General features: G+C 35.9%; 4 protein-coding genes across 5 annotated transcripts; all 4 read left to right on the forward strand.

The window, feature by feature from the left end:
* The first annotated feature begins 23,566 nt into the window (after nt 1-23,566).
* Nucleotides 23,567-26,364, forward strand: LOC136243873 (uncharacterized). Its single transcript, XM_066035431.1, has 7 exons — nt 23,567-23,712; nt 23,863-24,018; nt 24,071-24,199; nt 24,831-24,953; nt 25,066-25,191; nt 25,519-25,998; nt 26,060-26,364. The coding sequence occupies exons 1-7, from the start codon at nt 23,646-23,648 to the stop codon at nt 26,284-26,286; spliced, it is 1,308 nt and encodes a 435-aa protein (XP_065891503.1). The 5' UTR covers nt 23,567-23,645; the 3' UTR covers nt 26,287-26,364.
* A 7,533-nt stretch (nt 26,365-33,897) lies between these two features.
* LOC136246941 (inter-alpha-trypsin inhibitor heavy chain H3-like) lies at nt 33,898-39,031 on the forward strand. 2 transcript variants are annotated; one of them, XM_066038546.1, is made up of 6 exons: nt 33,898-34,054; nt 34,251-34,406; nt 34,475-34,603; nt 34,728-34,853; nt 35,024-35,506; nt 38,823-39,031. In XM_066038546.1, the coding sequence occupies exons 1-6, from the start codon at nt 34,000-34,002 to the stop codon at nt 39,014-39,016; spliced, it is 1,143 nt and encodes a 380-aa protein (XP_065894618.1). In that variant the 5' UTR covers nt 33,898-33,999; the 3' UTR covers nt 39,017-39,031. The 2 variants fall into 2 exon arrangements, with proteins under 2 accessions (XP_065894618.1, XP_065894617.1); XM_066038545.1 differs by lacking the exon at nt 38,823-39,031 and adding an exon at nt 35,568-36,010.
* A 16,690-nt stretch (nt 39,032-55,721) lies between these two features.
* On the forward strand, nt 55,722-58,596 carry LOC136243881 (uncharacterized). Its single transcript, XM_066035441.1, has 7 exons — nt 55,722-55,848; nt 55,999-56,154; nt 56,207-56,335; nt 56,991-57,113; nt 57,226-57,351; nt 57,677-58,156; nt 58,220-58,596. Exons 1-7 carry the CDS (start codon nt 55,788-55,790, stop codon nt 58,444-58,446), a joined length of 1,302 nt encoding a protein of 433 aa, XP_065891513.1. The 5' UTR covers nt 55,722-55,787; the 3' UTR covers nt 58,447-58,596.
* Nucleotides 58,597-66,495: 7,899 nt separating this feature from the next.
* Nucleotides 66,496-68,582, forward strand: LOC136246942 (inter-alpha-trypsin inhibitor heavy chain H3-like). The gene is made up of 6 exons (XM_066038547.1): nt 66,496-66,655; nt 66,857-67,012; nt 67,081-67,209; nt 67,334-67,459; nt 67,615-68,097; nt 68,159-68,582. The coding sequence occupies exons 1-6, from the start codon at nt 66,598-66,600 to the stop codon at nt 68,383-68,385; spliced, it is 1,179 nt and encodes a 392-aa protein (XP_065894619.1). The 5' UTR covers nt 66,496-66,597; the 3' UTR covers nt 68,386-68,582.
* The last annotated feature ends 3,507 nt before the right edge of the window (nt 68,583-72,089 follow it).

Genomic DNA, 72,089 nt, shown 5'->3' on the forward strand with positions numbered 1-72,089 from the left:
GTTGAACTCTGTACAGGGTGAATTGTTATCTAGCTGAGCCCGACTTGTAACAAATGTACCTAAGCTTTGTTATGTAGCTGAACTCACCACAAACTTGCTATTTACATGTAGCTGAACTCTGTATAAGGTGACTTGTAGCATAGTTGAGCTCCCAACAGGGTGACTTGTAATGTATAAATATATTTGAACTCTCTATTAGGTGACTTGTAATGTAGCTGAAGCTACTGAACTATTTTAAAGGGTGACTTGTAACGTACTTGAATTCTCTACAGGGTGACCTAAACTGTCTACAGAGTGACACTTGTTAGTAGCTGCACTCTACACAGGGTGACCTTTCTGTAGCTGAACTTTCTACATGTTAATAATGGAGTGATCTATTATTGAATAACTGACTGCTCTAATATGATGACTGCACTATTACAGTATCTTGATCACACATAGTTGGTTTTCTCATTATGGTTTAAGTGCGGTTATTCTAAACCAACAAATGGCCTTTCTACAATGGTTAGGCTACCTATATTCCAGATTTTTGGCTCATTTTACTAATCGGTTTTCCTGGGAGACCGGTGAGCAATGTTTTTTAAGAAAAACTCTATTTGTGATTGTTATACACTGTTGCTTGGCACTGTATTTTCATGGTCTTGTAGCTCGATTTCTTCCAAACCACGCAATGTTTGAAGTTTGATACTTATCCATGTACCAATCTTTAGCTTCTTCCTATAAGCAGTTCATCCTGTAGGTGTGACAACATAATTATTGGCATTGCATTTTGTGAATAATTTTATTAATAACTTCACAACTACTTCTTATGATTATCTAAACTCAGTACCATAAGTTAAACTCCCTGCCAATTTCAAGGCAACTGGATAATGCTTTTGTATTTGGTGGCAGCTTTGTAAGCATACATAAAGAAGAATAGAAGAAGCAAATAATTAAAACCGATTTTTGAAGATCATGCACATCTCTGGATTACTGGAGTGATTTTGCTCAAATTTGGTATGTGTACTACTGAAATTGGAGGGAATTGCATAACATCATTTTGTAAAGGCAGCATGGAGATACTACATACGTATTGGTGAAAATTGAATCACTGTTCATCAAGTGTTTTGTCACTAACACACTGGTGTGGCATGCCGGCTTCCTGGGCTACATGATACACTACCATGTGCTTTGATTGAGAAGCTGTATATAATATATGACTAAAATGTCAATTAAAGACTTACCTAATTCATGCAGTACTTTCATCTATTCCATAATGCTCTATTAGACCTACACTAACTACCTGTTTGATAGGTATGTACTGTACTATATTAAATGTCAACTAGTATACAGTAGCTGCAGTTGTAATGACCACCCTTGCTTTAATTTCTATGATCTGTAATTTTCCTTATGCATGTATTTCATGTGTATTTCATGTGTATTTCATGTATTTCTCTATGTGCAGTTTTTGTTTAACCTATACATGCATGCTGATTGCTAAGTGAACAGAGCCAAAAATTAAAATGTAAACTTTACGGAAATACGAAGAGTCACGTATGTGCAATAACTGTCAATAGAACTGTTCAGAATATCTTGTGATAATCAAATTTTGTCATTGTAAACAGCATAGCTGTTATCACAAGCACCTCCGTCTAACAAAAGCATCAAGCATTATGCCAGCATAATAGGACAATGTTTAAGATTTTTAATTAATGTGCAATGTGTGCCAAAAATAGAGCAACTTAATATGTGTGACATTTCTCCAGAAAATTTTGAGATTTTAGAGGCTCTGAGGTCAGATTTTAGGCTACGTTTAGTTAGGAATTACAATATAAATCCAATGCTTTAACTGCAAATACTATAGCTAACTATAGGGCAAAGATAGTGACTATAAGCTGTAGCTTTGATTGCTCTATTAGAGTAGTTACTTGACTGCTCTATTAGAGTATCTCGATCGTTTTTAATGCAGTGGGAGATGAAAAGTGAGGTGTTGCTGATGGTTTAATAGCTATAAATGGTGTTAGTTAAGTGCAACTGCATGCATGTTACTGGTATATAGTTGTTTGCTATGACAAATTGTCAATACAACAATGTTTATGTAATAAGAATGCCACTAAGCTAAATTTAAAAGGGGTTTCGACAACCCATCTGGATCTGCAACTGCTAGTATGCAGCTGTATTTCTTAATTGTTCTTCTTGTCTTAGTTCAAAAGTCCAGGCATAGTTTACGGTGAGCAGCTGCATCTCTCTGTTGTTTTCTTGTCTTAGTTTACGGTTTAGGCATGCATCACATTGTCATTATTTGTCTTCTGAGTATTCACATTTTAGTTGATTTGTGAACGTACTGTTGGTATCTCGACTGTAATCCATTTGATGCTGAAGAAAGTATTGTTCTCTTTCCTGTTGTCTCTTGTTCGGATCTTGGCTGTGTCATTGCATGCATCATTTTGTTTGTCTGATGAGTCATATGAAACAATGCAGAAGATCACTTAAACTTTCCTACAGCTTTCTTCAGCTCAGGTACAGCTTTTCTCTATACTAGCACTTTCAATGTGCTGTAGAAAACATACGAAAAGGATGAAGCAACCTGTAACAAAACCACCATGAAGTTACCAGATGGTGAGTACTTAATTTCTCTGAAGTTCTATTTTGCAATTGGTATGTGCTTTGGTTGCCAAGTTGGAAGACTCATGAAGAAAGAATGCAGATAGACAGACAAACAGCTTTTCAGCTATTATATATATTATATAGCTTTTAATACTTACAAGTATAAGACAAAATTAGGAATTTAAATTAGAGTAGGGACAGTGTATAGTACTGCAATAAAAAGTACTGAAACAGGCTGGATCAGAGTAATACGTAATGTCCAAATACTGTAAAACAATAAGAAGTGAATATCCCTGTAGCACTGTAGGGATATTCACTTCTTATTGTTTTACAGTATTAAAACATTACGTACCACTACGATTCAGTATTTTTTATTGCAGTACTATACACTGTCCTTACTCTAATTTAAAATTCTTATTTTTCTTGTACTTTTTGTGAACTTTTTTGCAAGCTCACAACCACTAAATAGCCTGCTTTTTCACAAAACCAGTCACAATATTATATAGAGTTAATCACAGCACTATATACCTAGATTATGACTCATACAATAACAATTGATTAGTGGGCGTGGCTCTTACATAATCCTGCAGACAATAATGGATGTGGATTTGTGCATACCTACAGACTGACAAATGGGTGTTGCTACCATAAGCCTACAGACAGTAATTTACATAAGTGGGTCACGAAAGAAGCAGGGCTACACTATTACGTGTTAATACACGTCCACATTGTTACACTAATTAATTTAGCATGTGATCCAATCCGGGTCAGGCCCAGATAATCTGTAAAGTGGGACCTGGATGACCCAACTCCGTTTTAACGTTGTTACTAAACCATATTAATTTGACTTACACGTGGCTATAGTTTGCCACAAGTTGCTCTCATTGATTGATATCAACTACCAACTTCAAAAACCACCAAGCCACATGTGTTCAAATAGTTTGGTGCAACACTAAACTAACCACATGTATTCAAATAGCTTGATGTTATACACCTGTAGATAGAAGCCCTACTGTAGTCTTTTAACACTATCAGTGGTAAAACCTTGACTGATGGCCATGGTAAAGAAGGATAAAAGGTAAGACAATAGCGCAAGCATTATATGCTTATCAATATACCAAAGGTATTTTCTTCATTGAATTAGAAGCATTTCTGTGAAAGATTTAGGGCTGTAGCTGTAGCCAGTTTTCCGCTACGCTTGACTGAAGGCATCAGGCAGGCAGGTAGGCATTAGAAAATTCCGTTGAATATATCAGTATATATATTTAATTATGTAGCAACTTGACAGAAATGTTTTGGGTTGATCTGAAGACACTTTTGGGCTTGATTTTATCCAACCAATTCTGTCATGTTGTTGTGAGGAAATATCAAGGCAGGTTTATGGGTTATATTATATCACTGGCTATGCCCACACCTTTGTTGTCCCTACTATACAGTACTATCATAATGTATGATTACTTGTGTGGCTGGTGTTAAACTTTTTAATTCAAAGATTATAATTATTTCATGTAATGTAGTATCTACAATGGATCTTCAAGAACAACTGAAATATGACCACAAGCGGATAGAAAAAGGTTAGTCTAATAGTTTATTATTTATAATGATAATAATTTTTAGACTACAATAAGTTTGATACTGAAATTTGATTGGCTGAAAACGTGGTCTCTAAATCCCATAGAGCCATGCTCATGTCCAATAGAGACCATGCTCTGAGGCAATATGAAACATTGTAATTATGCGCCTGTAACATTGGCAGTTTAGATGGTTAGTAACAGCCGTACTGAATTAGAGGGAGGTGTAATGGGCTTGTTTGTACTAATCAGCACTACATTTCTTATTTGCAAGCAGCTGTCAAGGCACAACAACAGCAATAATGAGTTGTAGTAGTCCAGTACTTCGAAACATGGCACGCACCTGTAACATTGGCAACGCATGGGTGTTTAAATGGGTAGCAACAGCCATGCTGAAGTCCCACCATGTAGGGAGGTGTAGAGGGTTTGTTTCTAGTTCTTAGCGATACATTTCTCTTTTACAAGCAGCTGTCAACTCAAGGTACACTAACGAGTTGTAGTCTAAATAAGTTAGACGAGCAAGAACCACTGGGTTCTATAGGATTTAGAAAACCCTCAAGCCCTTAGTAGCGCCCTCGCTGCGCTCTGGCGCTACAGCCCGGGGCCTTCGAGTTTTCTAAATCCTGTAGAACCCTGGTTCTTGACGTCCAACTATTATTTAAACTTGCTCTACTAGATTAAAATCTATGAAAAAATTGCTATGTATACTCAGAAGTCTCAATTTTATCTGCTCTGATTATGTTAGTATAACAATTTTCAAAATGTACTGCATAATACATACCCAAATAGAAACCTCTCACATCTGTAGCTGTATAATAATTATTTCATAGTTTCATCATGTCAAATTCTTTGCTTATGTTAGTTGCATTTTGGAGGCAAAGTATACGCATATATGGCTATTCTGTTATAGATTATCTATGCTGAGTGCAATACCAGCATAATTCTAGCATATTAGGTGGATATTCCAAACTATGGAGCTTATATAGGAGAAAACGATCCAAATCGCACATTGGAAGTTCGAGATAAATGGTTTTACAGAATTCAAGTCAGCATAACTTGCCAAGGATAGCAAGCAAGCGTACAAAATTTACACAAAAGATGCATCAATCTATTACCTTTCAGGCCACTTCCAGTACTTGTAGCTGCTTGTAGAGTTTCCAGCCAAATAAGATAGAAAATCTGAGCAGTTGGATAAGCGAAGTAGTATCACAGGTGCTCAAAAAGGGATGGAGGGTGGTGGGTGGTTGGGTGGGCAAGAGACAGACATCAAAATGGAGGCAGACCACAATTGGAGTCCAGGCACAAGATTACAGGGCTGTTCTTAGTGGCTGATATGTAGCAAAATCAACAGAAAAATTTCTGGCCAACAATATCAGGCCATCCACCAGTAAACCCACTGATTCTTGCCAAGCCAAATGCTTCACAAGACCAGAAACCACCTTTCGAGCTCTCCACACCACCTAGAAAAGATGTCTGTTAATACCAGCCTCAAGTAGTTTGAGTAGTACTTAGGGTCAAAACTAGTAGTATGATAGTGTAGCTATCCACTGGTCATGTCAGTTTGATTTTGCCTAATGTGCGATTTGGATCATATAAATCCTAATAGAGCAGTCAGTGAAGGAAACTGCACTCAAATGCATTGTACATAGCTCTTTAGATTGATACTCTCTAATAGAAAAGTCACTTTGTAGTGAAATACTCTGATAGAGCATTCACTGATTAAAATAATGCAAGCATAATAGGAACACTAAGGAGCACAATTGGCAATTTTTTTTTGGGAAATTCCTGAAATAATTTTGGGAAATTTTTTGAGCATACAGTTGTTCCTCCATTATCCAGACTCATTAGGCCATAGTTGTGTTTGGATAATGGAAAAGCTTGGATAAATGAAGTCCACACAGTTATGTACAGAGCCCAGTTAAAATACTCTAATAGAACATACACTTTGGACAATATACTTTAATGGAACAGTCACTTCCACAGCTCTGATAACAGAACATTTGGATAATTAGTGACCAGACATGGAGGAACCACTCTCTAGCAATATTTATTAATCAATAAATATACAGATGCATACAGTAATTGTTATGTATACTTTAGTACACCTGTGCATGTTTAAAGTGGAATCATTATGAAGCCAATTTAATGCATAACTTATGTTATATACATACACAGCTTATTTTATATTACAGGAATAAGATGCCCACCACCACCACCACTGCCTACAAACTATGTCCCTCGTCAGAAAATACTAAGTGAAATGGTTACTAAATTATGTCAGTCCACTATTGACCCTAATAGTTATGGGACAAATTTAACAGTTACTGGAGTAGGTGGATTTGGCAAGACTTCTGTTGTCACTGCTTTATGTCATCTTCCTGTGATAAAGGAACAATTCAAAGATGGTGTTGTTTTCATAGAGCTTGGACCACAAGCTACTGATCCAAGCATGAAACTAAGCCAATTATATCACTTACTAACTGGTCAATACTTGAGACAAGGTGACGTGAATCATACTGAACAAGAAATAAATCAACTTACAAGTCTTTATTGTCGTAATCTTCTTGTCATTATTGATGATGTGTGGCATGTTGAAGATGCAGAGCCAATAGTGAAGGCATTTAGCAACTGTAAAATAGTCCTCACTACCAGGATGAATGACATTGATCAATACATACCTACCAAACAGGTAGTTAGTGTAGGTCCAATGAAGCAAAGTGAAGCTATCTCTCTACTGACCTGTGGAGTGATTGAAATCAGCCAACTGACACACGAGGATAGGAACTTACTTGATGAACTAGCTCAAGATGTCCACCTGTGGCCACTGCTTCTGTCACTCATCAGAGGGCAACTGTCTCATTATATAAAACATCATTTGCCTCAAAATAAAGCCATCCAAAATGTGCAAGCAAGATTACATGATAATGGTTTAACAGCTTTTGACAAGAATAATATTGGCAAAAGTCGCAAATATGCTGTTAGAGTTTGCATAAATGTGACATTGGAATTATTGTCAAAAGTATTATCAGACAAATTAAAATCATTAATTTTGTGGACTGGAATAGGAACATCACTACAAACATCAGTACTACACAGCCTGTGGAGCACTACTGAACACAGAGCAATAGAAATTGCTGATGAGTTATGGTCCTATGGTGTAGTTCATTTTACTGACATTACAATACCTCCAGTTAATACCATCCAAAATTGTGTGGAAGTTCATTCTACCATCAGTCAATTCATTCTTGAGAACATGGATAGTACCGAACTGTATAGGCTAGCACCACAACCAGGTGAAGCTGAAGCAGTGCACGAAGCAATGTGCCATTGTTTTGATACAATAGGTGGAGCACAGGCAATTATGACTCCTAAACAACAACTACAACACATAATGACAGATTTGGAATGTTATAAACTGCCAATTTGTGTGTGGAATATAAATGTGACCACATTACAGGATCCCCATCACATTATATGTTTCTTGGAATGTTTTCGTACTTTGGTTACGAGAACATGTCTTACAAATTTTTTACCAACACTAGAAGCACAAATTAACTCATTGATTGATAACTGTCAGAAAGTGTTAAAGGGTGTTCACAAATTGAGCAGAACACTGACTCAAAGTGTGCAACGATCTCTTAGTGAAGGGAAATACCAGTGCATATTGCAAACCATTCAACAGTATGTTAATACATATCCTACTTATTCCATAGCATCACAAGCAGTTACCTTGATAGAGGGAGTTATTCCATATTGTGAAGGAGACTTACTAGGTCATGTTATGTCAGCATATAAACCAATACAGAGAGTATTGCCTGACTATCATTGCTTCACCAAAACAGTATTGCCAATGGCTACATTATTCACAAATGAGCTACATCGTATTAATAGTTCGCTACTGGCAGGATCACGTGATATAGAAACAACTTACAATGATTACATGTCCGGCAAGTTTTTTGAAGACTATTCTTCAACGCTAAAGGATGACATTTGGAAACTGGCAAAAATTGCAAGTGACATTAATTTTGATCAGTTCAAGTAAATAACCTTCCAGCAATAGCACTAGCTACATACCATAGCACTGACAAAATTATCAAACACTCTGTGTATGTACGTATACGGGTATACATAACTTATTACATTTTTTTGTAATGATCATGCATAAATGGGTTGTATCATTATTTTTTCCTGTTAATAATAGCGTTTAGAAAAATTGAAGGTATAGTATTGCTGAATATTTTAAGAAATGTGTTTAACATGAACCAAAGATCCCTAGATTTTGTTAGATATTTACCATCCTCAACAGTTTAATCTTACCCAAATGGATTACTGTTGTACTGTGAAAACTGGTACGTGGGTACAGTAAATACATGTACCTCTAGAGGAATCATGTTTAACAAAGAACCAAATTCCCTAACAAAGTAATTGTCAATACATTAAACAAGCAGCTTGCTAATGATAGAAACACTTGGGGTATCACTGTAAAATAGGTGGGATATAAGATGGTATTTCCAGTGGCTTATTGAATACAAATAAGCCTTAATATAAACCCTGCATTATACTCATGTTATACTTTAGTATAATGCATACTATACTATATATTACATATATGGTTTCAGTTTATTTACCACATTACCTGAAATAGCTTATATCGAATATAATGCCCACACTATACCATCACATATATGGTTTCAGTATGTTTAACACATTAACTAAAGCCTTACATGAGACTGTTAGTATAATACAGGTTATATCAAGCTTTTTTTGTATCGAGTTCAATAAGCCACTGGAAATACCATCTTATAGTCTTCCTTTTTCACAGTGTATGTGATTTAATTAAGCAGCTTAATTAGTAAATTCCCAGGCAATATATATTTTTTATGTTTTGCTGTCTACATAATGTACTAATGTAATGTCACAATAATGGCATTTTGTAGTAGTCTGTAATGTACAGCATTGATAACTAAATGGACACTTGAATTTTTAATTAAAAATATATAAATATGGGTTATATAGAAATAGCTGAAATAAAAACAAAACAAACAAGAGTCAAACAAGTTAGCAATTTAAAATTACAATGGAGCATACACAGTTTCAGAGATACACACTTTTCAGACTTATATATGTACCACCCCTGGTCCAAAAGTTTTCTGATAACTAAGGATTGACTGTATAGGCACTCATCATAATACGGATTAAATGAACTAGAGGTAACCACTCCATACACAGCAAAAATGGTGTTCCAATACTAGCTACCTATGCGAACTTTGTCTTTAGTCAGTATTGAAACAACTAATTCAAAAAAGTCCCTATAACAAGAGAAAATGGGCCACAAATCTATAAATGACTCCGATGCTATTCGGTATTGGGGTCTGTGGTCTGATTTTGTCTGAGCATAAGTAAAATTAGTTCTAACACCAATACATACGTAGATAGAATAAATACAGGCATATTTGTATAATTAATATGTTGTGATAGAGCAGACATAGAATCAGTGCTATGCTATTTTCATGTGCACTTTATAGTAAATACATGATGATTATTCTGTGTTTTAGTTACAAGGTTTTTACTCTCTGTAATAACAGGCTTTAGTCTTCTCACAGGTCTTGTCCCTAGTGGGCTATATAGTACAGAGAAGCCCTTTCATTATTTCATACTACTGCATGTGCTGTTGAGAGATTTTTTGCAGGGAAAACCTAATTACTTATGTTAGTTACTATTACTCTAGTCTTGTAAGGCTTTTTGGTCATTCCACACTTGCAACGGATACTGCAGCAGGGGCGGATCTAGGATTTATAAGGGGGGGGGGGGGGGGGGCTAACTCAAGGTACTAATCTGTTCGGTAGAGGTGTGCAAAGCACACTTCCCAGCATGCAAAGCATGCTGGAACTAGGGGGTCTGGGGGCATGCCCCCCCCCCCCCCCAGGAAATTTTTGGAAAATAGATGCTAAAATACTGCAATTTGGAAACATTTCCACATAAAATTCATAATATTTTCTGCCTGTAGATATTTCATATACTGCCTTTAGATTATAGGTATGGCTTTCTAAAGCATTTTGCTAATCAAAATGTTTGGGTAGGTACAGACAACCAAGTACACGATGCACCCCTTTCACAATTGCACAACACCGAATACGTGGATGTTAGAATAATATAATGTTGAACGTGGAAAATTTTGAAATTTGAACAATACAAGATTGAATCTGAGAGCATTTTCAATGAAAATTGTGTACCTGAATTAAGTATTGCCATATATATTAACTACACAAGTGGATGAATGAAGCCCTTTAAACAGACCAATGCACTTCATTGTATATATGTATAGGTGCAGGCAGATTTGGAAAAATTCCATAACAGAACCAACTACATGTTTCCAGTGAATGTTCTATTAGAGTAGTTAGCTGACTGCTCTATTAGAGTATCTCGATCTTGTACACCTCCAATGCTGATCCGGGTCCTTGTTACATAAACTTTAGCATAAATCCACTGATAATACCTTGGAAAGATGTTTATAAGGTGGTTTTATGAGTATTTGTATTATTAGTGATCATATTATTATGCTAAGACAAAATTTCATTATAATACTCAGCATATTGATCAAGTAAAGCCTAAATATGAAGGAGGGGGCTTCAGCCCCAAAGCCCCCCCCCCCCCCCCCCTGGATCCGCCCCTGTGCAGTCTCACATGGACATGACTATGACAAGTGTTGCTGCATGTGCATTGTGCATCTAATCTAATGGAGCCACACAGTACATGTCTGTCTGTTCTTTACTCCTTTGCTAAAATGCCTTAATCTTTTCTCAATCTGAAATGTTGTTTTCCCAAGTATCAGCTCCACATAGTAGAGTAGCTACATACATACATAGTTATAGACCATGATCATTAATATAAAATTAACTAATCCATAAATCCTAATCATAATGGTAATCCTAGATCTATAAATCTAGCTAGCTACTGAGGATGTATCTGTATAGATCATACTTTAAAATGTGTACCATATTAGATATGGCAAAGGAAGTTATTATTCACACGAACATGCATTGGGTTGGGTAGCAGCAATTTCAGCATACTCTTTAAGCTTTTCTAATTACCCAACAACATGTGTATCAATGGTGTGTACCATAACTATTGAGCTAGAGATCTGTGTGGTAATTTCAAGTGTTAGGTTTTAATTGTTTGACATAAATAACCTTAAAAAGCATAAAGAAAATTTTTTAAGTATCAGTACTTTCAACTACTCTAATAGAACAGTCACTACTCTAACAGAGCAGTCATATCCGTAGTTCGGTTAACCAAGAATTAGGATAAGTGGGGTCTGGACAATTGAGGTTCCCCTGTAATAAATTTAATAATCTTTTGTTTAGAAAATTTTCAGCTTGTGTCCAAATGATGAAGCTATCAAGTTAAATTCTAATAAACAGAATGCTACTATATAATATATTATAATAAGAACACTGCGTTGATTTAGCTGTAGCAAAAATTTTAATTCATGTAAATCCAAGAGTTTATAAACTCTGATTTGATAACACAATCGAGGTATAGATAGTCTAATAAAGTAGTCAATTACTCCAGTAGCTGCACAGTCAAAAAGTTGACACACTCAAATAAAACAGTTAACTCTTGAGTATAATTTAGAGCAATTTTTTGGTATTGCTCAAAAACATAATAATTGCTAAGTTATTTTAAAAGCATGATTAGCTCAGCCTATAAGTACATACATTTCATTGCTGCAATTTCTCAGTTATTCTGTGCTAGTTTACTCTTATGTGACTATACGTAATGTTACTTCTTCTGGTCTGTCAGTTTGATTCAAATTTAAAACCAAATGGAGAAAGGGAAAGTTTTCACCAATCATGTTTTAAGCAGTTAAGGATAATACACAGTAAAAACAAACTAGTGAATAATTTATCACTAATAAATGTAGTGAAGGTCACTACTAATGTTTGTTTGTTTATAATTGTTAAGGATTTATGCTTTACAGCACAATAGTCTGGTAGATGAAATGTGTAACCTGAAAAAAATGGTATAAAAGAAAGTTTGGTATCATTATAAGGCTCATTTCTCATAGAACAACATATCTAAAGTCCCAAAAATCCCTCTTGGGGAATTTGTTTAATGCCGGTTTAAAATTTCCATGTGCTTTCAATTACATGTAGTACAGGGGCGTATATGCAAAAGAACAAACAACTGCCAATAATTGTGACCGGATCTGCAAGAACCCCACATAGTTAGTACTAGTGCATTTTCTGAACTTATATTTTCTTTAGATAGCCAATTTGAAAGGAATGGTAAAGTGAAATTTCAGCTCTAGAAGCCAAGCACTTTGAACTTGCTGTGCTGGCTACAAAGTAGTAACAGAACTGAAATCGATTTGTACAGTGACAATACAGAATATAATACTACAGGCGCTTAATTAAATGGTAATAACTTGATTGCAGTCTCCTACGGAGATGCAACTTGCGCCATCAGATTCTCCATGAACGGGCGAATTCATTGTTGGGTAAGTTTTGTCTTCCACACCTTTTCCACAACCATGACCAGGCAAAGGCAAAAATGTGAAAACAGAACTATAGCTACTTAATAATGTAAAAGAGAGGAGAGTGTCCTACTTCAGTATAGCCAGAATAAACGTGAATCTCGAAGTAATACAGTAAAACTTTGATTATTTTAGGATATCATGTCAACACATGAAGTGTTAAGGAGTGTTGACAATGTCATCAGTGGACTGCTTATTATTGAAGCCATAACTACAACAGTCATTGAAACTTAATGGCTGAGTAGAGACCTGACCAACTAACACATTGAAAGTGACTAAAGGTATTGCATCATAACTTAGCAATTCGCATTTGTACAGGCTATATTTTATATTATGAACTCTTGCTACTACCTATAGTGAACCACTTGTCCAACGTGAGGCTGACTAATGCTCATACCTTCCATCTGCTTGGAGGTACAATCATAAAACAAAGATTTACGAACTACTCTTGCTTTGGTGATCATAATGATATCAAGGTTTTTGCCATTAGTACCTTTCTTCATTGTGAAACAAAACTACAAAATATTTCACCTATTGGCATTGTGTTTATAGAAAAAGAGAAACAACAGCTAGTTTACATGAAACTATAAAAACTGTAAACTATAACAACAATAACAACTACAACCATAAAGAGAGTACAATTATGGAGAAAAGGAAAAGTCATCATCCAAACATTGCCATAAAAATAATCCTGGCATTGTTTGTCCTACATAAACACCTGAAAGTTGTTGATGTAAGTTTCTCCTGGCCACCTTGGGTGAAACTACAAGCAGCAATGGATCTAAGAATTGACAGTGCAAAAGGTGTCCAGACCCCAAAAGATTTTACAACTAGTGGAATGAAATCACTTCCTTCTCTTAAAAGCTATCATTCTAAACACTGAGTACAATAGTATAGACTTTGTTACAAATGATTTGTAGTGATTATGTTGACAAAATTAATTGTGACAGAATCTGCAAGAATCCCACATGTTAGTGCAAGCCTAATTTTACAGTACAGAATGCAATAAACGCAGGATATATTTCATCCTGATTATCAACATGGCCGACCTAATGTCTCTGCCCGCAGTACTACTCATCCTGCTCCTCTGCTTCCTGTGCTGGGGTGCATGGCTGCTGTAGCTGGATAGATGGCTAAAGATATACTACTGAAGCATCTGGCTGCTGTGGAAGAGTAGCCAGAGAAAATTCTAACCACTTAACTAGAAAACTGATGTGGACATGGTGTGGCTGGCTAACAGTTTTACTCAATTAGGATGTCATGTTGTGCTGATGGCAATTGCACCATACAGATATTAGTAGTCATCTCTCAGTTGCAAACTATCTTGCACCTTTTCATTTGGAAACAACTACCCTGCATGGCTGTCTATAAGATGCTAAATGGCATAACTGTAATTAGTTGCGATTGATTTTATATTCTGCAAAGTTACAGGAAAAGTGTTAGCTAAGTCTTCTTAGTATAGTGACAATTGGAAACCTGTTTTTCAAAATGATAGTTAATTCTGCAATTGTGCACAGTTCTCCTTCACTATACCAGCAACAAAGAAATGCCACACATTAGATAGGTAATCCTGCAAGCTAACATGTTATGTACTTAAGTTATACAATCTATGCTTCCACTTCCCATTCAATGATAAGAAGCTACTGTTGCAGGAACCTAGCTCAATGCATTCTGTTCTACCTTTCTTGTCTTAAAGAGCTATATATTTAAAGCAGTTATTTTTGATTATATGCCTTCTCCATTACAGTACACTAGTTCCTAATCTCATGCACATCCTCCTGATTATTTGAACTGTGTGTTGGTTGAATCATAGGACCTTACTTAGATCTCTGAGATCAATGCAACAGTTCATAATATTAACTCTTGCTGAGATGCAGTACAGGTGTTTGAGTATACGTATCTCAACCTGCCCTGGTACCATCAGCTTTAGAAACTACATATGTGACCCAGTCTGCAAAAAGGGGTCTTATAGCCTTTTCAATTGCATATATATGGTAACCCATAACTTGACTGGTGAATATGGTACAAGCCTACAATTCGGTCACTCAACAACCCTAACCCGGCAGTAGCTGTGGGTGTAATTACATGGTGATAGCTTTAGTAGATTAGGAGTTATGATTAGCCAAACATGGATAATTGGAAAGGCTATAAGACCCCTTTTCGCAGACCGGGTCACATATCATAACTAAATACCTGCAGCTTTTATACAACAGCCGTGTTGTTATAGTTCCTTTGAATCTATCAGGATTAAGAAAACACTTTCCAAATTGCAGCACTTCCTTTAAAGGGTTGATGCTATGTATCTTCATTGTTTTGCTCAACTTATCGCTCACAGTTTGCCTCTCCAAAAACTGATTTTAATCACAGGGCCCATGCATGGTACCATCTTTTGACATATATAAAATATTTTTGGCCATTTGATATTGAAGATGTACTGAGTCTCACCTACATACTCTGATATTGAGAAATATTACATCCTTGCTCAACAGTTTTATTTGAAAATGACAAAATAAAGCATGATCATTATCTTTTTGATCACTGTGTAGCTATAACAAGATTGGTGCTTATGGCTACACACCTAACTGGATTTTTTATGAATACAGGCTATTAGTAAAGTTTAATGCAATTAGATCACTCCAATCACTCCGATCACTCCAATCACTCAGATCACTCAGATCATTCCAATCACTCAGATCACTCAGATCACTCCAATCACTCCGATCACTCTGATCACTCAGATCACTGCAATCACTCAGATCACTCCGATCACTCAGATCACTCCAATCACTCAGATCACTCCTATCACTCAGATCACTCAGATCACTCCAATCACTCAGATCACTCCGATCACCCAATCACTGCAATCACTCCAATCACTCAGATCACTCCAATCACTCAGATCAGTCCAATGAGTTAACCGCCTAACTGTGTAATGCTACTGAAAATGTGCATAATTTAGAGTACAGTAGTACATAGTAATATCCTAACTCCGTGTTATGGAAACTTGATGTGACCCGGATTAATTAAAGCCGAGACGTGTTTCGGCTAGTCTCTAGCGAGCGAACGAGTCTACATTTTGAGCGTTCGATTCGTGTTGAGCAAATATTGCAACTTCAGCCTAGCTGTAGGTTGAAGACCAAAAAAAAAAAAAAAGGTCTTCACCTACTGACAATAGCTACTCCTCACCATAGATACCTTCAATTTCGTGCTACATACTACACTTTCTAACAAATGAGCGTGGCTGAGCGTATGTTGGTAATGCGATAAGTGGGCGTGGCTCACGAAAGAATTACGCGATAGCGTTTATAAGTTTCCACGTCGTCAAACGAACAATTTCGTTTCTCACGTGATCCAATCCGGGTCAGACCCGGATAAATTTGTATACCGGGTCAGACCCGGGGAAAATGTGACCCGGATGACCCGACCCGGTTTCAACGCTGATAGAGTGTACTTTACATGGAGGGTCTTTAAGAGAGTTCTACTGCATGCACATGTACAAACTTACAGTATTTTTACCAGCCATCACTTAGACTTGCCAATTGCAAACTGATGCATATGCAGTGTTGGGAAAGTTACTTTGTAAAAGTATCTAGTTACATATTACACATTACTTGCAACTGAACTGTTTAGTTACAGTTACATATTACTCATAAAAATAAAGTAACTATAATAATATTACATATTATATTACTTTGTGTCCACAGCCTTAAGCTGTCACGTGTGAAACTACCACTTTATCACGTGACATGATTGCGTTGTTGGACAGTGTGCAAATCTTGGTTATCAGTAAGAAGCTGGCGAATAAGCTTCATTCAGTAGGCTCCGTTACTTCGTTGTGACTAGGCGTTACTCAAAGGATAAATAAACGAGATTAGTAACTTCGTTACTTGTAGTAATAATATTACGTAATATTATACTCGGAACAGTAACTATATTACTTAGGTAACGCGTTACATTTGTAAGCGAAGTAACTTGAGTTATATTACCTTTTTTTATAGCGTATTCCGTTATATTACTTACACTGTTAAAAATAAAGAGTAACCACCACTCTGAGAGTTCCCAGTGTAAGGAGGATTTAACACCCCATGGAGAGTAGCCAACACTCTGAAGAGAATAACCATTACTCTGAAGAGTAAGCGACACCACCTTCAGAGCATGTGTTACTCCCCAGTTACTCCTTTAGAGTAATGGTTACTCCTTTAGAGTAATGGTTACTCTCCAGGGGTGTTAAATCCTCCCTACACTGGGAACTCCTTGAGAGTTGTGGTTACTCTTCATTTTAACAGTGTAGTTACCACAAAAGTAATAATATTACGTAACGCGTTACTCCCAACACTGTCAGCATATGCAAAACCATAGTACTGTAGCACATTTCTACTCCAATATAAACTCAACAAAAAAGCTGCAGCTGGCGATTACTATTCTATTAGACACCAGCTGTCAACTGTTTGCTACAGAAATTGCATGCAAACATTTAAACAACAGTAAAAATTTTCCCCAAGATGGATTTTTTGAGATTTTGGATATGTTATTCTCCATTAAGTTTCACACAGAATGACACCAAAACTGCTTTATACCATTTTTTTGCATCTGACTACCAGACTACAAGTGCTGAAGGTCTGTAGAACACCTGGTCCTACAGCCTGTTTAAAGATGTATGTTTGGAAAAATGCAGAAAGGACAAAAAATCCATGACCAGATCTGGGCAGCCTTGAACCTGCAGCTATCTGATTTACACTTGAATGCCAATGGGACATAACGGGAGTCTACCAGGTGGTCAGAATATTTTCTCCTTGTTGATTTCATGTATTTACATCCATAGGAACTCCAGAGAGTGACTTATTATCTCAAAGTACTACCCATGCGGAACCAAATGGACATTAGTGTCTGCCACAATACTCACTATTTTTGTATAGTGACGTTCACAATTTTAATCACAAAACTGATTATGATATGCCTCTAGAAGACATTACAGTATCTACGCATTCATAGCTACAACATGGTGTGACTGTTTATTATAGCTATACTGTACATAATATATAGCTAGCCAACAGCAAGTGGGTATTTTTGAAATAGCCGTATTGTGTAAGACATCAACACATCATGGATTCTGTTTAGAGTGATCAAGTTTCTATGCATGCTTAATGTCCACTGTGTTGTACATGATGTAAAAGTCTTATGTATACACATACATGGCTATAGGGTGCATGGTGTAGTATACATGTTCATACTGAAGCATTATGCACAATGATGAATCCACATACATGCAAATACAATATGTTTAGCTACTGTATGTATATCTGCTATGTACTATGCTATGCATACGACAAATATTAATGCTATTCTTTTGATTGATTCATTATTAACCAATGCACAGTAGGCACCTAGATATATATTTGTTCATGTGGAATCTATAATAATCATGTAGTTACTTACATTAACGTTGTATATTTAATTAAGTAGTACCGTAATAATTAAGTTTGATAGTCAAGCAATTATGCAATGTAAAAAACAATTTGTTACAATGTCAATATTTAAAAACTTTTCCCATAATATTTATAAGGCCACAGACAAGTAACTTTATATACATGTAGTTAGTTTAATGTGTATATACATGAAACTTACTCTTACATTCTAGTTTCAACATTTACCATATTATGGTAACAGGTACTTATTACCTTACAAGTAAAGAATGTACCATCACTGGCTGCCTTAATTAAACACCCAACGTATTGCTCCACTTACAATGTGGCATAATAAAGGCTTGAATAAAAGCAGATTGACGCCATTATTATTATTAGTTATTATAGCATGCCACATGGACAATCATTCACTAGTATTTATTTAACAGAGTAACTGAATTTTTATAATGTACACAGTCCTTTTGGAAATACTTTGGGAATGCCACAAAGATTACATTTCCTTACTAAAAAGCTGGACACACTAATAATAAGTAGTTTAAAAAGTGTTAATTCATTACAAGGTGGCTACACTGTATAATAAACATTCAATCACATTAAGAATGCATGTCTGTCTTGTAACAACTTCCATAGTATTTGTAGCAGCCTCATTATCTGGAAACTATCTAGTTATTTGACTCAGTTTCACAACTACATGAATTCTACTCAGACTCAGATGGCATCAACAATGTTTACTACTTACATGATTTTTGTTTTATTAAATATACACATCTATTGTATTATAGGCTGAGATGATTGCATTATGTGTACATATGAAGTAATATACATCCATTTTGCTTTTATCCAATCTCTCTCAGTGTGTGTGTTTGTGTGTCTGTGTGTGTCTGTGTGTGTGTCTGTGTGCCTGTGCCTGTGTGTATACCTCCATAATGGTGACATGTACAGTTAATTAAAACGTGACCGGATTTGCGAAAAGGTACCTTTTTCACACACAAAATTTGACCCATTTTTTGAACTTTAAAGCTTCATAACTTTTTGATCATGGCATATAATTGCTTGAAATTTTAAGTTTCAATGAATGTAGCTACAGCAACTGGCTACATTTTGATACTAAGAGCAAGTTAATCAGTATAAGGAGTCAAGTGTTACATCATTTTGTTTGCTGGTATGTCAAATGTGTGGAAAAGGTACCTTTTCGCAAATCCTGTCACAAATAATAAATTCTGAATTTTATTTTGCTGACATACAAAAAAAAGTTTGTCTGCTAGCAAGCTATCAATGTCATGTAGGTGTACACACTTTAGTGCACACATGTACAAATAAGCATGCCGTTCTAACTAATCAAATAGTCTAGGTTAACACAGTGTAAGGGAAATGTGTATAATTATTACACATGCAGTGTAGGTTATGTAATATCAGATAACAAGAATTTACACTAACTAATTGTGCAGCACCAAGTCAGCAATAAACAGTTATAAATACATCACTTGCTACTGGAGCAGGACTATGTATAGTGGAGCTTATTAGTAGTAGAGCTTCATGAATTTCTACTAGTGTGCTTTGTTGTCATTGTCTCAATTACACGTACTGTAGTGACTGCACTGAATTTGTATGTAATCTGCATACCAGATGTACACACTGCCATCATATAGCTGGTTACTTTCTCAGTGAAATAGAGTCTAAAGCCCAGTTAATCACAGCTTAAGTCCCAGTTACTGGAGTGCAATCCATCAACCTAAAGTACAGATAGCCTTGGTGGTGCACTGCATGGTATTCATGAAACACTTATGTACTCTTTATGTAGTTAATGAACCAATGTACACACACACACACACACACACACACACACACACACACACACACACACACACACACTAAATATCCATATACATACATTGTACAACAGTATGTAGGAATCATTTTGATAAAACTCTTATAACACATGAAAAAGGAATTCACACTGCAGCAAAAACATGAATGTTCATGAGCTTCATAAAGTTTGTTATGCTCACGTCACTCTGTGCAATCCAGTGTGAAGCACTGGTATTAAATTACATGTGTTACTGGCAATTTTACTATCTATGTGTATAGCTACTGTACAGTACATGGCTGCAGTGGTCAAATGGCTTCATTATATGCTTGACATTAACTGCAGATTTTTGGCCACTACGATCAATAACTCAGATCATAAATTATAACAGTCAGGTATGGGTGCTGACATATTATCAGCTAAAACAGACCAGTTACATGTTATTCAAAGTACATATATATACACCTTGGATACTGTATATGCCAGTGTGCATTATTCAAAGATGCATATGACTGACTCTACATAAATACCAGTCTTATAATAACCTTTTCGATGGTGTTAAAACTTGAAAACCCATTTCTGGACTTGTGGACCTAGCTAATTGCTTTCAGAAATTGACCAACTTTAGTAAGGGTAGGATATTACTTTGAGAAGAATGCTGGGTTATCTTATGGGCAATGAAAAATTCAATGAACTTTAAAATTAAAGAGTCATTCTCTCGATATACCAGTAATTGACATCAATATACCAGTGTACTCATAGTCAGTTTTAAAGACATCCTATACGTATGTTATAACCAAAACATTGCTATAGTGGCATCTCAGGATGCATTGTTTTCTAATTTTGGTAAATTGTGTTACGGAATTTATGTAACGATGCCCACTCAAATGGCAATTGCATGTAGTCACGTAAAGAGAAACATATTTCCATACATGATACATACTGAGTGTCTACATGTTAATACACACTGCTATATGCTCTTTAGAATTTTATCACCACAGTGTTACAATGGCAGGTGATTAGAGTCACGGTTATAAAATTGTCAAAATTATAGCAGGGGTGAATGTATAAAATTATACATGTGGCTGCTTATGTTTTGTGTGCTAAATTTCCAAGATCATACTTACCCGACCATCCCATGGTGGAAAACAAGATGACAAAATTTGGTGTCCCAGTAACTTCATCTGAGAAAGTGGACAAAGGTCATCACTACCACAATAACTTTAACTTAATCCATGCCTTATCCAGGTTGTGAATTTTTCAAAGAATACCGAGAGAACGAGCATCTAGTACAAGGCCTTTGATACAATTGGTCACAGCTGATGGTTGATGTAGATTTTAACATACACCTTGCTCTGTGCTACTGTGATCTCAGCATCACATGGGAGAACTACCAGAGTTGGGATTTGGTAAAGCTAACACAGAACTACATGAAATTTCTAGTACAAAGTGTTGCAATAGGAGAGGGTGGTATGTTGATTCACTGTGCGTCTGGCTGGGATCGTACATAATGTATTATGTACTTTAAAACTTAAGTCTGAAAATTTATTGAAATTTAGGCACCTATAAGATGATGATGATTACTTCAAATAAAGTGCTAACATTAGAGTATATATGTAGCTAATATTACAGTTATTTTAATGTCAGGTGCTCTCCTGTTTTATATTCTGCTGTACCTGAAGTAAAAAAGAATGGCACAGGGACCAATATCCTGATAAAGCAAGCGTGCTACCAATTCCTATGGCTTCACATGCAAAATGCCATTGCTATTCTGTCAGTTTTTTTTTAAAATTTAGATGTGCTTGTGGTACTTGAAAAATCACCACGCTCTAGTAGAGTGTAGCATAACATTCTGCTTAGTGTTTTAACTAAAAGTACAGTATAGAACTAATCTATATACACAATTATACAAATTTTGGATCTGGTCTCTTATTTTCCATCTGTGGCTTTTAACTTTGCAAATTTTACCTAGCTGAATTTTCTAGGTATATACTTGTTGAAATGAGCTTTATGGTTCACTAAATCACCTACACGTACATGTAAGAAAATTACTATTTGATTTTGGTTCAGATTTCTGAAGCTGTAACAGAAAGACAATGAACTTTTATAGTGTAAAAAAATTGCTCCCATACAATGCTTTTTAACGATAGCAATATCACAAGCCACTGCAGTAATTTTTAGTGAGCCATAAGTGGTACCATAGAAGAATTAATTTGAGGGTAAAAAGACAGCATGCTTTGTACTGTCATCGCTTACACATGCATTGGAGATTTTCGCTGAAATTTGCACCAAACAGAAGTTCAGTCTCTTAACTACATTGATCAGTTTAAGAGTAGTGTCCTTGTAAGCTTTACAGCTTGGTTAAAAAGTGTATAATATTTAGTGCTACTCAAACAAATGCTGAAAAGAAACCACTCTCTGGTTCATGTGGTTTTAATGATTAAGTACCAAATCTAATCTTACTTGTTACACAGATTATGCTGCTTATAGGCATTCTATTATTAAATTCATCATCTCGTCTTATTAAAAAGATGTTAACATAATACTAGTGACAAGTATCCCTACACATGGTTGTTGGGGATATCATTTGAACTTGTGTACAGCTGTACGTGCTTAAACTGGTCCAAGAGATGCACCATACTTGGTCACTTCCTACAGGTAAAACTAGCTATTAGATATCCATGAGCCAACAAAATGCAATCAAATTAGTAGCAATGATCCTGCTGTTGCAGACTATAGCATAAATCAAAATACAAGTGCACAGTTCATCCCACACATGCATCCTTGTGATGTAACAAACCCAGTCGATTGTATAGCAAGATAGGTATCAAATAAGCCAATTCAAGTTTTTTGATGTACAAGCTACGTATATAAGTATGTGTTTATTGACTTATTGTTGCATTACATACATTGATTTAATTTTACTTAGTTCCTCAAAATAACTTGTATCCAGTACTCCATTAATTGTGTCTTGTTTGCAAAACAGTGTTCTTTTGTTTACTTGTCTAGCTACAAACTGTATAAATACTCTTACATAGTATTGTTAATATTAAACCACTATAGCTATTTTTTTTAATACGCATACATAAAATTATTTAGGTCTGAATGTTGTGAGCTGGAGTAACACATGTTCTACAAAATATCCCCAGCTCATGGTCACACCACATACTGAAAATGTAGGTGCATCACTATCAAAATAAAACTACCTATATTAGATGGTGTAACATTGGAGTATACATGTGCATACTTTCCTGTAACTTCGTGCATTGCTGACACTTTCAGAGTTACATTCACCAAAGGTAGACTATTTATAATCACACACACACACACACACACAGAGCATAATTATACTATATATTTTCAGAAATACTCTGCACTCACCACTACTATAGTGTGTTTTGAGCTTAACTATGGGTATTCATAATCTAGGTATTTGAAATGTTAATATGTGTTTAAAACAATAATACCTAACATAGCTAATTAAGTTTGTAGTTATGCTGTGTAAGTGAGGAACACATTTTCCAAATCTTAAGGCAGCTCTTGTAGATGTGTGGGTGTTGTAATTGCTCCAAATGTTCTCAGATTCATCCTTATATAGTCTTACAGCTTCAGGTTCTGTGTGTATAAAAGCAAATGGTGTAGCAGCTCTTTTACAATACTAGAGTGCTCTGTGTGTGTTGCATAGCTGTGTATAGCATTAGACAGCCAACAATCTACTGAAGATGACCATGTTTAAACTGATAATCATCATTGCAGTTTTGCTCCAGCAGAAGCTAACTTTTGCTGATGGTAAGCACATTTACATTGTATTGTGAGTGTCATTACTGTTAGTGTAGTATTCATAGTGACTGAAAATATTTAAGTGTGGAATTGTAAATACAGATCTCATGTTACTGTTACTACTGTAAAATAAAGTAAACATCCACTTTTCTTTTGCAGATGCTTGTCATGTGGGATCACCAGCCTGTGAAAATGTGGCACCAGATTTCAACAAGACATTTGGAGAATGCTGTAACAATTATGATCCACTGCAGAGACAAGATTCATTTGGTAGTGGCCCAGGAGTTGAAACCTGCATCCGTTGTGCCACACTAGGTAAGTCCAAAATCAACAAATCATCACTTGCTACTATGCTTTGTATTAATAGGATGCCATGTTGATAAGAATTGTGCCAGTGAGACTGGTGACCAAGTATTCATTGTGGAAGAGTGTTGTTCTACAAGGAATAGGCGTTCCTTTAGGGACCCTAGCACTGGAACCTGTCATTTGTGTGCTTGTAAGGGGTACATACAGCAATATTATTGTGCACATGAATACATATACTACGTACATACACACATACATATGTACATTAGTGCTGAAATGAATAGCATTTTTTACTATTCGAATAGTTGCAAACAAAATGACCGAATACTCGATTATTCTTTAAGCTTATACTTCTGTTGACAAGTACTGAAACCTTTTGTTAGGGAACAAGGTAGCTAAAGCGTAAGAACTACTTCTACAGTATCTTTTCTAAAATAGAGTTTTTACAGTATAGATACATCACTTCAATTACAATCTTAAGTTTCAAGGCTGGGTTTTCCAACTGAATACAATGTACAAAGTGCTAACGATTATTCGAATAGTGTGTGTTAACAAATCGAATAGTGTCATACCTACCGAATAGTCAAATAACCGAATAATAGTTTCAGCACTAATCCACACAAACACACACGCACACACGCACGCATACACACACATACACGCACATACACATACATACGTACATATTAGCACACACTAGTGTGTATATTTCGTTTATGGAATAAATTTAAATTTATGTGTGTCTACAAGTGAATTGCATGCACAACTTTTATTCTTAAGTATTGTCTCCCACTTTTTATAACCATTTGTATTTTTTGCAGTTTGTTTTGATGGAGATGACTGTGATGGTCCTGGAATATATGCTGATGATATCAGAGAGTGCGGAGCAATGCGTGGAAAGTTTTTCAAAGACCCTATGACACATGAATGCAAACCCTGTGATCGTAAGTTTATTGTTAATATGTGCAACAGTCACATGGTCATAATTGTACACATTTCTATTGACATAATAGCTACTAAATATGTACAAGTATTCAACATCAATATTTCATGCAGTTTGCTTCCTTGGGGACACTTGTGATGGTGAAGGCACATTTGCTGCTAATTTCAGTGAATGCTGTTCCCTACCTGGAGCAGGATCCTACAAAGACCCTGATACCAAAACTTGCAAACGTTGCGAAGGTACATTTTATTATACATAATGGTGTATGTGAGTGTACTTAGTTACTGTATTTGTGTACATTAGGTGTGGTATAATGGTGTAGCTACTGTACATGTATACATGTGTATAAAATCAGTATTGTAATTACATATACTGTTTTAAGTTAGCAAAAACTATGATTACATGCAATTACTGCAAATAGTAGATAGCTTCTCCATTAGCACACATAACCTCACCTTGTGCTATGTTACCATCACAACTATATGCATTTTAGCACAGTATTTTTGAATAGTATTTAACACTTCAACAATGAGCATCCATTACATGTTAAAATTTTGTTTTAACAGTTGAAGTGTGGGGAGATCCTCACTTCATTGTTCCACTACTATCAAAGGAATTATTGTGCTACTCCATCCAAGGATATCCTGGCTTGGCTTTCAACCTGATTTACAATAAGAACTTTATCATTAATGCTCAGTTTGTGGATAGTGTTGGAGATACAAGTGAAGCTACCTGGATTGGCAAACTGGCTGTAATCCCTCACAACTCCAATGAATCTGAAGCTATCATATTTGATTCTGCTGAACAGACAGTTACTGTGGTTGGTCGTGGAAGTTTTAAGGCTTCGATAATCAAGAAAATAATAATCAGCGATAATGATAAAGTCAAATTTATTCAGGGAATAGAAAAACAAACAGGAAATCCCACTGTACATGTATCATACACTGACCCACGAGCTGACTTTGATGTCAGCTTCCATAGCAACCATCTCAATGTAGACTGGAATCTAAAATATGATGAGTTTGCTGACTTACATGGACTAATGGGTAAGAGTACTTGTTTTACATTACTGATATAATTATATATATATATACTTCTCCTCTGTAGGTCAATTCATGATGAAGGGGGTTAACATTGACATACAGAGAGAGATGTTGATATACTCTGATGGACGAGATCCAGTACCAGTTACCAGAGACTCCACAATGACTGGTGATGCTGATAGACAATGTTGGAAAGTTATGAATTATGGCCACCAAGGAGAAGGACTTATCAAGGGAAGGATTCTTGATTATGTGGTGCCACATATTCTATCAGCTGATTTTAACCTGTAACTTCAACTCTAAAGTTGGACTTTTTCATGCTTTGCACACCATTATCTAAAATGTACTAAATCGCAGCACAGATACACTATATAGCTACATAGATTCTTATAAATTAATTGCATATTAACATATTGATTTATTTTCATAATAAAGATTAACCAGATTTATCAAAATCCACTGAAAACTTTTACAGAGTACCAGTCTGACAAATTAAAAGCTAGAGGTACAATACAAGCTGTTGATTTAACTATAAGAAGAGATAAAAAAATTAACTCTTGATATAATATCAAGCACTGTACCTAAATATTTGCTTTCATTCAGTACTACATTGATATTTTTTGTTTAGCTTGAAACCTCCATCAATGAGACTACCTACTTCTACACTTGATAGTTATTTTAGTGATTCAGAAATAGCATTATAGTGAATAAAAATAAAGATGACACAATTGGTTTGGAGCCAATTAGTTGTTTAATTAATGCTGAAAATTGCATGGCAATACCAAAATGCTTTTGAAAGTTATGAGTCATGTAGGAAAGTTTTGTTTTCCCACATGTTCTTTTTTTTGCAGGCCCCAGTCACATAATAGTTTATATATTTACATGACTGGATTTGCAAAATGGGGTCTTCCACGCACAGTCGCACACAAGCATACAATCTTCTGATCACTAATTCATAACTTCAGAATGGGAAAAGCTATTGACCTGAAATTTGATCAGTATAGTGAGCACCAATATAACTTAGAAAATGGTATACATAAAACCCTTTGATCTTTGTGTCTTTAAAATCCACGAGGATCTTCGTGGCTTTAAAAACCCTTGTCTTCACCTTGGGTTTTTAAAATCACGAAGATCCTCGTGGTAGGTCTCTAACTATTACTTAATGGTTGCAGAAATTTTCAGGCTTTCTGTATGTGTTTTTGAACATTAAGTTAGACTTTTTTTCAAGTTCATAGAATCGGGTGTGTATGAAAAGTCCCATTTTCGCAAATCTGGCCTAATTTTTTTAACTTAAGTTTTTATTCTTTTACAGTTGAAGGCTTTTTTACGGTTTGCAAACATCCTTTTGTTTTGTTAAGATTCACAAACTACATCAACAATGTTAGCCTAACATTCCATGCACAATTGTGGTGCACTGTAGCAAACTTTAAAAATTAATAATGCCAAAATAAGTTCAGTGATGTTGTGAGCTACAGTATGTTGCTTAAAGTTGCTTAAAGGCTACAATATTATTATTCCATGTGTTTTGCATTTAGTTACCATAAGCTAGTTATTCATAAGAAAACATATCGCAATCAAATCATAAACTGCACTAAAGTGTTTTGTAGTTGCAATTGTCTAAAGTGTTTTTTTTATGAAAATTCTCTCGACAAAGTAGTCTGGTTATCATTTTGAATGTGTGCCAGAAAGAATATGCTTCCTTTTAACTTGAGAGATATATATGTAAGAGTTATACCACAGGCATGGGTGCTTTGCCTGGTATATATTATACACCACTTTTATTAGTGTGGGCATTCAAAGGCACTGTTTGGCGTTTAACTAGCATATTTCCTGGCAATATCATAGGAATGCATAGATTCCCATGGCTTTGATGTCCAACTAGTTCAAAGATACAATACACTTTGAGTCATTATATTGAGCAATATGGAGCATTACATTGTGGGATTCAATATTAGTTTCTTATCCAGGCGCTGAGTGTACTTGCAAAATAATAACTTATTATCCATGATAAATGATCACTGAATAGAGTAATTGTTAGGGTAATGCTTGAATGCATATCACAGCATAATTCATACACAAATTAATACTGACTGTACTTATTCCATCTATGTTTAGGTATTGGAACTAATAGTTCAAAAATTCTACCTTGGTTCAAATAAAAACAGACCACAGCCCTCAATAGTGAATAACCTTAGAGTCATTTATAGATTTGAGGTTCATTCTGTCTTATTATAGGGAATCTTTAAAATAGTTGTTCCAATACTGAATAAAGACGGGGTTAGAATAGGTAGTATTGGAACACTATTTTTGCTGTGTATATACTTCTATAGTTCTATGCATCACGTATTAGCCATTTGAGCAGACCATGGAACAAGATCACTTTTAAATAGATTAGTCCTAAGTACAGTGTACTTTACTTATAATAATAGTAACATACTTACTGTCCCAAAAGTGAAGTTACTGCAGTAGTCTTAATGCACGTAGTGCAAAGCAGTAAAGATAAAAACTCAAAACTTACAATTGTACGTAATTATAAGTTCTAACATTGCATATTGAAGCATAATAACACATGAGTAACATTTTGAGGGCTATTAGCCCATGTTTTTAAAACCACATTCAGTCATCAGATAAATGCACTGTATGAAACCAACTGGGTGAGTGTTCTGTAGTTCTTTCACCAATTACGTAGGTGAGTGCATTATCACTTATACCATTGCTGCTTAGGGTTTGCTGATACACCATCACCCACCACACTTGTGCATGCAGCCCTTGGGTCTGACTGTATATTTAAATCAGCAAAATCCCTTTCAGCCATGGTATAACTACATACATACATGCATGTATACATATATTATACACACACATATATATATATAAATACACTCGTGAAGCATGCCAGCAGTTTCTTACATGTGTAGGTTATTAACCAATGTGGCACATATTAGTTATACCATGGGCACTTGTGCTTTGCGTGATATACACACACTCGCACTCGGGCTAATTCCCTTGTGCTCGTGCGTATATATCAGGCAAAACACTCATGCCCATGGTTTAATAATTACATAATATAATATATATATTATATGTAAGAGTTAATACACTGCTGTGAGTGTGCTATACATCAAAATAATATAGCATGGAAAAGAGTGAGAGAGAGACAAAATAGCATAAGGCAAAGCTAGGTGCTATGTATATTTGGTCTCGAGACCATTATTTGAATGCTATATTTGATGTATAACATGACCCGGCCGGGCAGTAATATTAATTGTTACAGAGAACCACCAACTTAAGGTACAAGCAAGAATCATTAAACAATTACTGGAAACTCATGGAGTACTTCTGAAATTGATTATCCTTAGTAGAATAGGTATTTTTCCCGTGTTGCACCTTTGGATGAATCTAGCTAAGTCCAGTTTTGTAATGGCTAAAAGTTTTTGATTGCGGTACTTCATAAGCATATTATTGTGATATTCCTAGGACTCGTCCATTTATGTCAGCAAAACACGCGCCAATTCAAGTGTTCTATACCTATACAACTGCCTTATATAGAACAGTTGTGCTCTGTATGGCTAGTATAGAATCATTATTGGTCCTCCTTTTATATATACTGTAAACCAATAGGTATGAGGTGCATTGCATTTATTATACATCCTGACTCTGAAGTCCGAGGAAATTTACTGTTGTTCACAGAGGGATTTATCAACAGTAATATGGAAATTGTTTATTCTGTGGACACATTCACTTTGAGGTGGAAATGACTCAAGGGGGAAACAAGGATTTATGAGGGGGGGAGGGCAATGGTGTGAAGACCCACGTGCTTACAATGTGTGTATATGCACATGACATCTAATAGTATGGAGGTACACTCCCCAATATTTATATATTTTTTGTATTTTAGACTCTCTCAGATTGCTTCTGACACATTCTTAGTATTACCAGAAGTAATCTCAGGTTATTACAGTTCCCAGGGCCGCCCAGAGAAATTAAGGGGCCCAGGGCAAAGAGTTAAAGTGGGGCCCTTGACCCAAGTTGTAAGGTGAAGACCAAAAAAAAAAAAAGGTCACAACCTGTTGACAATGACAATAACTACTCATTACCCATCACCAACCATATCTCCTTATCTATAAGCTTGCTACACTGCTCCTCTGAAGAATACTGTGACTGCTCTATTAGAGTATATCGATCTTTTAAACAGGTATTCAGGGGGCCCTTCATGGGGCCTCCTGGGGCCCCTTTCAGGCTGGGACCCGGGGCAAAATGCCCCAGTTGCCCCCCCCCCCCCCCCCCCCTGTGGGCGGCCCTGACAGTTCCTGATGTATTCTCAGGTATACAATTCTCAGCTACTCTACATGCCAAAATACACATGTCATGTCAATATTACAGTTGTTCGAGATATAGACCATTCATTATTGGAACAATTTACCCCAGCAAATCATTGAATCAGACTCAATTAATATAGTTTGTAACAGATTGCTGTACATCATCTTCTGAATCAATTGTCATGGCTGGACCAATAAAAATAATTGAAAATGAATTTATAGTGAGAGATCCAAATCAAGCAGCAACTCTTCCGTTCATAGACTTACTAATGATTAATTGCTGTGAACAATTATAGGGTGGTGTTGAGGGTCAGATAGCTACACGTGCCATCTGATTGATTTAGTACTGGCCAGACAGACAGACAGAGATAGACAGCTTTAGCTGATATTGTCCCAGGAAGAGTTGAAGCATCACAGCTTCAGTATACAATGTATACATACACCAAACTTAATGTAATGTAGACTTGATACATTATTTGGTGTTGTATAGTAATAATAAATAAGTAAATAAATAAATATAGGTACGTGCTGTAGGTAGATTTGTGTGATCGTGGTCATAGTGGTCTGACTAGCTCGATTTTTGCTGTGAGAGCCCAGCATGTGACATGTGACTTTAGTGATGACTATTAATTTTGATTATTATTAACTTGATCCCAAGACAATATGCTGCATCTAATGATTAAAACCATTTGTAGTAATTAGTGTAGCTTTGATGGAAGGTCACTGGTATGCCCTCAGAATTACAACTCCCTAAACCAATTAAATTTAATTGTTAATTTTATACATTTCAACTGTAGGTTTTCATCCCTATCCATGTACTTGGTGATCCAAAACTTAGAACCCAGTCTAGGAAAGCTCTAGTATGAAGTTCTAGTATGAAGTATGCTGTGACTAGTATGAAGCTCTTAGTTACCTGACTATTGACAGTAGAGTCTCCTGGATTTCTGAACAATGTCACAGAGTTCCGTCTACCATCTTCTCTCTCACCATCTACCATTTAACACAAATCATAATAATTATCACTAGTTACTAACAACACTAATAATAGTAAACTTTAAATTAAATTTTTCTCCACCCCATAAGTAGCATTAATGATGATATGGATAGCAGTCTCCTGGATGTTTCTGCTGATATGATCAGTGAGACCCCAAAAAAGAAGCTAACATCTCCACATTCAATTTACTAAGGTTGTTGTAAAATGCTTTGCTATTGTAACACCTTCTTCAGGTAGAGTCGATGCCACCGAACCATTAAGTTCTACAGTGGGAGGGATTGGAGAGACATCTGGACTGCTAACTAGAACAGAATGTCGTAGCTCTACAATCAATAGATCAACTGACCATTAAACAGCCAGAACATGTCACAATATAAATCAACTATGCATACTGGTGTCAATATTAAACCATAAAATCTATATACATTTAATAGTTAGCTAGCTAGCTATACCAAATACTTTGTTAACAGAACTTTATTACATGTCATGTGAGCAATAGTATGCATACTCATATTAGTGATGTCATAAGCAAACATACTATTCCAATTAATATTTCAAGTGCATAGCAACCTACGTACATAGTTTGAATTTTTTTTAAGTTTCTTTTTATGGAATGAAGAATGTTATTGTAGCTAACAATGTGTCTCACCACACAGTGCTTCTGTTCACCAACAACACTCCATTTTTCTTGCACACATCAACAAAACAATGCCAATGAGTTTTCTTTTAATTCAATTCATTGTTGGACACTTCATAAAAATTTTATGTAAAATAGCTAGATCATTTTTGCTTCAGTTTGTATGCAATAGCAAAAGCAAGGTGTCTTTTAGTTGTTACTCTATGTTATTAATCAATAGAGAATGCATAGCTTCTGTTGAACTGTGATGGAATCTGTTTCAGATTGAATACATGTGTTGTAATATACAATAGAATCTGCTGCTACCCAGCACACATTATACTACATACACATGTATGCACGTACATTGCTTAGATGGCCTCCCCGGTGCTTGACTTGCTGTTATGAATAACACAAAGTTTGTAAATTGAATGTGTGTGTGTAGAAGACACCATTTTACAAATCTGGTTACATTGTGACTGGATTTGTGAAAAAGGGGGTCTTCCACAGAATCCACAAAATTCTATGAACTTCGAGGACCATAACTCAAGAAACATATTTATGTGAAAAAATTTCCATCCACTAAGCTATGTTGGTGCTCACTTATGACCAAATGTGACCGGATTTGCAAAAAGGTACCTTTTCCACACATTTGACATACCAGCAAACAAAATGATGTAACACTTGCTTCCTTATACTGATTAACTTTCTCTTAGTATCAAAATGTAGCCAGATACTGTAGCTACTTTCAATGAAAATGTCAAGCAATTATACACCATGATAAAAAAGTTATGAAGCTTTAAAGTTCATAAAATGCGTCAAATTTTGTGTGTGAAAAAGGTACCTTTTTGCAACCTTGAAGTTATGAGTCGTCGAAGTTAGTAAATTAGATATGTGTGAATGACCCCTTTTTGCAAATCCAGTCACATATAATTTTGGAATGTGATGATTCAATGTACAGGGATTGTTTTCTGGTTCCAAGTGGGAAAATGAAATGCCACTTCAGTAAAAGTGCTATTTTTTAATGCTTCATGAATATCAGATAACAGCTCAATATGTGAACAGGTGTTGCAGAAACCATTTAAAAGGTAATTACAAGGTATCTGTGTAATTAAAGGCAATCAAATGCAAACTATACAGCTGGGTAATGTATTTGCTGAGAGATACCTAATGTTGATAAGACAGAACCCATTTTCATCCAAGTTTGTGAATTGTTTTCACTGTAATATAAAATATTTTATAACAAAGTTGGTATTACTGGTCTATAGTTATACAACATATCAAGCACATTTAAAACTTGTTTGATAAGAGATTACATTGAGGGTATGTGGATAATTAAAATTTGCTGGGCTGAATGGTTTTCATCAGTTATGGTTGTAGTACAGTTCAAATCATACTTGTGATGCATACATACAGATATAGGATGTAGTTACCTGTTAATTCCTTAGCCATTCAACCATTTCCCAAGAACATTATAACTGTTACAGTATAATAATGATGGTTTGTTAATGTAATGAAATAATTATGCATAATTACACTGAATACATTGGGTAAGTAATGATTATATAAAATGTTTTATGCAAGCGTAAAGCATCCCCTCTAAGTTTAAGTATTATCAACCTATTTTTTTTTATTCAGTTACAGTGTTTCGTATGAATGAGTCATTTCAGTAGCACAACAGTGTCATGTAGGTGTTGCTAAGCTACATTACTTCTCATTCCTTATAAGAAGTCCCTACCTACACAGTTGAATTCTTATAGATATTTAAACTTCATGTTCAAATTACAGTAATTGTTAATTTGAAATGAAATATAGTGCATGTACAAAGTAGCTGAAATATATGCACAATGCAGCCACATGGTTTAGAATCATGGCTGGAGTGTTGGAGTATTTGTACGTGACTGGTTGCTGTCAAGCCACAGCCATTAAGTGCACATATGGCTTTAATGATTTTGTATAAAAGAAGCTGTTTCACCATTCACAATAGACAGCTGTGCAATATACTGTATTTATTGGTTGCAGTTTGCAATATTCATCTACAAAATAGGTAGTTGTTAGTGATTGCATTGGAGACGATGATGCTTAAGTTGCTAGCAGTCATTGCAGTTTTGAGACTGACCTTTGCAAATGGTGAGAAATTTGTATTGCAAGTACTACATCACATGTGTGACACACTTAACAGCTTGGCTAAATGCATTATGTTGTCATTGTGTATGCAATGTAGTCAGAACAGTTTGAAATCTCAAATGTATATATCTGATAGCAAAATATATGGCTGTTAGAATCACTACTTTACTAGTGTTATCAAATTGTTTTTTCTTTGCAGATGGCTGCTTTATAGGGTCACCAGCATGTGAAAATGTGACGCCAGATTTCAATGCAACATTTGGAGAATGTTGTAACAGTTTTGATCCACTGCAGAGACAAGATTCATTTGGCAGTGGTCCAGGAATGCAAACATGCATTCGTTGTGCCACACTAGGTGAGACCATTTAATTTTACTATTATTATAATATCATTGTATTACTGATGGTAATATCTACATAATAGGATGTCACGTGGATAAGAACTGTGCCAGTGAAACTGGTGATGAAGTTGCTACTATTGAAGAATGTTGTGCAATAAGAAACAGACGTTCCTTTAGAAACCCTGATACAGGAACTTGTCATTTATGTGCAAGTATGCAACTTTAATTTCACTTTGTGCATCTTTAGAGTATTTGTAGTGTTGATAGTTTAGCATGACTTCACTGTGTGGTTTGAATATGAGATTCATTTATTAAAGTGTTTGAACTCTTTTACAGATTGCTTCTTTAGTGGTAGTTGTAATGGTGTTGGAACATTTGCTGACGACATGACAGACTGCTGTGCAATGCCAGGAGCTAGACGTTATAGAGATCCAATGACTATGATGTGTGAGCGTTGCCCAGGTATGTATGCGATTTGTGTAATTTAGAAACATGTTAAGCTACAGCAAGAGATCCTCCTACCCAATTAAAATTGACTATTGTTAATTGTTTGATGTTTAGTACTACAAACATACGCAATTATGTTGTTCATTCATTTTTATAATAATTGTTATTTACTACTAATACATTAGATATGGAGATGTATGGTGATCCTCACTTCATTGTTCCACTACTATCAAAGGAATTATTGTGCTACTCCATCCAAGGATATCCTGGCTTGGCTTTCAACCTGATTTACAATAAGAACTTCATCATTAATGCTCAGTTTGTGGATAGTGTTGGAGATACAAGTGAAGCTACCTGGATTGGCAAGTTGGCTGTAATCCCTCACAATTCTAATAGCTCTGAAGCTATCATATTTGATTCTGCTGAACAGACAGTTACTGTGGTCGGTCGTGGAAGTTTCAAGGCTTCAATTATCAAGAAAATGATCATCAGCAATAATGATAAAGTCAAATTCATTCAGGGAATAGAAAAACAAACAGGAAATCCCACTGTACATGTATCATACACTGACCCACGAGCTGACTTTGATGTCAGCTTCCATAGCAACCATCTCAATGTAGACTGGAATCTAAAATATGATGAGTTTGCTGACTTACATGGACTAATGGGTAAGAGTACTTGGGTTTTCTTTACATTACTGATATAGTCATACATGCTTCTCCTCTGTAGGTCAATTCATGAGGAAAGGGGTTGACATTGACATACAGAGAGAGATGTTGATATACTCTGATGGACGAGATCCAGTACCAGTCACCAGAGACTCCACAATGACTGGTGACGCTAATAGACAATGTTGGAAAGTGATGAATTATGGCCACCAAGGAGAAGGACTGATAAAAGGAAAGATTCTCGATTATGTGGTGCCACATATTTTATCAACTGACTTTAACCTGTAACTTTCTACAAGTCACTTTACATTAATTTTGTGTTCTATCCTTGTGCGTGCAAAGATGTGCACTTATTATTATTGTACATGTATTTAATATCAGACCTATAAGCTTATAAACAGTGTGCAACTTTATGTGTGTTACCAATATTATTGTATTTAACATTCTGTAACTTATCATATTAACACTTTATTCACTTTGAAAGAAACAATTGTATATCAATCATCAAGCCAATACATACCACCAATGAGTCACATGCGCTTGATGACTATACTATTGGAGGTAAAAAAACACATGCTGTAGCTAATTCACTTTATGCTGACAATTTTCTGTACATACATTGTACTAGCAATATCACACGCACTATACCATAATTCACTCTTTATTGTTGTCAAATAATCTTCTAACATTTGTGACCGGATTTGCAAAAGGGTACCTTTTTTACACACAAAATTTAACCCTTTATTTGAACTTAGAAGCTTCATAACTTGTTTATCATTGCATATAATTTCCTGAATGTTTCCATGAATGCAGTTAATGTATCTGACTGCATTTGAAACTAAGAGCAAGTTAATTACATATGTCTTATGTGGATACAGGCTTCTGAAATAGTGATGATTTGTATAAAAGCAGCTGCATTGCGGTAATCGGCAACAACAGAATCTGTGAAACTTTGCAAGTTAAGCACTGTCGATAACCATAAAGTCAAGAGCCACAGAAGGTATCAATGCAACTGGTGCAAAGTAGTACATTAATGAGCATAGTATGTACATGTTGTGAGAAAACAGGTTTAAAAAGTGGACTTTTCTCCTACTCAAGAGAGCATTGCAGCCAAACAGATGATTACCGTATAGTAAAAAACTTTGGCGGTAAAAAACTTTGACGAATTTGGCGAATAGCGTTCAATTCGCCAAAGTTTTTTTCGCCAATTATTTTAGATTATCACATGAGCACATTGAGTAACTAGAACTTGAGATGGTCAGCTCGTACCACCACGCCATAAAGATTGAGCTGACTTTGGAGATCTTCCTAGGAATTTGTCCTACTGCAAGCACTCCTTCGGATAGAAAATCCGACCGGCTTCCCGGCACGTCAGCTAGTTCATCGTCTCGCGATGGATTTGACCAAATACTTTGATATACGTGATAACCTCTGCTACTGGAGGTCACTGCGAGAAAAGTAAATAAGGTTGCTCCCTGCATCGCAAGAGATAGCGAAGCGCGCCTTTGCCGGCTACCGCGTTGTTAGATCGGTAGCTACAAAAGCCGGTACTACTGCAACCTACAACAACAACGCTAGCTACGTACCTATACACTTACTACACTACTTAACTGATGAGTTGACACCTTGTCATTATCCTGACGTACCATATAGTAAAAACTTTGGCGAATATTATTTCAATCGCCAAAGTTTTTTTCTGCCAAATTTTTCAACAGAGGGTTTCGTCACACTTTTTTACCGCCAAAATTTTTCACTATACGGTATTAGTGATAGTAAAGGTGTCCAGCAAAGATAAGTGCAGTTTAGCTCCCAGCCATTACAAGTTATAGTGTTAGTGGATAGCTACGTAGGCCATAGCATACTACACACTTTTATTAGCTATGTCCACATAGGAAAATGTATGTCGAAAAATTTTATTAGCTAATCATTAATCATAAATTAAGTGTCAAAAATTTAAATTTGAAACATTTTTAGTGAGTCAAGCAGTAGTATAAATGAGCCAAATTTTGAAAGCTTGTGTTTAGCTCAATGTGTAGCTACTAGTTATAGCTGTATGTTGCCATAGATAATCAATTATCTATATAGAAGTACTATTTCCTTTTGTAGTGGCATGACACATTAGTTCACCATCGTGTAACATTATACGTTTAAACATTGCAGCATTATTCCTGCATTATGCAACACTTTTACTACTTGGCAAATTCATTTAGAAGTACTGATACATTCATTCATGGTGCTACGCTTAATGAGATATCATGTTATTTTGAACAAATTGTCTATGATGCTTAGTAAGATGTCAAAAAATAACTGTGCAAGTACAGTAAGGATGGTGATGAAATAGACAGTTTCTGAATTAATGCTGTACAATGAGGAATAAGTGATCTTTTGGAAATTCCAATGATGGAACATATCAACTTTGCAGTAGTATGTTAATTGCATGGACATGTAAATTCTTATCAAATATTAATAAATTTACTTATGTATGTGCGGATTGCTACAAAAGCAAGAATTGTGAAGTAAATAACAAGCATATGCAGACACACTGGATAAACATTGTTCACTACCTAGACAAGGTTCCTACCTGACACAGAGACCTGCCAAACCTGGCTGCCCGGGTGTGCAAAGTAGCGTAAGTACTAGCCTACTAATTTTTGGGTTTAGTGCAATAGCAGATTTTATAAAGAATTTATTATTATTGTAATTTAGTTATGTATAATATGCATGAACATGTTATTAGTTACATTCCATACAGTGACCATTTACACCTTCAGCAAATCCAACAGACATATTAGGGAAATCCTCATTTCATTGTCCCACTACTATCAAAGGAATTATTGTGTTACTCCATCCAAGGATATCCTGGCTTGGCTTTAAACCTGATTTACAATAAGAACTTCATCATTAATGCTCAGTTTGTGGATAGTGTTGGAGATACAAGTGAAGCTACCTGGATTGGCAAGTTGGCTGTAATCCCTCACCACTCCAATAGCTCTGAAGCTATCATATTTGATTCTGCTGAACAGACGGTGACTGTGGTAGGTTGTGGAAGTTTCCAAGGTTCAATTATCAAGAAAATAATAATCAGCGAGGACAGTAAAGTCAAATTCATTCAGGGAATAGAAAAACAAACAGGAAATCCCACTGTACATGTATCATACACTGACCCACGAGTTGACTTTGATGTCAGTTTCCATAGCAACCATCTCAATGTGAGCTGGAATTTAAAATGATGAATTTGCTGGTTTGCATGGACTAATGGGTAAGAAGTTTAATATTAGCATTATACGCTAAAAACTATACATGTCTTTCTCTACAGGCCAATTTATGAGGAAAGGTGTTGACATTGACACACAGAAACAGATGTTGATTTACTCTGATGGACGAGATCCAGTACCAGTAACCAGGGACTCCACGATGACTGGTGATAGTGGTAAACAATGTTGGAAAGTGATGAATTTTGGTCATCAAGGAGAGGGACTGATAGAGGGAAAGATCCTAGATCAGCATTGAAACCGGGTCACTACTGCTGACACTGACCCGGATTAATTAAAGCCGAGGCGATCGATAAGAGCTATGTTTCGGGTAGTCTCGAGCAAGCGAGACTACAAGTGTACGTTTTCAGCGTTCGATTCGTGTTGAGTAAACGAATAGTTATGTGATAACTAAGCCTAAAAAGTTTATAATTTAAAATCAGTCAGTAGGTTTGGTTCCACGTAGCTACTGTAAGTTTACAGGCAGCAATTGGGTGTGGCTTCGTGCATACCTAGTATTACAATTTCCCGATATATTAAAATGGGTGTGGCACACAAAAGTACTTATCCTGCTGCAAGACTAGACTATATACAACTCGTACAATGATCGATTAGTGGGCGTGGCTCCACGTAAGCTTGCAGACAGCAACGGACAGTTTCGTGCTACAGACAGCACTTACTAATAAATGGGCGTGGTTGAGCGTATGTTTGTAACGCGATAAGTGGGCGTGGCTCACGAAAGAGCTACGCGAGTAGCGTTTATAAGTTTCCACGATGTCAAACGAACAATTGCGTTTCTCACGTGATCCAATCCCGGTCAGACCCGGATAATTTGTAAACCGGGTCGGACCCGGATGACCCGACCCGGTTTCAACGCTGTCCTAGATTATGTGGTGCCGCACATCCTTTCTGCTGACTTTAACCTCTAACTTCATTAATATGTTCATATACATGCATGCATGTAATTGATTTGTGGGTGTTGCATTTTTGTATAATCTAGTAACAATGGTAACTGTGTGCAGTTTAACCATCTCTGTAAAGCCATATAATTATGTAATCTGATCAGGCTATGTAAGCACACACATGCATATGTCATAATTACATCCAATTCAGTGTCATCAAACATGCTGACACGTTAGTAATACATATACAATATGCAGTGTATATAATACAAGCAAGATTATGAACATACATGTATAATACCCACAAAACATCAACTTGTGTTTTTGCACCTAAAATATATTGATCACTACAATGTACCTACATACAGGGAAGAGCATTGTTTAGATTGATATAAGATTATGTTATTTTAATCATAAAAATTTACTAATCTCACTTTGATAAGGTTATCCTTATAGTATTAGATTAATTACCAAGTGAACCAACTGTAAATTGGTGTTTGTATACCACACACTTGTTCGCCAATAAATTAAGCTAACTAAGGCGATTATAGCACACAACAATGAATATCAGATGCTTTGGCTACACCCGTCTAAATGATGAGGAAGCAGTACAATGGTCAGGAGTGATTAGCGTCAATGATGACATCTCGCGCTAGTGCATAACGCGCTATCAATGAATAAACTAGCCAACAATGAATTAACTAACCATCTAGACAGTACTTGGTGGGTAAAAAATCGTTCCTTGTACACTATACACAGCACTCAGTGGTAGCCAATATTAGCCTTACGTTCTTGTTCCTTCCGTGTTACTTCAGTGCTGGTCACTGTAAAGTGCTAACAATAACAAATGGGCACCTTTGATCTGCGCATGACCCATACCACAAATCAGTTAGAGCACACCCATGAAGTTTGTATCTGATTTGTAAGCATGACACCCGATGGCCGCAGACCTGAGGGTGGAGTTGTTTACAAATCAGATACAAACCTCATGGGTGTGTTACAACTATTACTTGTATAATAATTATTTCATAGTTTCATCATGTATTCTTTGCTTATTTTAGTTGCATTTTGGAGGCAAAGTATATACGTATATACATATATGGCTATTCTATTATAGATTATCTGTGCTGAGTGCAATGCCAGCATAATTCTAGCATATTATTAATTAGGTGGATATTCCAAATTATGGAGGTTATAGTGCACCAAGGCATGCAGTTCCAAAATTTTGTTTTGATGATAATTTCAGATCAATAACAGATATCTTATTTCTGTTTTTTGCACATCATTATGTTCAAATATTGCAACTTATTTGTATAGCTGTTATTATGGTAACAACCACAAAAATGCCGCAATTTACATATCAGTGATTTTAGCTTTTTTGAAACTAGTCCTCCATACTTCTGAGTTTTGCTAAACAATTGCAGTTCATGAAAGCTCTCATTGAGCCAAAGAATTCCTGTTGAATAGATTTGGAAAATTTGCTTTTACAGGGACATTATACCCATTTTCCAATTTTCATAGGTTTTTGAAAAAAATGAAACTTGTTTCACATGCTTATAAATTTTTATGAATACTCATTGTTTTCTTGAAGAAGATTGGCTAGACTAAAACTTGTGTAGAACAAATTCTAAATTTTCTATTTAGTTTTTGTTTATAACTGTGTAAAGTCAATTTATGGCTTTGGCAATGAAATTTATCAAATACCACTGTTTATAAACATGCATGCTGCAGCAATTCAGACAAGAATAAACAATATAAAGTAGTATGACATAGTATACTAATGAGTATGACATAGTATACTAATGAGTATGACATAGTATACCAATAAGTATGACATAGTATACTAATGAGTATGACATAGTATACTAATGAGTATGACATAGTATACCAATAAGTATGACATAGTATACTAATGAGTATGACATAACATAAAAGTATAAAAACACTGGTAGAACATACCTAACTAATTTTATAAAAAATGAGTGGGCGAGCAGGTTGAATATTTTTGGAACTTCATGCCTTGGTGCACTACATATGGGGTTGGATATTGGAAAAAACAATCCAAATTACACATTGGAAGTTTCGAAATAAACGGTTTTAAAGAATTCAAGTCAGGATAACTTACCAAGAATGCATTTAAAATTTACAAAAAAGATGCATCAGTCTATTGCCTTTCAGACCACTTTCAGTACTTGTAGCTGCTTGTAGAGTTTCCAGCCAAATAAGATAGAAAATCTGAGCAATTGGATGAGCGAAGTAGTATCACAAGTGCTCACAAAGGGATGGAGGGAGGGAGGGTGGGCAAGAGACAGACATCAAAATGGAGGCAGACCATGATTGGAGTCCAGACACAAGATTACAGGGCTGTTCTTAGTGGCTGATATGTAGCAAAATCAACAGAAAAATGTCTGGTCAACATTATCAGGCCATCCACCAGTAAACCCACTGATTCTTGCCAAGCCAGACGCTTCAAAAGACCAGAAACCACCAATCAAGCTCTCCACACCTTCCAGAAAAGACGTCTGTTAAAACCAACCTCAAGTAGTTTGAGTAGTACTGAGGGTCAAAACTAGTAATATGATAGTGTAGCTATCCACTGGTGGTGTCAGTTTGATTTTGTCTAATGTGCGATTTGGATCGGTTTAGTAAAATCTGGTCACATATAAATCCTAACAAAGCAGTCAGTGGAGGAAACTGCAATAGAGCACTCAAATGCATTGTACATAGCTCTTTAGATCAATACTCTATAATAGAAAAGTCACTTTGTAGTGAAATACTCTTGGAGCATTCACTGATTAAAATAATGCAAGCATAATGGGAGCACTGAGGACACAATTGGCGTGAAGCATTCTGGGAAATTTTAGCATACAGTTGTTCCTCCATTATCCAAACTCATTGGGCCCTAGGTGTGTTTGGATAATGGAAAAGCTTGGATAAATGAAGCCCATACAGTTATGTACAGAGCTCAGTTAAAATACTCTAATAGAACATACACTTTGGGCAAAATACTCTAATGGAACAGTCACTTTCACAGTTCTGACAACAGAACATTCAGATAATTAGGGATCGGATATGGAGGAACCACTGTCTAGCAATATTTATTATATAGTTATACAACGGGCATGGCTGCTCTGCCTGATATAAACGCACGAGCCTGAGGGCCTTTATTAGGCCCAAAGGCAAGTGCATTTATACAGGCAGAGCACTAATGCACGTTGTATAACTGTTATATACAACTCCGGCACTCACCTAGTAGATGGGGAGAGTCTCACTAGACAGCTGCACCTCTTATAAAGGCCAGGTTTCTAACATCGATTGTGGGTGACAAAGCCGAATGGCGTAGTGAATTCCCTCCACACTGGCTAAACTCGAATCTGGCGGCATGACAAAAAATGGTTGCCACAACCGAACGAAATGGTGAGTATTATTTAGACTATAGTAGTTTATTGAGTCATTGTCGAAGTGGACTACGGTTTAATCTGGGTTCAGGTGGCACCAGGCTAGTAAGGTGTGCACATGTAGACTAGAGTTGTGGCTACTGTCTTGGCTTTTTCAATTGCCATTGGCTGCTTGGTAAACATTATACGCATGGTGACCGGTTATGGCCCACAATCAACTTTTATATGTCAGGCTATAAAAGAATTCGAGTGATCTGTGAGGTGCCTTTCCTCGTAGCGGTCTCGGCTACCAGCACTTGTGCAATGCTGCACAAAACTGCAGCCAGTGCATGTATCTGTATATTGCGGTGTAGACTACTATAACTTATAATACACTCAGTTTTGGCCTGCAAAATCGCAACCATTGCATCATAAGGTACATTCACTGCAGTCTCAACAGTGCCATATGCAAATTATGGCACTGGCGGTACCTTTGAACTGCCCACGCAGAGTGGTACGTACATTATTCAATAAATATACAGATGTATATAGTAATTGTTATGTATACTTTTGTACACCTGTGCATGTTTAATGTGGAATCATTATGAAGCCAATTTAATGCATAACTTATGTTATATACATACACAGCTTATTTTATATTACAGGAATAAGATGCCCACCACCTCCACCATTGCCTACAAACTATGTCCCTCGTCATAAAATACTAAGTGAAATGGTCACTAAATTATGTCAGTCCACCAATGACCCTAATAGTTATGGGACAAATTTAATGGTTACTGGAGTATAGGTGGATTTGGCAAGACTTCTGTTGTCACTGCTTTATGTCATCACCCTGTGATAAAGGAACAATTCAAAGATGATGTTGTTTTATAGAGCTTGGACCACAAGCTACTGATCCAAGCATGAAACTAAGCTAATTATATCACTTGCTAACTAGTTAATACTTGAAACAAGGTGACATCAATCAAACTGAACAAGAAATAAATCAATTTACAAGTCTTTTTATTGTCGTAATCTTCTTGTCATTATTGATGATGTGTGGCATGTTGAAGATGTAGAGCCAATAGTGAAGGCATTTAGCAACTGTAAAATAGTCCTCACTACCAGGATGAATGATATTGATCAATACATACCTACCAAACAGGTAGATAGTGTAGGTCCAGTGGAGCAAAGTGAAGCTATCTCTCTACTGACCTGTGGAGTGATTGAAATCAGTCAACTGTCACAAGAGGATAGGAACTTACTTGATGAACTAGCTCAAGATGTCCACCTGTGGCCACTGCTTCTGTCACTCATCAGAGGACAATTGTCTCATTACATAAAACATCATTTGCCTCAAAATAAAACCATCCAAAATGTGCAAGCAAAATTACATGATACTGGTTTAACAGCTTTTGACAAGAATAATATTGGCAGAAGTCGCAAATATGCTGTTAGAGTTTGCATAAATGTGACATTGGAATTATTGTCAAAAGTATTATCAGACAAATTAATATCATTAAGTTTGTGGACTAAAATAGGAACTTCACTACAAACAGCAGTACTACACAGTCTGTGGAGCACTACTGAACACAGAGCAAGAGAAATTGCTGATGAGTTATGGTCCTATGGTGTAGTTCAATTTACTGACATTACAATACCTCCAGTTAATACCATCCAAAATTGTGTAGAAGTTCGTTCTACCATCAGTCAATTTATTCTTGAGAACATGGATAGTACCGAACTGTATAGGCTAGCACCACAACCAGGTGAAGCTGAAGCAGTGCATGAAGCACTATGCCATTGTTTTAATACAGTAGGTGGAGCACAGGCAATTATGACTCCTAAACAACAACTACAACACATAATGACAGATTTGGAATGTTATAAACTACCAATTTGTTTGTGGAATATAAGTATGATCACATTACAGGATCCTCATCATATTATATGTTTCTTGGAATGTTTTCGTACTTTGGTTACGAGAACATGTCTTACAAAATTTTTGCCAACACTAGAAGCACAAATTAACTCATTGATTGATAACTGTCAGAAAGTGTTAAAGGGTGTTCACAAATTGAGCAGAACATTGACTCAAAATGTGCAACGATCTCCTAAGTGAAGGGAAATACCAGTGCATATTGCAAACCATTCAACAGTATGTTAAAACATATCCTACTTATTCCATAGCATCACAAGCAGTTACCATGATAGAGTCCATATTGTGAAGGAGACCTACTGTACTAGGTTATGTTATGTCAGCATGTGAACAAATACAGAGAGTGTTGCCTGACTGTCATTGCTTCACCAAAACAGTATTACCAATGGCTACGTTACTCACAAATGAGCTATATCGTATTAATAGTTCGCTACTGGCAGGATTATGTGATATTGAAATAACTTGCAACCATTACATGTCTGACAAGGTTTTTGAAGACTATTCTTTAATTAACGCTAAAGGATGACATTTTGAAACTGCAAGTAATATTAATTTTGATCAGTTCAAGTAAATAATCTTCTAGCACTAGCTACGTACCTTAGCACTGACAACATCATCAAACACTCTGTGTATGTATGTATTTTCTGATCATGCATATATGGGTTGTATCATTTTTCCTGTTAGTAATAACATTTAAAGGTATAGTATTGCTGAATATTTGATAATTTTTGAAATGTGTTTAAAGTGAACCAAATTAAAGATCCCTAAATATTCACCATCTTCAACAGTTAAATCTTATACCCAAATGTTTTACAATTCTTATTGTACTGTGAAAACTGGTACATGAGTACAGTAGGTACATGTACATACCTCTCTAGAGCAATAAAGTTTAACAAACAGCTAAATTCTCTAACAAAGTGATTGTCAAGACATTAAACTCCTTTACAAATTTTTACTTGCTAATGATAGAAACATTTGGGGTATGTGATTTATTGAATAACTTGTTAAGCAGCTTAGTAAATTCCCAGGCAATATGAAATCTTGCATTATTTTGCTACTTAAGTTTTTTTTCTGTTTTGCTGTCTGTATATGGCTGTCACAACATGGCAGTTATATTAGTTGTCTGTATTGGTAACTATATGGACAGTTGAATTTTTAATTGAAAACAATAACCATGGGTTATAGAGATAACTGAATAAAACACAACTCATCACTGTGTGAACATTAAATAAAATTTTCAGTGATTGAAGACTGTTGATTTACCTTTCAAGTGAGCCATAAATTATGGGATATCCACTTAATTTAGCTTTAAAATGGTTCCATCAATTCTTAATATTTCAAAGAAGTGCTGCTTTTAATTTCTTGGTAAATAATAATAGGGTCATGGTCTATTGTTGATAAAATTTTGTGGTGGGGCCACAATGGGTTCAAGAGATATAATTAAATGTGTTATGTTATGTAGTGGAATTCTGTGTCTATTATTGTTGTATGTCAGTGTAAACCCCTAATAACCACTCCTAATAAGGCCATGTTAACTTTCCAACCTGTATTAGTAACCACCTGTATTTAAAGACCACTTTTGTTTTCCTGTTTATTTATGTTTTTAATCTGATTTACTGTGGTAAGGGTGATGAGCACAGTACTAGGTACTCCAAACACACCAAGTTTCATCAAAATCCGAGAGGTACCCTTGGTGATTTGACATGGAATGACCCTTATGGCTTTAAGTGCTACAAAGTGTTATTGGTATAGCTAGACCTTACCTAACCTAAAAATCACGTGAATTACATGTCCGTCACTTTTGTAGGGCAAAAACGTAAAGATTGACATGAGTGAATCACCTGAACTTACATGGGAAGACTTAAATCCAACACTTTAGAAGTCTCCAGGGGACCAGGGCAGCAATGATTTCTTTGTAGGGTCATGTGATCTTACGTGACACGACTGATCCAGCTTCGTTTATGTGCAGTAGATTGCAAGTGAGTTATCAGTTACATGCAGTAGATTGTGCTGTTAACCTGCGTCGCTGGCACATACAGTGTGGTGCCAAGTGTACCCTTTGTGACTCTAACCGGCCAACTACCGCTCATATTTTAGGTGGTTGCCCAGTAGCACTATCCCAACAAAGGTACACCTATAGACATAATCAAGTACTGTTCACTTTAATTTCTCAGTTAATTACTCTCTTTTCTGATTGCCAAATGGTCAGTGTCTATGCGGACCTGCAGGGACATCGTTTTAATGACTCTCCTCCTGAAACCATCCCCTCCAATGTCTTAGTCACTCCTTACAGACCCGATGTTGTCATCTATAACAGACACTCTGCATCGATGGGCATTATAGAGCTTACATGTCCATTGGACTCAATACATCATTTGGAGTCTGCACACAACCGCAAAGTTTATAAACCTGAGTATGTACAGCTTTTGGCTGAATTGGATCGTTTGAAGATTCCTCACTGCTACACAACTGTGGAAGTCAGTGTTTTGGGCCATTTTCAACCTAGTTCTATTGCTGTAATTAAGGATGTGATAAATTTTGCCCGGCAAGTATCCCTATTTTCCAAAGGAAGTGCTAGAAATCTTTTGTTCAAGATGGCCAGTGCCTCAATTTCTGCTTCACAGAGAATATTTTATGGTAGGAACTCTAAAGAATGGACAATCAACCCGGACTGTTTTTAATCTGTATATAATTTAAGCAGTAACTTTAGTTTTGTACCTAAATTTTTTTTTTTTTTCCTTGCCATGCCCACTGCTGTCCACTGTTGGTCAGACATGTGGTCGCATGTTGTCCGAGGACACATAATTATATATAATTTATTTGTAATCATGCATGTTTTCTCATCAATTATTAATGATGGTTCTCTCTAAGTCAGTTGTTACTACTATATACTCTACCCCATTACCACTTTGCTGGGTGTGCTTTCTGTGGCCGTAGTCGTGGATCCACCGGTGGTAACTAGCTAGCAAGGTGGACGTTCGTTGAGATTCCATTTTCAGATATTCAAGCTTCCTAACCAAGATTTCCAGATTATACGTGATCATTATTAAATTTTGTCTTGGATTCCAGTTCAGTGGTGTCAGGCCACTCGCGGCCACCAACAGTCTGGCCATCTTTGCCAGGCCGCCAGCTCTTGTAGACTCTACCAGGCAGCATTAGATAGTTTGGGGACGATAACAGGTGCTCTCAGTGGATAAACAGCCTCCTTTGGCCTCAAACTGAGCCTGGCAGCTTCACGTGACCATTTCTTGCTCCCACTGCGTTAACTTAATATGTGTGGATGGTATTATTGTATCAGCGGCGGAGGAAGTAGTTGATATGAGGGGGGGCTGGGCTGACCCAAACTTATTTCTATAGTTTGGTAAGGTGAGACCAAAAAAAAAAAGGTCACAACCAACTGACAAGAGCTTTCCACCTCACCAGCTACTATTTCTAGCTGATAAACTACATAAAAATCCTTACATAGCTCGCTACACACTTACTACTTTATTAGAGTGACTGCTCTATTAGAGTATCTCGATCTTTATCACGGTTTTCAGCCCCATTCCAAGAAAGATAATTTCGGTGTGATATCATTCTGAGGGGGGGCTTCAGCCCCCTAGCCCCCCCTTTCCGCCGCCTATGCATTGTATAGCTAGCTACTCTGCTTATACTGAATACAATTATGCCTAGCTATATGAATAGCTAGATCCAGTCGTGGCAAAAGTTTGGTAACTATAGGATCTACCTTTAGCCATAGCGTTATTTATTTCTTTATTGTAAATTAATATTTTACTTTTTATTTACTTACTGGACAGACATACGGTGTCTGATGTGTCCAGAGTACCAACCCAAAAGAATACAATCAATGTATCATCAACAGAGTTATTAAGTACACGTATTAATAAAGCCACTTTATGATTTTCCATGTTGTGGTCATGTGTGCCCGAGGACACACCACAATTAAACAATTTTAGTTTCTGTATGTTTTAATCATCAATAATGGTTCTGTGTGTGTGTGTGAAAAAAGTACCTTTACAAAATTGGGGCCTCAATTCTAATTACAAAACTGATTATGGTTATGCCTCTAGAAGACATTAATTTTGCTACAACCGCACATTTATAGCTACAACATGGTGTGACTGTTAACATAGGACTTAATAAGTATATAGCTACTGTACATATGTTAAATGAGAAGATTGTAAAGCCATAGCTAGCCAACAACAAGTGGGTATTTTTGAAATAGCCTTATTGTGTAAGACATCTACACATCATGGATTCTGTTTAGAGTGATCAAGTTTCTATGCATGCCTAATGTACACTGTGTTGTACCATGATGTAAAAGTCTTATGTATACACATACATGGCTATAGGGTTCATGGTGTAGTATACATGTTCATACTGAAGCATTATGTACAATGATGAATCCACATACATGCAAATACAGTCAGTATGTTTAGCTACTGTATATAGTAGTACAGTGATTTACTGTACTGTGTATGTATATCTGCTATGTACTATGCTATGCATATAACAAATATTAATATTATTCTTTCGATTGATTCATAATAAACTTGTATTAACCAATGCACAGTAGGCACCTAGGTATATATTTGTTCATGTGGAATCTATAATAATCATGTAGTTACGTACGTTAACATTGCATATTTAATTAAGTAGTACCGTAATAATTAAGTTTGATAGTCAAGGAATCGTGCAATGTAGAAAACAATTTGTTACAATGTCAATATTTCTAATCTAAAGGTTTAAGACCACAGACAAGTAACTTTATATAGTTAGTTTAATGTATCATCTGTGTATATACATGAACTTACTCTTACATTTCCAGTTTCAACATTTACCATATTATGGTAATAGGTGCTTATTACCTTACAAGTAAAGAATGTACCATCACTGGCTGCCTTAATTAAACACCCAACGTATTGCTCCACTTACAATGTGGCATAATAAAGGCTTGAATAAAAGCAGATTGATGCCATTATTATTAGTTATTATAGCATGCCACATGGACAATTATTCACTAGTATTTATTTAACAGAGTAACTGAATTTTTATGATGTACACAGTCCTTTTGAAAATACTTTGGGAATGCCACAAAGATTACATTTCCTTACTAAAAGCTGGACATACTAATAATAAAAGTGTTAATTCATTACAAGGTCGCTACACTGTATAATAAACATTCAATCACATTAAATAATAGTTATACGGGCACAATGTGGAGTCTATGAAATTTATAAACCCGAAGGCCCGGGCTGTAGCGCACGAGCGAAGCGAGGGCGCTACTAAGGGCCTGAGGGTTTATAAATTTCATAGACTCCACATTGTGCCCGTATAACTGCTTTAGACTCTATTTCACATTACACTCAGATTACTTACCTCATCCACGGCTGTTTCTGCTGTAGGCTTGGCATAAGCGGCTGGTTTTCTTACGATAATACTAGCGCCATGGCAACTATACGTCCTCACGTGACAAAATAATTGCGCTCGTTAAATCACTACACGTGAACAACGCATAGCGATTGGACAAACCGAATTTTGAGCATATGTTATATTGTGCGTGAAGGCGTGGAGTATATTAGAAAACAAGGTGGAGTATATGAGATTTATTAACCACCCAAAACAGCGTAAATAGAGTCTAAGAATGTATGTCTGTCTTGTAACACAAGTGTAAATGTCTTGTAACACAAGTGTAAATGTCTTGTAACACAAGTGTAAATCAACAACTTCCATAGTATTTGTAGCAGCCACATTATCTGGAAACTATCTAGTTATTTGACTCAGTTTCACAACTACATGAATTCTACTCAGACTCAGATGGCATCAACAATGTTTGCTACTTACATGATTTTCGTTTTATTAAATATACACATCTATTGTATTATAGGCTGAGATGATTGCATTATGTGTACATAATTATGAGGTAATATACATCCATTTTGCTTTTATTCAATCTCTCTCAGTGTGCGTCTGTGTGTTTGTGTGTGTGTCTGTGTGTGTGTGTGTGTCTGTGTCTGTGTCTGTGTGTGTGTCTGTGTGCCTGTGCCTGTGTGTGTACCTCCATAATGGTGACATGTACAGTTAATTAAAATAATAAATTCTGAATTTTATTTTGCTGACATACAAATAAAAGTTTGTCTGTTAGCAAGCTATCAATGTCATGTAGGTGTACACACTTTAGTGCACACATGTACAAATAAGCATGCCGTTGTAACTAATCAAATAGTCTAGGTTAACACAGTGTAAGGGAAATGTGTATAATTATTACACATGCAGTGTGGGTTATGTAATATCAGATAACAAGAATTTACACTAACTAATTGTGCAGCACCAAGTCAGCAATAAACAGTTATAAAATACATCACTTGCTACTGGAGCAGGACTATGTATAGTGGAGCTTATTAGTAGTAGAGCTTCATGAATTTCTACTAGTGTGTTTTGTTGTCATTGTCTCAATTACACGCTCTGTAGTGACTGCACTGAATTTGTATGTAATCTGCATACCAGATATACACACTGCCATCATATAGCTGGTTACTTTCTCAGTGAAATAGAGTCTAAAGCCCAGTCAATCGCAGCTTAAGTCCCAGTTACTGGAGCACAATCCATCAACCTAAAGTACAGATAGCCTTGGTGATACACTGCATGCATGGTATTCATGAAACACTTATGTACTCTTTATGTAGTTAATGAACCAATGTACACACACACACACACACACACACACACACACACACACACACACACACACACACACATACACACACACACACACGCACACACACACACACTAAATATCCATATACATACATTGTACAACAGTATGTAGGAATCATTTTGATAAAACTCTTATAACACATGAAAAAGGAATTCACACTGCAGCAAAAACATGAATGTTCATGAGCTTCATAAAGTTTGTTATGCTCACGTCACTCTGTGCAATCCAGTGTGAAGCACTGGTATTGAATTACATGTGTTACTGGCAATTTTACTATCTATGTGTATAGCTACTGTACAGTACATGGCTGCAGTGGTCAAATGGCTTCATTATATGCTTGACATTAACTGAAGATTTTTGGCCACTACGATCAATAACTCAGATCATAAATTATAACAGTCAGGTATGGGTGCTGAAATATTATCAGCTAAAACAGACCAGTTACATGTTATTCAAAGTACATGTATATACACCTCGGATACTGTATATGCCAGTGTGCATTATTCAAAGATGCATATGACTGACTCTACATAAATACCAGTCTTATAATAACCTTTTCAATGGTGTTAAAACTTGAAAACCCATTTCTGGACTTGTGGACCTAGCTAATTGCTTTCAGAAACTGACCAACTTTAGTAAGGGTGGGATATTACTTTGAGAAGAATGCTGGGTTATCTTGTGGGCAATGAAAAATTCAATGAACTTTAAAATTAAAGAGTCATTCTCTCGATATACCAGTAATTGACATCAATATACCAGTGTACTCATAGTCAGTTTTAAAGACATCCTATACGTATGTTATAACCAAAACATTGCTATAGTGGCATCTCAGGATACATTGTTTTCTAATTTTGGTAAATTGTGTTATGGCATTTATGTAACAATGCCCACTCAAATGGCAATTGCATGTAGTCACGTAAAGAGAAACATATTTCCATACATGATACATACTGAGTGTCTACATGTTAATACACACTGCTATATGCTCTTTAGAATTTTATCACTACAGTGTTACAATGGCAGGTGATTAGAGTCACGGTTATAAAATTGTCAAAATTATAGCAGGGGTGAATGTATAAAATCATACATGTGGCTGCTTATGTTTTGTGTGCTAAATTTCCAAGATCATACTTACCCAACCATCCCATGGTGGAAACAAGATGATAAAATTTGGTGTCCCAGTAACTTCATCTGAGAAAGTGGACAAAGGTCATCACTACCACAATAACTTTAACTTAATCCATGCCTTATCCAGGTTGTGAATTTTTCAAAGAATACCGAGAGAACAAGCATCTAGTACAAGGCCTTTGATACAATTGGTCACGGCTGATGGTTGATGTAGATTTTAACATACCCCTTGTTCTGTGCTACTGTGATCTCAACATCACATGGGAGAACTACCAGAGTTGGGATTTGGTAAAGCTAACACAGAACTACATGAAATTTCTAGTACAAAGTGTTGCATTAGGAGAGGGTGGTATGTTGATTCACTGTGCGTCTGGCTGGGATCATACATAATGTATTATGTACTTTAAAACTTAAGTCTGAAAATTTATTGAAATTTAGGCACCTATAAGATGATGATGATTACTTCAAATAAAGTGCTAACATTAGAGTATATACGGAGCTAATATTACAGTTATTTTAATGCCAGGTGCTCTGAGCTGCTCTCCTGTTTTATATTCTGCTGTACCTGAAGTAAAAAAGAATGGCACAGGGACCAATATCCTGATAAAGCAAGCGTGCTACCAATTCCTATGGCTTCACGTGCAATATGCTATTGCTAGTTTTTTTTAAATTTAGATGTGTTTGTGGTACTTGAAAAATCACCACGCTCTAGTAGAGTGTAGCATAACATTCTGCTTAGTGTTTTAACTAAAAGTACAGTATAGAACTAATCTATATACACAATTATACAAATTTTGGATCTGGTCTCTTATTTTCCATCTGTGGCTTTTAACTTTGCAAATTTTACCTAGCTGAATTTTCTAGGTATATACTTGTTGAAATGAGCTTTATGGTTCACTAAATCACCTACACGTACATGTAAGAAAATTACTATTTGATTTTGGTTCAGATTTCTGAAGCTGTAACAGAAAGACAATGAACTTTTATAGTGTAAAAAATTTGCTCCCATACAATGCTTTTTAACGATAGCAATATCACAAGCCACTGCAGTAATTTTTAGTGAGCCATAAGTGGTACCATAGACAGGGCCGCCCAGAGAAATTAAGGGGCCCAGGGCAAAGAGTTAAAGTGGGGCCCTTCACCCAAGTTGTAAGGTGAAGACCAAAAAAAAAAAAAAAAAAAAAAAAAAAGGTCACAACCTGCTGGCAATGACAATAACTACCCATCACCAACCATATCTCCTTATCTATAAGCTTGCTACACTGCTCCTCTGAAGAATACTGTGACTACTCTATTAGAGTATTTAGATCTGACTGCTCTATTAGAGTATATCGATCTTTTAAACAGGTATTCAGGGGGCCCTTCATGGGGCCTCTTTCAGGCTGGGGCCCTGGGCAAAATGCCCCAGTTTCCCCCCCCTGTGGGCGGCCCTGACCATAGAAGAATTAATTTGAGGGTAAAAATACAGCATGTTTTGTACTGTCATCGCTTACACATGCATTGGAGATTTTCGCTGAAATTTGCACCAAACAGAAGTTCAGTCTCTTAACTACATTGACCAGTTTAAGAGTAGTGTCCTTGTAAGCTTTACAGCTTGGTTAAAAAGCGTATAATATTTAGTACTACTCAAACAAATGCTGAAAAGAAACCACTCTCTGGTTCATGTGGTTTTAATGATTAAGTACCAAATCTAATCTTACTTGTAACACAGATTATGCTGCTTATAGGCATTCTATTATTAAATTCATCATCTTGTCTTATTAAAAAGATGTTATCATATTACTTCTTATTTTTAGTGATAAGTATCCCTACACATGGTTGTTGGGGATATCATTTGAACTTGTGTACAGCTGTACGTGCTTAAACTGGTCCAAGAGATGCACCATACTTGGTCACTTCCTACAGGTAAAACTAGATATTAGATGTCCATGAGCCAACAAAATGCAATCAAATTAGTAGCAATGATCCTGCTGTTGCAGACTATAGCATATCAAAATACAAGTGCACAGTTCATCCCACACATGCATCCCTGTGATGTAACAAACCCAGTTGATTTTATAGCAAGATAGGTATCAAATAAGCCAATTCAAATTTTTTGATGTACAAGCTATGTATATATGTGTTTATTGACTTATTGTTGCATTACATGCATTGATTTAATTTTACTTAGTTCCTCAACATAACCTGTATCCAGTACTCCATTAATTGTGTCTTGTTTGCAAAACAGTGTTCTTTTGTTTACTCGTCTAGCTACAAACTGTATAAATACTCTTACATAGTATCGTTAATATTAAACCACTATAGCTATTTTTTTAATACGCATACATAAAATTATTTAGGTCTGAATGTTGTGAGCTGGAGTAACACATGTTCTACAAAATATCCCCAGCTCATGGTCACACCACATACTGAAAATGTAGGTGCATCACTATCAAAATAAAACTACCTATATTAGATGGTGTAACATTGGAGTATACATGTGCATACTTTCCTGTAACTTCGTGCATTGCTGACACTTTCAGAGTTACATTCACCAAAGGTAGACTATTTATAATCACACACACAGAGAGCATAATTATACTCTTTATTTTCAGAAATACTCTGCACTCACCACTATTATAGTGTGTTTTGAGCTTAACTATAGGTATTCATAATCTAGGTATTTGAAACGTTAATATGTGTTTGAAACAATATTTACCTAACATAGCTAATTAAGTTTGTAGTTATGCTGTATAAGTGAGGAACACATTTTCCAAATCTTAAGGCTGCTCTTGCAGATGTGTGGGTGTTCGGTGTTGTAATTGCTCCAAATGTTCTCAGATTCATCCTTATATAGTCTTACTACTTCAGGTTCTGTGTGTATAAAAGCAAATGGTGTAGCAGCTCTTTTACAATACTAGAGTGCTCTGTGTATGTTGCATAGCTGTGTATAGCATTAGACAGCCAACAATCTACTGAAGATAACCATGTTTAAACTGATAATCATCATTGCAGTTTTGCTCCAGCAAAACCTAACTTTTGCTGATGGTAAGCACATTTACATTGTATTGTGAGTGTCATTACTGTTAGTGTAGTATTCATAGTGACTGAAAATATTTAAGTGTGTAATTGTAAATACAGATCTCATGTTACTGTTACTACTGTACAATGAAGTAAACATCCACTTTTCTTTTGCAGATGCTTGTCATGTGGGATCACCAGCCTGTGAAAATGTGGCACCAGATTTCAACAAGACATTTGGAGAATGCTGTAACAATTATGATCCACTGCAGAGACAAGATTCATTTGGTAGTGGCCCAGGAGTTGAAACATGCATCCGTTGTGCCACACTAGGTAAGTCCAAAATCAACAAATCATCACTTGCTACTATGCTTTGTATTAATAGGATGCCATGTTGATAAGAATTGTGCCAGTGAGACTGGTGACCAAGTATTCACTGTGGAAGAGTGTTGTTCTACAAGGAATAGGCGTTCCTTTAGGGACCCTAGCACTGGAACCTGTCATTTGTGTGCTTGTAAGGGGTACATACAGCAATATTATTGTGCACATGAATACATATACTACGTACATACACACATACATATGTACATTAGTGCTGAAATGAATAGCATTTTTTACTATTCGAATAGTTGCAAACAAAATGACCGAATACTCGATTATTCTTTAAGCTTATACTTCTGTTGACAAGTACTGAAACCTTTTGTTAGGGAACAAGGTAGCTAAAGTGTAAGAGCTACTTCTACAGTATCTTTTCTAAAATAGAGTTTTTACAGTATAGATACATCACTTCAATTACAATCTTAAGTTTCAAGGCTGGTTTTTCCAACTGAATAAAATGTACAAAGTGCTAACGATTATTCAAATAGTGTGTGTTAACAAATCTAATAGTGTCATAACTACCGAATAGTCAAATAACCGAATAATAGTTTCAGCACTAATGTACATGCATCCACACACACACGCACGCACGCACGCACGCACGCACGCACGCACGCACGCACGCACGCACGCACATACACATACATATGTACATATTAGCACACACTAGTTTGTATATTTCATTTATGGCATAAATTTAAATTTATGTGTGTCTACAAGTGAATTGCATACACAACTTTTATTCTTAAGTATTGTCTCCCACTTTTTATAACCATTTGGTTTTTTTGCAGTTTGTTTTGATGGAAATGACTGTGATGGTCCTGGAATATATGCTGATGATATCAGAGAGTGCGGAGCAATGCGTGGAAAGTTTTTCAAAGACCCTATGACACATGAATGCAAACCCTGTGATCGTAAGTTTATTGTTAATATGTGCAACAGTCACATGGTCATAATTGTACACATTTCTATTGACATAATAGCTACTAAATATGTACAAGTATTCAACATCAATATTTCATGCAGTTTGCTTCCTTGGGGACACTTGTGATGGTGAAGGCACATTTGCTGCTAATTTCAGTGAATGCTGTTCCCTACCTGGAGCAGGATCCTACAAAGACCCTGATACCAAAACTTGCAAACGTTGCGAAGGTACTGTTTATTATACATAATGGTGTATGTGAGCATACTTAGTTACTGTATTTGTGTACATTAGGTGTGGTATAATGGTGTAGCTACTGTACATGTATACATGTGTATAAAATCAGTATTGTAAATACGTATACTGTTTTAAGCTAGCAAAAACTATGATTGCATGCAATTACTGCAAATAGTAGATAGCTACTCCATTAGCACACATAACCTCACCTTGTGCTATGTTACTATCACAACTACGTATTTTAGCACAGTATTTTTGAATAGTATTTAACACTTCAACAATGAGCATCCATTACATGTTAAAATTTTGTTTTAACAGTTGAAGTGTGGGGAGATCCTCACTTCATTGTTCCACTACTATCAAAGGAATTATTGTGCTACTCCATCCAAGGATATCCTGGCTTGGCTTTCAACCTGATTTACAATAAGAACTTCATCATTAATGCTCAGTTTGTGGATAGTGTTGGAGATACAAGTGAAGCTACCTGGATTGGCAAACTGGCTGTAATCCCTCACAACTCCAATGAATCTGAAGCTATCATATTTGATTCTGCTGAACAGACAGTTACTGTGGTTGGTCGTGGAAGTTTTAAGGCTTCAATAATCAAGAAAATAATCATCAGCGATAATGATAAAGTCAAATTCATTCAGGGAATAGAAAAACAAACAGGAAATCCCACTGTACATGTATCATACACTGACCCACGAGCTGACTTTGATGTCAGCTTCCATAGCAACCATCTCAATGTAGACTGGAATCTAGAATATGATGAGTTTGCTGACTTACATGGACTAATGGGTAAGAGTACTTGGTTTTTATTTACATTAATGATATAATTATATATATACTTCTCCTCTGTAGGTCAATTCATGATGAAGGGGGTTAACATTGACATACAGAGAGAGATGTTGATATACTCAGATGGACGAGATCCAGTACCAGTTACCAGAGACTCCACAATGACTGGTGATGCTGATAGACAATGTTGGAAAGTGATGAATTATGGCCACCAAGGAGAAGGACTGATCAAGGGAAGGATTCTTGATTATGTGGTGCCACATATTCTATCAGCTGATTTTAACCTGTAACTTCAACTCTAAAGTTGGACTTTTTCATGCTTTGCACACCATTATCTAAAAATGTACTAAATCGCAGCACAGATACACTATATAGCTACATAGATTCTTATAAATTAATTGCATATTAACATATTGATTTATGTTCATAATTAAGATTAACCAGATTTATCAAAATCCACTGAAAACTTTTACAGAGTACCAGTCTGACAAATTAAAAGCTAGAGGTACAATACAAGCTGTTGATTTAACTATAAGAAGAGATAAAAAAATTAACTCTTGATATAATATCAAGCACTGTACCTAAATATTTGCTTTCATTCAGTACTACATTGATATTTTTTGTTTAGCTTGAAACCTCCATCAATGAGACTACCTACTTCTACACTTGATAGTTATTTTAGTGATTCAGAAATAGCATTATAGTGAATAAAAATAAAGATTACACAATTGGTTTGGAGCCAATTAGTTGTTTAATTAATGCTGAAAATTGCATGGCAATACCAAAATGCTTTTGAAAGTTATGAGTCATGTAGGAAAGTTTTGTTTTCCCACATGTTCTTTTTTTTGCAGGCCCCAGTCACATAATAGTTTATATATTTACATGACTGGATTTGCAAAATGGGGTCTTCCACGCACAGTCGCACACAAGCATACAATCTTCTGATCACTATAATTCATAACTTCAGAATGGGAAAAGCTATTGACCTGAAATTTGATCAGTATAGTGAGCACCAATATAACTTAGAAAATCGTATACATAAAACCCTTTGATCTTTGTGTCTTTAAAATCCACGAGGATCTTCGTGGCTTTAAAAACCCTTGGCTTCACCTTGGGTTTTTAAAATCACGAAGATCCTCGTGGTAGGTCTCTAACTATTACTTAATGGTTGCAGAAATTTTCAGGCTTTCTGTATGTGTTTTTGAACATTAAGTTAGACTTTTTTCAAGTTCATAGAATCGGGTGTGTATGAAAAGTCCCATTTTCGCAAATCTGGCCTAATTTTTTTAACTTAATTTTTTATTCTTTTACAGTTGAAGGCTTTTTTACGGTTTGCAAACATCCTTTTGTTTTGTTAAGATTCACAAACTACATCAACAATGTTAGCCTAACATTCCATGCACAATTGTGGTGCACTGTAGCAAACTTTAAAAATTAATAATGCCAAAATAAGTTCAGTGATGTTGTGAGCTACAGTATGTTGCTTAAAATTGCTTAAAGGCTACAATATTATTATTCCATGTGTTTTGCATTTAGTTACCATAAGCTAGTTATTCATAAGAAAACATATCGCAATCAAATCATAAACTGCACTAAAGTGTTTTGTAGTTGCAATTGTCTAAAGTGTTTTTTTTATGAAAATTCTCTCGACAAAGTAGTCTGGTTATCATTTTGAATGTGTGCCAGAAAGAATATGCTTCCTTTTAACTTGAGAGATATATATGTAAGAGTTATACCACAGGCATGGGTGCTTTGCCTGGTATATATTATACACCACTTTTATTAGTGTGGGAATTCAAAGGCACTGTTTGGCGTTTAACTAGCATATTTCCTGGCAATATCATAGGAATGCATAGATTCCCATGGCTTTGATGTCCAACTAGTTCAAAGATACAATACACTTTGAGTCATTATATTGAGCAATATGGAGCATTACATTGTGGGATTCAATATTAGTTTCTTATCCAGGCGCTGAGTGTACTTGCAAAATAATAACTTATTATCCATGATAAATGATCACTGAATAGAGTAATTGTTAGGGTGATGCTTGAATGCATATCACAGCATAATTCATACACAAATTAATACTGACTGTATTTATTCCGTCTATGTTTAGGTATTGGAACTAATAGTTCAAAAATTCTACCTTGGTTCAAATAAAAACAGACCACAGCCCTCAATAGTGAATAACCTTAGAGTCATTTATAGATTTGAGGTTCATTCTGTCTTATTATAGGGAATCTTTAAAATAGTTGTTCCAATACTGAATAAAGACGGGGTTAGAATAGGTAGTATTGGAACACTATTTTTGCTGTGTATATACTTCTATAGTTCTATGCATCACGTATTAGCCATTTGAGCAGACCATGGAACAAGATCACTTTTAAATAGATTAGTCCTAAGTACAGTGTACTTTACTTATAATAATAGTAACATACTTACTGTCCCAAAAGTGAAGTTACTGCAGTAGTCTTAATGCACGTAGTGCAAAGCAGTAAAGATAAAAACTCAAAACTTACAATTGTACGTAATTATAAGTTCTAACATTGCATATTGAAGCATAATAACACATGAGTAACATTTTGAGGGCTATTAGCCCATGTTTTTAAAACCACATTCAGTCATCAGATAAATGCACTGTATGAAACCAACTGGGTGAGTGTTCTGTAGTTCTTTCACCAATTACGTAGGTGAGTGCATTATCACTTATACCATTGCTGCTTAGGGTTTGCTGATACACCATCACCCACCACACTTGTGCATGCAGCCCTTGGGTCTGACTGTATATTTAAATCAGCAAAATCCCTTTCAGCCATGGTATAACTACATACATACATGCATGTATACATATATTATACACACACATATATATATATATAAATACACTCGTGAAGCATGCCAGCAGTTTCTTACATGTGTAGGTTATTAACCAATGTGGCACATATTAGTTATACCATGGGCACTTGTGCTTTGCGTGATATACACACACTCGCACTCGGGCTAATTCCCTTGTGCTCGTGCGTATATATCAGGCAAAACAGTCATGCCCATGGTTTAATAATTACATAATATAATATATATATATTATATGTAAGAGTTAATACACTGTTGTGAGTGTGCTATACATCAAAATAATATAGCATGGAAAAGAGTGAGAGAGAGACAAAATAGCATAAGGCAAAGCTAGGTGCTATGTATATTTGGTCTCGAGACCATTATTTGAATGCTATATTTGATGTATAACATGACCCGGCCGGGCAGTAATATTAATTGTTACAGAGAACCACCAACTTAAGGTACAAGCAAGAATCATTAAACAATTACTGGAAACTCATGGAGTACTTCTGAAATTGATTATCCTTAGTAGAATAGGTATTTTTCCCGTGTTGCACCTTTGGATGAATCTAGCTAAGTCCAGTTTTGTAATGGCTAAAAGTTTTTGATTGTGGTACTTCATAAGCATATTATTGTGATATTCCTAGGACTCGTCCATTTATGTCACTCAGCAAAACACGCGCCAATTCAAGTGTTCTATACCTATACAACTGCCTTATATAGAACAGTTGTGCTCTGTATGGCTAGTATAGAATCATTATTGGTCCTCCTTTTATATATACTGTAAACCAATAGGTATGAGGTGCATTGCATTTATTATACATCCTGACTCTGAAGTCCGAGGAAATTTACTGTTGTTCACAGAGGGATTTATCAACAGTAATATGGAAATTGTTTATTCTGTGGACACATTCACTTTGAGGTGGAAATGACTCAAGGGGGAAATAAGGATTTATGAGGGGGGGAGGGCAATGGTGTGAAGACCCACGTGCTTACAATGTGTGTATATGCACATGACATCTAATAGTATGGAGGTACACTCCCCAATATTTATATATTTTTTGTATTTTAGACTCTCTCAGATTGCTTCTGACACATTCTTAGTATTACCAGAAGTAATCTCAGGTTATTACAGTTCCCAGGGCCGCCCAGAGAAATTAAGGGGCCCAGGGCAAAGAGTTAAAGTGGGGCCCTTGACCCAAGAAAAAAAAAAAAAAGGTCACAACCTGCTGACAATGACAATAACTACTCATTACCCATCACCAACCATATCTCCTTATCTATAAGCTTGCTACACTGCTCCTTTGAAGAATACTGTGACTGCTCTATTAGAGTATATCGATCTTTTAAACAGGTATTCAGGGGGCCCTTCATGGGGCCTCCTGGGGCCCCTTTCAGGCTGGGGCCCGGGGCAAAATGCCCCAGTTGCCCCCCCCCTGTGGGCGGCCCTGACAGTTCCTGATGTATTCTCAGGTATACAATTCTCAGCTACTCTACCTGCCAAAATACACATGTCATGTCAATATTACAGTTGTTCGAGATATAGACCATTCATTATTGGAACAATTTACCCCAGCAAATCATTGAATCAGACTCAATTAATATAGTTTGTAACAGATTGCTGTACATCATCTTCTGAATCAATTGTCATGGCTGGACCAATAAAAATAATTGAAAATGAATTTATAGTGAGAGATCCAAATCAAGCAGCAACTCTTCCGTTCATAGACTTACTAATGATTAATTGCTGTATAGGGTGGTGTTGAGGGTCAGATGGCTACATGTGCCATCTGATTGATTTAGTACTGGCCAGACAGACAGACAGAGATAGACAGCTTTAGCTGATATTGTCCCAGGAAGAGTTGAAGCATCACAGCTTCAGTATACAATGTATACATACACCAAACTTAATGTAATGTAGACTTGATACATTGTTTGGTGTTGTATAGTAATAATAAATAAATAAATAAATATAGGTACATGCTGTAGGTAGATTTGTGTGATCGTGGTCATAGTGGTCTGACTAGCTCGATTTTTGCTGTGAGAGCCCAGCATGTGACATGTGACTTTAGTGATGACTATTAATTTTGATTATTATTAACTTGATCCCAAGACAATATGCTGCATCTAATGATTAAAACCATTTGTAGTAATTAGTGTAGCTTTGATGGAAGGTCACTGGTATGCCCTCAGAATTACAACTCCCTAAACCAATTAAATTTAATTGTTAATTTTATACATTTCAATTGTAGGTTTTCATCCCTATCCATGTACTTGGTGATCCAAAACTTAGAACCCAGTCTAGGAAAGCTCTAGTATGAAGTTCTAGTATGAAGTATGCTGTGACTAGTATGAAGCTCTTAGTTACCTGACTATTGACAATAGAGTCTCCTGGATTTCTGAACAATGTCACAGAGTTCCGTCTACCATCTTCTCTCTCACCATCTACCATTTAACACAAATCATAATAATTATCACTAGTTACTAACAACACTAATAATAGTATTTAAATTAAACTTTAAATTAAATTTTTCTCCACCCCATAAGTAGCATTAATGATGATATGGATAGCAGTCTCCTGGATGTTTCTGCTGATATGATCGGTGAGACCCCAAAAAAGAAGCTAACATCTCCACATTCAGTTTACTAAGGTTGTTGTAAAATGCTTTGCTATTGTAACACCTTCTTCAGGTAGAGTCGATGCCACCGAACCATTAAGTTCTACAGTGGGAGGGATTGGAGAGGCATCTGGACTGCTAACTAGAACAGAATGTCGTAGCTAGGCATGAGGCTATTATGCTCCAAAAATTGAGCATTATGCTTTTGAGCAGTGCTCAAAAAATCACCTATTATGCTTTTGAGAATTGCCCATTATTCCCAAAATTATGCCACCATAATTGGCTAATAATGCCAGTTTATTGCTGTATCAGACCATTTTCATTGATGTTTAGGCTTCAAATAGTCTTGAATTCTTTAGCTGGTTACTGTATTAGAGAATTTCATTTCAATATGACTGCTTTATTAGAGTAAATAATATTCAATGACTGTCCTATTAGAGTTTCTGACTGCTCTATTAGAGTACAGTATCTCGATCTTTTTTAACGGAATTGTGCAATCTGCAGATTTTCCTACTGTTAAAGCTTTATAATCACCTCAAAATGCTAGCATAATTCCTGATTTCCACACATACCTATAATTATGCCCGAAATTATGCCAGCATAATTGCCGCATCCCTAGTCGTAGCTCTACAATCAATAGATCAACTGACCATTAAACAGCCAGAACATGTCACAATATAAATCAACTATGCATACTGGTGTCAATATTAAACCATAAAATCTATATACATTTAATAGTTAGCTAGCTAGCTATACCAAATACTTTGTTAACAGAACTTTATTACATGTCATGTGAGCAATAGTATGCATACTCATATTAGTGATGTCATAAGCAAACATACTATTCCAATTAATATTTCAAGTGCATAGCAACCTACGTACATAGTTTGAATTTTTTTAAGTTTCTTTTTATGGAATGAAGAATGTTATTGTAGCTAACAATGTGTCTCACCACACAGTGCTTCTGTTCACCAACAACACTCCATTTTTCTTGCACACATCAACAAAACAATGCCAATGAGTTTTCTTTTAATTCAATTCATTGTTGGACACTTCATAAAAATTTAATGTAAAATAGCTAGATCATTTTTGCTTCAGTTTGTATGCAATAGCAAAAGCAAGGTGTCTTTTAGTTGTTACTCTATGTTATTAATCAATAGAGAATGCATAGCTTCTGTTGAACTGTGATGGAATCTGTTTCAGATTGAATACATGTGTTGTAATATACAATAGAATCTGCTGCTACCCAGCACACATTATACTACATACACATGTATGCACGTACATTGCTTAGATGGCCTCCCCAGTGCTTGACTTGCTGTTATGAATAACACAAAGTTTGTAAATTGAATGTGTGTGTAGAAGACACCATTTTACAAATCTGGTTACATTGTGACTGGATTTGTGAAAAAGGGGGTCTTCCACAGAATCCACAAAATTCTATGAACTTCGAGGACCATAACTCAAGAAACATATTTATGTGAAAAAATTTCCATCAACTAAGCTATGTTGGTGCTCACTTATGACCAAATGTGACCGGATTTGCAAAAAGGTACCTTTTCCACACATTTGACATACCAGCAAACAAAATGATGTAACACTTGCTTCCTTATACTGATTAACTTTTTCTTAGTATCAAAATGTAGCCAGATACTGTAGCTACTTTCAATGAAAATTTCAAGCAATTATACACCATGATCAAAAAGTTATGAAGCTTTAAAGTTCATAAAATGCGTCAAATTTTGTGTGTGAAAAAGGTACCTTTTTGCAACCTTGAAGTTATGAGTCGTCGAAGTTAGTAAATTAGATATGTGTGAATGACCCCTTTTTGCAAATCCAGTCACATATAATTTTGGAATGTGATGATTCAATGTACAGGGATTGTTTTCTGGTTCCAAGTGGGAAAATGAAATGCCACTTCAGTAAAAGTGCTATTTTTTAATGCTTCATGAATATCAGATAACAGCTCAATATGTGAACAGGTGTTGCAGAAACCATTTAAAAGGTAATTACAAGGTATCTGTGTAATTAAAGGCAATCAAATGCAAACTATACAGCTGGGTAATGTATTTGCTGAGAGATACCTAATGTTGATAAGACAGAACCCATTTTCATCCAAGTTTGTGAATTGTTTTCACTGTAATATAAAATATTTTATAACAAAGTTGGTATTACTGGTCTATAGTTATACAACATATCAAGCACATTTAAAACTTGTTTGATAAGAGATTACATTGAGGGTATGTGGATAATTAAAATTTGCTGGGCTGAATGGTTTTCATCAGTTATGGTTGTAGTACAGCTCAAATCATACTTGTGATGCATACATACAGATATAGGATGTAGTTACCTGTTAATTCCTTAGCTATTCAACCATTTCCCATGAACATTATAACTGTTACAGTATAATAATGATGGTTTGTTAATGTAATGAAATAATTATGCATAACTACACTGAATACATTGGGTAAGTAATGATTATATAAAGTGTTTTATGCAAGCGTAAAGCATCCCCTCTAAGTTTAAGTATTATCAACCTATTTTTTTTATTCAGTTACAGTGTTTCGTATGAATAAGTCATTTCAGTAGCACAACAGTGTCATGTAGGTGTTGCTAAGCTACATTACTTCTCATTCCTTATAAGAAGTTCCTACCTACACAGTTGAATTCTTACAGATATTTAAACTTCATGTTCAAATTACAGTAATTGTTAATTTGAAATGAAATATAGTGCGTGTACAAAGTAGCTGAAATATATGCACAATGCAGCCACATGGTTTAGAATCGTGGCTGGAGTGTTGGAGTATTTGTACGTGACTGGTTGCTGTCAAGCCACAGCCATTAAGTGCACATATGGCTTTAATGATTTTGTATAAAAGAAGCTGTTTCACCATTCACAATAGACAGCTGTGCAATATACTGTATTTAGTGGTTGCAGTTTGCAATATTCATCTACAAAATAGGTAGTTGTTAGTGATTGCATTGGAGATGATGATGCTTAAGTTGCTAGCAGTCATTGCAGTTTTGAGACCGACCTTTGCAAATGGTGAGAAATTTGTATTGCAAGTACTACATCACATGTGTGACACACTTAACAGCTTGACTAAATGCATTATGTTGTCATTGTGCATGCAATGTAATCAGAACAGTTTGAAATCTCAAATGTATATATCTGATAGCAAAATATATGGTTGTTAGAATCACTACTTTACTAGTGTTATCAAATAATATTGTTTTTTCTTTGCAGATGGCTGCTTTATAGGGTCACCAGCATGTGAAAATGTGACGCCAGATTTCAATGCAACATTTGGAGAATGTTGTAACAGTTTTGATCCACTGCAGAGACAAGATTCATTTGGCAGTGGTCCAGGAATGCAAACATGCATTCGTTGTGCCACACTAGGTGAGACCATTTAATTTTACTATTATTATAATATCATTGTATTACTGATGGTAATATCTACATAATAGGATGTCACGTGGATAAGAACTGTGCCAGTGAAACTGGTGATGAAGTTGCTACTATTGAAGAATGTTGTGCAATAAGAAACAGACGTTCCTTTAGAAACCCTGATACAGGAACCTGTCATTTATGTGCAAGTATGCAACTTTAATTTCACTTTGTGCATCTTTAGAGTATTTGTAGTATTGATAGTTTGGCATGACTTCACTGTGTGGTTTGAATATGAGATTCATTTATTAAAGTGTTTGAACTCTTTTACAGATTGCTTCTTTAGTGGTAGTTGTAATGGTGTTGGAACATTTGCTGACAACATGACAGACTGCTGTGCAATTCCAGGAGCTAGACGTTATAGAGATCCAATGAGTATGACTTGTGAGCGTTGTCCAGGTGTGTATGTAATTCTGTGTAATTTAAAAACATGTTTAGAGATCCTCCTACACAATTACAATTGATTATTATTAATTGTTTGATGTGTAGTGCTACAAACATATGCAATTATGTTGCTCATTCATTTTATAATAATTGTGATTTACTATTGATAGATATGGAGATTAATGGAGATCCTCATTTCATTGTCCCACTACTATCAAAGGAGTTATTGTGTTACTCCATCCAAGGATATCCTGGCTTGGCTTTCAATCTGATTTACAATAAGAACTTCATCATTAATGCTCAGTTTGTGGATAGTGATGGAGATACAAGTGAAGCTACCTGGATTGGCAAACTGGCTGTAATCCCTCACAATTCCAATAGCTCTGAAGCTATCATATTTGATTCTGCTGAACAGACAGTTACTGTGGTTGGTCGTGGAAGTTTCAAGGCTTCAATTATCAAGAAAGTGATCATCAGCAATAATGATAAAGTCAAATTTATTCAGGGAATAGAAAAACAAACAGGAAATCCCACTGTACATGTATCATACACTGACCCAAGAGCTGACTTTGATGTCAGCTTCCATAGCAACCATCTCAATGTAGACTGGAATCTAAAATATGATGAGTTTGCTGACTTACATGGACTAATGGGTAAGAGTACTTGGTTTTTCTTTACATTACTGATATAGTCATACATGCTTCTCCTCTGTAGGTCAATTCATGAGGAAAGGGGTTGACATTGACATACAGAGAGAGATGTTGATATACTCTGATGGACGAGATCCAGTACCAGTCACCAGAGACTCCACAATGACTGGTGACGCTAATAGACAATGTTGGAAAGTGATGAATTATGGCCACCAAGGAGAAGGACTGATAAAGGGAAAGATTCTCGATTATGTGGTGCCACATATTTTATCAACTGACTTTAACCTGTAACTTTCTACAAGCCACTTTACATTTGTGTTCTATCCTTGTGCGTGCAAAGATGTGCACTTATTATTATTGTACATGTATTTAATATCAGACCTATAAACTTATAAACAGTGTGCAACTTTATGTGTGTTACCAATATTATTGTATTTAACATTCTGTAACTTATCATATTAACACTTTATTCACTTTGAAAGAAACAATTGTATATCAATCATCAAGCCAATACATACCACCAATGAGTCACATGCGCTTGATGACTATACTATTGGAGGTAAAAAAAACACATGCTGTAGCTAATTCACTTTATGCTGACAATTTTCTGTACATACATTGTACTAGCAATATCACACGCACTATACCATAATTCACTCTTTATTGTTGTCAAATAATCTTCTAACATTTGTGACCGAATTTGCAAAAGGGTACATTTTTCACACACAAAATTTAACCCTTTATTTGAACTTAGAAGCTTGATATCTTTTTTATCATCGCATATAATTGCCTCAACATTTCCATGAATGCAGTTAATGTATCTGACTGCATTTGAAACTAAGAGCAAGTTAATTACATAATTTATGTCTTATGTGGATACAGGCTTCTGAAATAGTGATGATATGATTGATTTATATAAAAGCAGTTGCATTGTGGCAATTGGCAACAACAGAATCTGTGAAAGTTTGCAAGTTAAGCATAATTTGTACACTGTCAATAACCATAAAGTCAAGAGCCACATAAGGTATCAAATCAACTGGTGCATAGTAGTATATTGAAGAATTGAAAAGCATAGTTGTGAGAAAATGGGTTTAAAAAGTGCTTCTGCTCAAGAGAGCATTTCGGCCAAACAGATGATTAGTAGTGATAGTAAAGGTGTCCAGCAAAGGTAAGTGCAGTTTAGCTCCCGGCCATTACAAGTTATGGTGTTAGTGGATAGCTATGTAGGTCATAGCATACCACACACTTTTATTATGTCCACATAGGAAATCAATGGCGGATCCAGGATGGGGCATTTGGGGCAAATGCTCCACCCCCCCTCCAACCCTCACACACACACACACACACACACACACACACACACACACACACACACACACACACACACACACACACACACACACACACACACACACACACACACACACACTGTGGAAAAGCCATACATACTTCTTTTGATAGAAATACTATACACCTTGTTAGACCAAAATCAATTATATAACTCATGAAAACTGTGTATTACCACCATTGACTGCAAACTGACATGAAACCAAGATTAAAACAGCTGTCAAACAGTCACTCGACACCTTTGTGTGTACTAAAAATAATTATCATGTTGCTGGTGTTAAGACTTTTAAACAGCCTTTAAGACTTCACGACCATCTGTAAAGGCCACAATAGCAAACATAAACCTACTAGGGAGTGATCATTTCTACTTAAATATTACAGCAACTAACAGTAGCTAATCTGCTCTCCCAAACCACCTACAACTTAGCGTGTTTGTGCCTCTCCCCTTGCCTGCTTCTGGATCCGCTCCTGGAAATGTATGTTGAAAACTTTCATTAATCATTAATCATAAATTAAGTGTCAAAAATTCCATTATACATGTAAATCTGCTAACATTGAAGATGGAGCTAGGCTTGACGTAAGTACAGAAAGTTTTTGGGGCAGGAGAAGAAGATGGCCTTTTTTGATATAAAAGTTTTTAGCCCTTTGGCTGCTTCCTATTCCTCCTCCCCTCTGGCTCAATGTTATCATCAGGCTGAACTGGACAAGAAGAGAATGTGTGATGAGCGAATATGTGAGGTAGAAAGGGGCACTTTCTCTCCTTTGGTGTTTTCATGCACTGGAGGGATGGGCCCAATTGCAACTGTTGTCTACAAAAGACTTGTAACTCTTATTTCTGAGAAATGGGGTGATCTATATAGTCAAACTCTATTTTGGATAAGATGTAAACTCTCTTACTCTTTACTCCACTCAACAGTGATGTGTTTAAGGGGTTCAAGATCAACACACTACAGATGTAATATACAATTGCAAGATCTGGCTATTCACTTGGCCTGTTCCAACAGTATGGAACTTCTGAATCAATAATCTATAGTGTATGTATACAAATGTTTGATATGTGCTTTATAACAGTTTTAAAAATAAATAATTAAGAAGTATAAATGAGCCAAATTTTGAAAGCTTGTGTTTGAGAGCTCAGCTCAATGTGTACTAGCTATAGCTGTATGTTGTCATAGATAATTGATTATCTATATAAAAGTACTATTTCCTTTTGTAGTGGCATGACACATTAGTTCACCATCGTGTAACATTATAAGTCAAACATTGCAGCATTATTCCTGAATTATGCAACACTTTTACTCCTTTGGGAAAAGGCAAAATTCATCTAGAAGTACTGATGCATTCATTCATGTGCAACACTTAATGAGATATCATATTCTTGTGAACAAATTGTCTATGATGCTTAGTAAGATGTCAAAAAATAACTGTGCAAGTAAGAATGGTGATGAAGTAGACAGTTTCTGATGCTGTACAATGAGGAACAAGTGATCTTTTGGAAATTCCAATGATGGAACATATCAACTTTGTAGTAGTATGTTAATTGCAAATTTTTATCAAATACTTACTTATGTATGTACAGATGGCTACAAAAGTAAGAATTGCAAAGTAAACAACAAGCATATGCAAACACACTGGATGAACATTGTTCACTACCTAGACAAGGTTCCTACCTGACACAGAGACCTGCCAAACCTAGCTTCCCAGGTTTGCAAAATAGCGTAAGTACTAGCCTACTAATTTTTGGGTTTAGTGCAATAGCAGATTTATAAAGAATTTAATATTATTGTAATTTAGTTATGTATATATGCATGAACATGTTATTAGTTACATTCCATACAGTGACCATTTACACTTTCAGCAAATCCAACAGACATATTAGGGAAATCCTCATTTCATTGTCCCACTACTATCAAAGGAATTATTGTGTTATTTCATCCAAGGATATCCTGGCTTGGTTTTTAACCTGATTTACAATAAGAACTTCATCATTAATGCTCAGTTTGTGGATAGTGTTGGAGATACGAGTGAAGCTACCTGGATTGGCAAGTTGGCTGTAATCCCTCACAACTCCAATGAATCTAAAGCTATCATATTTGATTCTGCTGAACAGACAGTTACTGCAGTAGGTCATGGAAGTTGCACGGCTTCACTTATAAAGAAAATAATAATCAACAATGATGACAAAGTCAAATTTATTTCAGGGTATAGAAAAACAAACAGGAAATCCCACTGTACATGTATCATACTGACCCACAAGCTGACATTGATGTCAATTTCCATAGCAACCACCTCAATGTAGAGAATATGATAACTTACATAGACTAATGGGTAAGAACTAACTTCATCTATTACTACAAATGTGCAAAAATTACATATGAAGTGTATGGCCAGAGCCCAGAGATTTGGAGTGGTCGGTGCATGGATTACTCCTAATAGTAGTTATACACTTTCATTGATCTGATATTTAAATCAGAGGCTATTTGTTTTCATGCGATAAACAACTGCATCACAAAGGACATACATGTACAGTATGTGTAAGCATGCAAAGCTACAGGTCTAGGCAATGCTTCCCCACCAGGGAATGTTTTGAAAATTGAGATGCTCTGAATTGGCTGCATCAGGAGACTATTACATGCAAAGTCACTTTC

The sequence above is a fragment of the Dysidea avara genome, chromosome 2, assembly GCF_963678975.1.
Source record: "Dysidea avara chromosome 2, odDysAvar1.4, whole genome shotgun sequence".
NCBI classification, from domain to species: Eukaryota; Metazoa; Porifera; class Demospongiae; order Dictyoceratida; family Dysideidae; genus Dysidea; species Dysidea avara.

What these genes read in the sequence shown, in the direction of transcription:
- LOC136243873 (XM_066035431.1), top strand. Translation starts at nt 23,646, where the DNA reads ATGACCATGTTTAAACTGATAATCATCATTGCAGTTTTGCTCCAGCAG. An exon ending in AACCTGTCATTTGTGTGCTT is followed by an intron (nt 24,200 to 24,830) that starts GTAAGGGGTACA and finishes TATTTTTTGCAG; the next exon opens with TTTGTTTTGATGGAGATGAC. An exon ending in TGACTTACATGGACTAATGG is followed by an intron (nt 25,999 to 26,059) that starts GTAAGAGTACTT and finishes TCTCCTCTGTAG; the next exon opens with GTCAATTCATGATGAAGGGG.
- LOC136246941 (XM_066038545.1), top strand. Translation starts at nt 34,000, where the DNA reads ATGATGCTTAAGTTGCTAGCAGTCATTGCAGTTTTGAGACTGACCTTT. An exon ending in GAGACTGACCTTTGCAAATG is followed by an intron (nt 34,055 to 34,250) that starts GTGAGAAATTTG and finishes TTTTCTTTGCAG; the next exon opens with ATGGCTGCTTTATAGGGTCA. An exon ending in CATTCGTTGTGCCACACTAG is followed by an intron (nt 34,407 to 34,474) that starts GTGAGACCATTT and finishes TCTACATAATAG; the next exon opens with GATGTCACGTGGATAAGAAC.
- LOC136243881 (XM_066035441.1), top strand. Translation starts at nt 55,788, where the DNA reads ATGTTTAAACTGATAATCATCATTGCAGTTTTGCTCCAGCAAAACCTA. An exon ending in CATCCGTTGTGCCACACTAG is followed by an intron (nt 56,155 to 56,206) that starts GTAAGTCCAAAA and finishes TTGTATTAATAG; the next exon opens with GATGCCATGTTGATAAGAAT. An exon ending in TGAATGCAAACCCTGTGATC is followed by an intron (nt 57,114 to 57,225) that starts GTAAGTTTATTG and finishes TATTTCATGCAG; the next exon opens with TTTGCTTCCTTGGGGACACT.
- LOC136246942 (XM_066038547.1), top strand. Translation starts at nt 66,598, where the DNA reads ATGATGATGCTTAAGTTGCTAGCAGTCATTGCAGTTTTGAGACCGACC. An exon ending in GAGACCGACCTTTGCAAATG is followed by an intron (nt 66,656 to 66,856) that starts GTGAGAAATTTG and finishes TTTTCTTTGCAG; the next exon opens with ATGGCTGCTTTATAGGGTCA. An exon ending in CATTCGTTGTGCCACACTAG is followed by an intron (nt 67,013 to 67,080) that starts GTGAGACCATTT and finishes TCTACATAATAG; the next exon opens with GATGTCACGTGGATAAGAAC.